This window comes from Mesocricetus auratus, unplaced genomic scaffold, assembly GCF_017639785.1.
Source record: "Mesocricetus auratus isolate SY011 unplaced genomic scaffold, BCM_Maur_2.0 Super-Scaffold_100026, whole genome shotgun sequence".
In the NCBI taxonomy this organism is placed as follows: domain Eukaryota; kingdom Metazoa; phylum Chordata; class Mammalia; order Rodentia; family Cricetidae; genus Mesocricetus; species Mesocricetus auratus.
In genome coordinates, this window is record NW_024429207.1 from 4,187,316 (window position 1) to 4,259,404 (window position 72,089).

The window sequence follows — 72,089 nt, forward strand, 5'->3', positions numbered from 1 at the left end:
GAAAAATGGCATGGAGCAGATACATATTTTATAGCCCATCTTTTAATGGGTTAACCACAGTATGCCCTTAATTATGTTATTACTTTACTCTGGTAAGCACTAAAAAACTTGAATATTTATTTGTTACCAAGGGCAATGTTCCCATCAGGGTGATTTGAGGAGTCATGACTATAGCTCATGATGAGCAACATTTATTTTTTACAGACTTGAGAGGTCCTTGGTATTGATGCAGTGTAAGCCTTTTGGCATATGGTTAACTCACAGAGGAAACCAAAACAAATATATGGGAGTGACTGTAATAATTATGCCCAGGAAACTAGTGGATTAGCTTAGAGGATCGAAAGGACAATTACCAGTATAATGTGAAAATAAAGAAATGTTTTCTCTGTAACTTATTTTATGCCAATTTATTTAATTTTCTGTAATTTACTAATTCATCAATGAAAGAATGCTAAGTAAGGGTTTGGCCTTCATAAATCATATCCAAATTCCCAACTATCTGTCTGAACTGTCACTCAAGCAACTTCTTTGTTGGGGTTCATAATTTTATGATTCTATAGTTGGAGTAGAGATCTGTGGCATGTATTCTGAGATGCATAGTAACAGGGAGTAGCTGTCATTCTTTCTTGAACTCCATGAGAGTGATGCCCTTCTAACTCTGCGCTTCGACTAGATAGATCCATCTTCTTATCTCCTGGAGTACAATATACACATAGCAAACTTGTCCACGAGTCAAATACATGATTAAGAGTAATCATATGTATTCAAGGAAGCCATGCACAGGTTCTTTATTTCACAAACATGAACCTTCCTCCGCCCAGGTTGAAAATGTCCAGTTTCATTTTCCATTAAAATCCATCATGGAGGTTTGAAGATTGCATGTGCCTTGTGAACATGTCTGCATCAGAAAGTCTACGATTAATTAATTTAGAGAAAATTGATATGGTTTTTGGTTGAATTTGAGACAAAGAAAAGATTATCTGTCATTTGGGATTTTCTTTTACAAGGAAAAATAAAACATACCAGGCACTACAGACTGCTGTGAGTTTTTCACCCCCCCTCCAATTTTTTTTACAAGATTAACATTTCCCCTTAGACACAAGAATGTCACATGTTATTTGGCCAACATAATTAATTTAAGTCTTTTCTAATAACATTGGTAGTCACCAAAGTAATGCACGGAGATTAAACTCACTTCTCCTCTTGGAAACCCTGAGAGCATCTCTATGGTAACTGATCAGTGCCAGCTCCACCAGGATATAAAGTCAATTACAATAAATAACGAGATATCAGTGTGCACAGATCACCGTAAGCACAAATTTCTTAGGTTGTTATTGACATCACTGTGTTGCAATTAGTCAACTGAATGCTTTGCTAAAAACACAGATATTTGAATGAGATTGAAACTTGAGTTTATTTGCCTATTTAAAGTATCATGTCTCCCCTCTGAAATACATTTTATAAAAATCTGCATTTTAAAAATATTATATTCTTTGCAAGGAAATATTTTCCTTGAAGATACATTTAAATGATTTCTAAAATGTCTTCAAATTGCTTATTAATACAGAAAAAATGATGGCATAGGATTATTATGTTCCCTCCCACATATTGTTTTTTTTTCCTCAGTGAGTTAGATATATGCCACAAAAATTTCACTCAAAAACAGTGACTCCTCCTCAACTTTGTAAAAAATAATTATAGTAATAATAGAATTTTGGTAGATTATAATAAATGGCATTTAACATTCTTGTATTATTAAAGTGTTACACATGTGTAGGACTTTAAAAAATATATAATAATAAACCCATTTATTCAAAAAATCCTACTATATTTATTATTAATAAAGATCTATCAGTTTATACTAGAATTTGGACAAAGACTGTCATATAGATGTTGTTTTCAAGTATTCACTAAATTTAAAGAATAATATTAAACAAAACTATAATTTATTTATGCTTACACTAACTTATGTATGTATGCAATTACTTAGTAATAATATACACATGCATTTATTTGCACAATAACTTGTTTTTATGTAGGGTTTAGGATGAACAAAAAAAATCTCTGTAAGAAGTTTAACTTACCTTATTTTCTTGTATATCTCAGTTTTCCATTGGAATTTTTGGCATTTGCAATGACATATTCTATATTGTATGCAGATTCCAGTTTCCATGGTAGAATGACAGAAACACTTATTTAAAGATCTTCCCTCTTGTTTTCATCATACACTCTATTTCAGTATCCACATCTTGAGTCAACTAAATAACTGAGAAGGAATACTGTTGGGGGACTATGAAACAGTGACCTTACCTGAAAAGATATAGAGGAGATCATTACATGAAAAATTTTCAGGAATTTCGGGTTGAAAGAGTAGGGTGATATGAATATTGTTAATGATTTCAATAGCTACAAGAATTATCAAATAGTAATTAAGTTTCAAACTTCAGTTTGAATAATAACTGATAGGATGTGGGGTGCTTTTCTAGTGTAAAATATAGCACTAATAAGATACCTGTGAATCTTTGTGTAGGAGCAAGTTTTCGTGTGTGTGTGTGTGTGTTTATCTGAAGTGCAAAATTTTCAGTTGCACTGAAATATCGTTTTATTGTCATGGGACAATCTCCTCATGGGGTGTTTGGTTAGTGTCAAGCAGAGAATCATTTCCAACATATTGCTCTATATAGCCAACACAACTCACTCTGTATTGTCAGGGAAGAGAAAAATCAAATACCACCCCTGGTTCCCATTTAACGTGCTCAAACTCCTCAGTTTCTTCATTGGGAAGCCTTATTGAGAACAGGAGCTTCACTGAAACCATTCAGCTCTGTCATAGCAGTATCAGCTGCACGACCATTGTGTATTTTGAAGAGTAGATGTTGAAAACTTCTGAAAGTTTGAAGTTGATACCAAGAAACAGTTAACAAAGGCAGCATAAAGTTACACAAAATGTGATAAATGATGAATAAATTCCATAGTGGGAGTTTTAGCCATGGCTGAGTGTAGATCAAATATGAATACTTAAGCTGCTCTGAAAACTTACTACTTATTGACTGCCTTGGTTATAAAATTTACATACTTTACACATTCCATCCTAACATTTTTGTATTGCAAATGAAGTTCTAGATTAAAGTGGGGTTCTTTGAATTGTGGATAATTTAAGGGCCCTCTTCTCTGTATAGCTGCTCTGGAATTCTTCATAACAATTCTTGGACTATTAGGCAGTGAAATTGTCAGCTCTATTAATAGAAGCAGAATGTAGGAGTTGAGAATATTGACTGACATAAATCCTGTGACCAGTGTGCATAAGAACCTGGGTTCTATCCTCACTTTGAATGAAATAAATAAGAAAAAAGAACTCACTAATCCAAAAGAAGACTAATAAAGACATCCCGGTGAGAAAGTGATAAAGAAAGGAAGGAAAACATGAAATTGAAAAGGATTCAAAAGTAGATACAGAAGGAGCAAACGCTTCTGCTAAGAGATTTGAACAAGTACAGCACAGCACAAATGTCTATGGGTTATAATTCAAGAAGTCCAATGAACTAATCACAGCTTAAATGGTCTATTCACTTTGAACAAGACAAGGCTGTCCACTCTCTCCATATCTCTTCAATATTGTACTTGAAGTTCTAGTTACAGTAATAAGACAACAAAAGTAGATAAATGGGATACAAATAGGAAAAGAAGAAGTCAAACTTTCACTATTTGCAGATGATATGATAGTTTACATAAGTGACCTGAAAAACTCTGCAAGGGAACTCCTAGAACTGATAAACACCTGTAATGTGGCAGGATACAAGGTAAACTCAAAAAAATTAGTGGCCCTATTATATACAGATGATGAAGTGACTGAGAAAGAAATCAGAGAAACTTCACCCTTTACAATAGCCATAACCAGCATCAAATATCTGGGGATAATGTTAACCAAGGAAGTGAAAGACCTGTATATCAAGAACTTTGAGTCTTTAAAGAAAGACATAAAAGAGGATACCAGAAAATGGAAAGATCTCCCATGCTCTTGGATTGGTAGGATGAACATAATAAAAATGGCAATCTTGCTAAAAGCAGTCTACAGATTCAATGCAATCCCTATCAAAATTCCACCACAATTCTTCAAGGACCTGGAAAGAACAATAATCAACTTTATATAGAAAAACAAAAGGCCCAGGATAGCCAAAACAACCCTATACAATAAAGGAACTTCAGGAGGCATCACCATACCTGACTTCAAGCTCTATTATAGAGCTATAGTCCTGAAAACAGCTTGGTATTGGCACAAGTATAGGCAGGTAGTCCAATGGAACCGAACTGAAAACCCTGATTTTAACCCACACACCTATGAACACTTGATTTTTGACAAAGAAGCTAAAACTATACAATGGAAAAAAACAAAGCATCTTCAACAAATGGTGCTGGCATAACAGGGTACTGGTATGCAGAAGACTGCAGATAGATCCATGTTTACCAGCTTGTACAAAACCTAAGTCCAAATGGATCAAAGATCTCAACATAAATCCAACCACACTGAAACTCTTAGAAGAGAAGGTGGAAGATACTCTTCAACAAGTTGGTATAGGAGACCACTTCCTGAACATAACACAAGTGGCACAGACTCTGAGATTGACAATTAACAAATGGGACCTCCTGAAACTAAAAAGCTTCTGTAAGGCAAAGGACACAGTCAATGAGACAAAAAGGCAGTCCACAGAATGGGAAAAGATATTCTCTAATCCCACATCTGACAGAGAGCTAATCTCCAAAATATACAAAGAACTCAAGAAGCAAGTCTCCAAAACACCAAAGGATCCAATTAAAAGATGGGGTAGAGAACTAAATAGACAATTCTCAATAGAGGAGTCTAAAATACCTGAGAGACACCTAAGAAAGTGCTCAACATCCTTAGCCATTAGGGAAATGCAAATCAAAACAACTTTGAGATACAATCTTACTCCTGTCAGAATGGCTAAAATCAAAAACGCCAAAGACAATTTATGCTGGAGAGGACGTGGAGAGAGGGGAATACTCCTCCACTGCTTGTGGGAGTGCCAACTCATACAGACACTTTGGAAGGCAGTATGGAGATTCCTCAGGAAAATGGGAATCAATCTACCACAAACCCAGCAATTCCACTCTTAGGCATATATCCAAAAGAGGCAAATTCATACAACAAGGACATCTGTTCCACTATGTTCATAGCACCATTATTTGTAATAGCCAGAACCTGGAAGCAACGTAGATGACCCTCAACTGAACAGTGGGTAGAGAAAATGTGGTACATTAACACAATGGAGTATTACTCAGCAGAAAAAAAAACAATGGAATCTTGAAATTCGCAGGGAAATGGATAGCACTGGAAGAAACCATCCTGAGTGAGGTAACCTAGTCGCAAAAAGACAAACATGGTATGTACTCACTCATATATGGATTTTAGACATGGATCAGGATAGTGCCAATCTGCCCTTCCACTGATAGAGTGTCTGGGAAACAGGAAAAAACATAAAAGCATAGTACCCAAGAGAAGAGGAATGAGGCAAGATCCTCTGAACAGATGGGGAACACGGTAAGGGGTAGCGGGGAGTGGGAGCTGGGAAGAAGAGAGGGGGAGAAGAGGAAGAGATAGTAGGTCATGGGGGAACAGGAAGGTTGAGTGGAGGGGGGGTAGAATAGGGGGAAGAGGGAATCATTGGTCAGAAGACAGATCAGTCACCAGTGTGACCTCTAGTGATCTAAAGGGATGACACCAATTGGCAAGCTAAGCAATAATGGGGAGACCACGTCGGATGCCCATTCCTGATAATGAACTTGATGTCTATAACCATCCGGGAGCCTTCATCCAGTGACTGATGGAAGCAGAGTCAGACACCCACAGTTAAAACACTGAACTGAACCCAAGGAACCCAGTGACAGAGAGAGAGAGAGGAGTGATGAACAAATTGGCAAAGAATGGGCTGGCAAAACCAGCAGAGACAGCTGATCTGAATAGAGGAGAGCTCTTGGACCCCAGACCTACAGCGGGGAGGCCAGCATGGGACTGATCCGGACCCCCTGAATGTGAGTGTTAATGAGGAGGCCTGGGCAACCTCTGGGGCCATGAGCAGTGGATCAGTGTTTATCCCTGTAATACAAATAGACATCGTGCGTCCATAGCACAAAGAGGGTTGCTCTCTCTGCCTGGACTCTTAGGGAAGTGCCTGGACCCTACCCTGAATGAAATGATAGACTCTAGATATCCCCTATGTGGAAGGAATTGGCAATAGGGTAGGAGGCTGGGGGGAATGGGAGGTGCGGGAGGAGGGGAAGGAGAGGGAACTGGGATTGACATGTAAAACAAGCTATTTAAAATTAAAATTAAAAAAAAAGAAAAAAGCAGCAATGCTCTTAGCTTCTGAGTCACCTCTTAAGCCATTTTAGTACAGTTAATATAGATAATAAAATGTAATAAAGACTGAAATAGCTCAAGAAATAAAACAGAATTCTACAAAAACTACCCTATAACAACAGTATAGGATAAAGTCTTATGTTCAATGGATGTATTTTTTCTCTTTTGTCTTCCTACTTACACACTTGTGTAACTCGTACTCACACAGATATGCATACTACTAGGCAGTAAATATATTTTTTGAAATATAAGACCTTAGCCATAAGAATAAATGTTTTTGGACTGTAAAAGCTCTGGAAATGGTGGGCTTTCTTTTCTCTTTACAAATTAAATTTTTAAAGTTTAATTTAGTTGTCATGCTATCTTTTTGCTTGTTAGTGGCCAAATTTCTGTTATTTCAAAAGAATGAACAGATATGGGGTTGATGAAATGTCCCAATGAGTTAAGTTGCTCTCTGTCAATCCTGAAGACTTAAAGTCAATCATCTAAGCTCACAGGGTAGGTGAGAACCTACTCCCACAAGATGGCTTTTAACTTATTCATTGATGGTGGAACATTTCCCCCAACACACAAAAACAAAATGAGAACATTAAATATAATAATTGTTTTAAAACAGGAATATCAGGAATACTGAAGAGTTTCCAGGATGCAGTTGAATAAGTTAAAATAAAAATATCTTTGGAAATTTGTAGGATATGTAGAGCTTGAAATGATAGTCAGAACTGGATATGCTGTGGACTGGGTTTTCATCCATCCTCTACTCTATCTTACCCAAAATGCTTGAAGTCATGTGTTGCTCGTCTACTTATGGTTCCTCCATTGCAAATCGCAAGCTAGGGGAAGAATTGCAAATACAGGCTAATCTATTTAAAAGAGCATGTTACTGTCTTATGGTGAAAACACAATCAAAAGGAAGACATCATTCTAGAAATCAAAATAAATTTCAACAAGTTTATTTTTAACAAATGTAAGTCCTGAGAATCAAATGCCAACAATACACAAATAAGTTTTAAAAGGGCCCTGTCTTTGAAGACTTCAGATATATGAGGAAAATGAAGCAATGAAAACCAACGAGAGCCCAGCGTGGTGGCTCATGCCTTTAATTCCAGTACTCTGGAGTTAGAGGCAGTCAGATCTACAGAACATATGCCAGGATAGGCTCAAAGCTACACAGAGAAACCCTGTCTAGAAAGACAAAAAAAAAAAACCAAGAAAGAAAGAAAGAAAGAAAAACAATGAGAGATAGAAAGAGGTTGAATTATGACCCCGTGGTCAAACATTTTCTAATTAGAGCACGGGAGTATAGAGTTTTGAATAGATTTTTATAATTTCAATAATATTAATGCAATTGTTCTAAAATTTTAATGTGAAAAAAATTCCTGGAAGGTTAAATGAAAGACAGAACAATTATTATATATCCAATAATTTTTTTAATCTGTCTCACAGAAAGACCCAAAAAAATCTCTCTCTCTCTCTCTAACCGTGTGATGTGATTATTGTTCACAATGCAGAGCACATTTCAGAAATAAATATTCAAGATGATTTTTCAACTGATAAGCAGCCATCCTTGAGTTGCATTAAAAATGTAGTCATCCCATTCAACAAATGAATTTATTTTCCTAGACTGTGAGGTTTAAGGATTTTTCTCTCTGTGTGCTATGTGTATGTATATTCCTGTGTATGAGTGAGGCTCATGTCACCGCGAACATGTGGATGGCAGACTACAAACAGGGATTTCATTCCTGGCCACGCCCTCCATGTTGTTCACCACTGCTTGGGTCGGGTCTGTCCCAAATACTCCTGGAGATTCTCTGTGTCACTATCTTTCATCTGTCTAGAGAAACCCTGGAAATACAGACTATCATACCAGGTTTACCTGGATCCTTGAGATTTGAACTCAGGACCTTATGTTTGCACAAAAGGAACTTTGTATGTTGAACTCTCTCCATAGCTCTTACAAGATTTTGTTTGTTTGTTTGTTTGTATCTTGCTTATCTAGCAGAATACACACATGTCTTCTGCTGTTGAAATATATTTTTTCACTGTCCTCAAAATAGAATCTTGTAGTGTTCATTCTCATACACATATTATATATGATAGAAAATCATAATTCACTCCTTTATGTTCCTTTTATGTTAGGAATAAGTTCCATAGTAACATCATTGTTCTTATGTATATTTTTTGAGATTTTATTTTATCTTTGTAACCTACAGAGAGAATATAATATCTTCTTCTAGACCAAATACAACTTCTATAACTCTGGAACATTTTAAATAACAATATGTCAAATGCTAACACTTAACACTAGAGCAATAACTAAAGTTTTCAAACACTTGTTCCTTTTTCAGAGCACATGAGTTCTGTTCATAGCACACTGGTCGTTAAAAAAATGCATGAAATCCTGAATTTGGTGCCTTCCTCTAACTTCTACAGGCACCAGACATACATGTGTTACACATATAAACAGTCAGGAAAAATACTTTCACATAGAATAAAAAAACACAAATCTTAAAAGAGAATCAAGTTAATAGTTAACAGCTTCAATCATGATTTTGAAATATGTCACTTTGTTTCTTCCTTCTCATTTTTGTAAATCCACATCCTTTACAATTGACTTTATTGGATGGTTTCCATTTGTATGAGAATGGGTCCAGAATGAGTATTGAAGATGATCTGCTGTTGTTTTTAAAAGTGTTTAATAAGTTGAAGAAGCATTGTTCTTTGAACAGTGCTTACATTGTGTGGTCTGATTTCCTCAACTAGAAGCTTTGTGTAATCCACACAAGGGATGCAGAGATGAATACATGATCCTACTTGAGAGAACTTAAGGGCAAATGCCAGCAGAACCTACCAGGACCATGTTGAATGTAGAGGGTTATCTTTCAAAGTTAAGCAAGGGGCTTAATGGCACAAGGGACACGTTGATATATTTATGTGGAAATGACATAACCTTAGAAAAGTCACATGTGTGGACTGGTTCTTAAGTGTAAACATGTATATTTGTGACCAAAAGAATCCAAACATATAACTATGAGGAAAACTTTGGAGTTTGGATTAAAATCTATCAGTAGAGCCAACAGGGTGAAAGAGATGGCACTTAGAACTGCAAACAACTAAAATTAGGGGTATGAATATTTTTGATCCAGATATTCAGCAGAGCATCTCTCAATAAATCCTGTTGCATTAATATCTTCCTGCTCATCCACATGGACAACAACTCTTAATGAAAAAGAGGTCATGGATTTGAATATGATCTGGGAGGGATATGTGCTATTGTTTATGAGAGCAAGAGAAAGAGGAAAGTGATGTAATTATATTATCTCCAAAAAGATGATTTTCTAAAATCTTGTTTTGGAGATTTTGGTTTTAAAGATCAAGCCTCACTGTAAATCTTTTGACATTTTCACATGATACAACATTCATAATTTTGGCCATGAATTATGATTTCCACTCCAAATCTTGTTTCAAAAGTACATCTCCCAAGTACTTTTTGATGTGAAAAAAATGAATTCTAAAATGTAACAAGTCTCTATGTCTCACAGAGAAATGATAAGTTTATTTTTAAAAGCTGTTGTAGAAAGAAATAAACAGGACAGATCTCCAATACTGGTAAGAAAAGTTTCAGGGCCTAAGGTAGAATGTTTTAAAAATGTCTTCCTTCCTAGGAATCTTGTAGCAGATTTACTTCCCTTCCTTAATCAGTAGGGCAGATAAGCTAGCCATAGAGACTAAGTGGATGGAAACTGGAAAGGAGCTGCAGGGCATATCAACCTGTGCCTGCCATGTGCCCTGAAGTGAAGGTCAAGGCAGTAACTTAAACCAGGAAGCAGCTCTTGCCTGACCCGGCCCCCTTAGTATTATATAGGGTCTACCTTACTTGTATTAACAAATAATTGGTTTATTTTTAAGCTTACTATTTCTTCTGCAAATGACATCTCTTAAAGTGACTGTTTAAGTGAAACTAATTACAAAAATTGAAGTTATATTTGACTGTTGTTCACTTCCCTGTTCAAAGGGAATCCCCCCTCTCCCAAGACTCTTTGAAGATGCCAGCACCACTAGTGACTGATAGTCTGTTCCTGAAGTATTTTCTAATTAATTGGGTATTTACTTTTTTTTCTGCCTGTTTTGTTTTTTCTCCTCTCAACTACTTTGAAGCCTTATATTTTCTTCTCACATAAAATGTATGAGTCAGGAAGCTGCAAAGTGTGTCAACCGTGAAAAGAAACACCACCAACTTAGAATGAAGTGGGGTTCATGTCTGGAAGAAAGAAACAGTTTGGCTCAGGGACTTAGGAGTTCACTGTTGAGCTCTTCTGCAGAGGAAAAATATCTAAAGTAAATTCTGGTATTTCAAGAGTTCAGTAGACAGGATTAACTGCCCAAGGTAATAGGGAATTCTACCTGTATCAGTTACTAGGGTAAGCGTGTCATGTCAGTGTTACCCCTATTTGTTGTTGTGCTTAAATAATACATACATGGGAGCAAACATTTAATTGACTGGATAATAGAGAGAGTATAAGACTTTTGATAGCACAGTCAATTTTTAAGCAACATTTTTGCAAACCTAGCCCAAAATTGTGAAAGAATGCTGTCAAAAATAAATAATTAAATGAAATGAAGAGAAGGTGGTTTTGCTCTCAATACATCACAGATTGGGAAAAAGTTTGGAAGTTGTATCTGGAGATTCTGGGTGCTGTAGCAATGACCCCATCTACATCTCTTCTACTTCCTCTGATTATCACTTGGCAAAATCCAGTTCTTCACTAAAGCTACCTTAACCTACCTGAGAAAACCTGCTGCAACAAATTCTAAGCACCAAACAGTTCTTATTGTAGCATATTTTTTATTCAGAAATTCTTTTGAGAAATTGTTGTTGTGTTCCTAGTTTATATCATGTAGCATACAACTATCAATTAAATTCACATGACTCCTGACCTCACTTGTATATGCTCTAGCGATTTGTGGACTTTAAAAATGATTGATATGTAATCAATACATTCTAAGGAAGACAGGAAAATAGTCAGTGTGGCTTCTCCATCTGGAGAAAGTTCTTACCCTGAGAGCTGAAACAAATAAGTAGAATTTTTCTCATCTGATTTTGAGGACAGAGGCAAGATAAACACACAGAATATCACAAATTACTTATGGTGAAACATTCTTTAAATATTTCACACTTCTTCCTGTATTTCTCCAAAGAGGGAGATATGTAGAAAGAGAGTCACTGCTCATTCCTGCATTAGAAGTAGAACTTGAATGAGTCCTTCAAACATACACGTTCACTTTGTTTCTTATTAACTGACAAAACTAAAGCAATAATCTTAGAAAGGTGCTTAATATAGTACTGGGTGATATAAAGGCACCCTCCCATAATTGGATCGGCTAAAAAAAACCCAAATTATTAAAATCTTCTATTCCCAAGGCAATCTGTTTAGTAATACTCTTTTCCTTTAGTGCTGCCTTCTACCCTTTATAAAAAGGCCATGAGCCATATCGGTGGATGTGAACTCATTTATAATTTAGTAAATGAGCAGTTATATTTTAAAATCCATTAATTTAAATTGTGAAATTAGATATTAATATAAATTTTTCCAAATAAATGATCATTCTTATCTTAAACAGGAAGTATCATTTGAACACCTTGAAGAAGTAATGAATTTAGCCTGCGAAAATACCCTCATTCCTATTCCTATAGAGTTATACATATTTGTGTCTAAATACAGATTATTTATTTTTTTCAAACGGATTTTTTATTTAAATTAGAAGCAACCTTATTTTACACATAAATTCCAGAATATATTTTAAAAAGCTCTTCACCCTTACACATCTCTAGAGATCATACAATATACTGCATTTGTTTAATTAGAAGGAAAGCCATACTTTTAATAGAAACTAACTCATTTTACTTTTTTTGGGTGTTGTGATTAAGATGGTATTTCAGATGTAAATCTTCCTTGAGGCTGTGTTTGGCTTTGTGGATAAATTGCTTGCCTCACAAGTGTGACGACCAGAGTTCAGGTTTGTAGAACCCATGTAAATTAACAAGCTAGCTTGGTAATTATCTGTAATTCCAGCATCAAGGAGCAGAGACTAGGAGAAAGAAGGCTAACTAGATCAGTCAGAATCTCCTACATTTGAATAGGCATATACATACTACATACACACACATACGCATGCATACACACTTTGAATATGCACACAGATAACCACCTACATTTGAAAAGGCATATACATACTACATACACACACATACACATGCACACACACTTTGTTAATAAAATGTTCTCATTGATTAAAAAATCAGTTTGCTACTAAGTAAAGAATTGTGTTTAAATTGTCAAGGGTTTATTCTATATTCTGTTAAATATATTAAAAATAAATTGGATGTATTTATGTTTCCCATATATTTATCTCTGAAAACATAATCCATTAAGTAAGATTTAAGACATTTGAACATTGCTATTTGTAAAATACACACATGAAATAAACTAGTGAAAGAATGCCTTTAAATGAAAAAAGAAATGATATGGCATTGAATACTCAAAATGGTGTCAGTGTAGGTTATTATAAAATGACAAATTTGGCTCATATTTGTCTTGTGGTGATGACTCCACTACAAAAAAGAAATGCACAGGAGTAAGTAAATGTAATTATTTTGAATATCATTACTTTCTAATCCAGCAGTATAATAACTTTAATGTCACACCATAGGAGTCTTTTTAATGTGTATACATAGTCACAACAAAAAAAGCACTGTACATATTTAGTGGATACAATGATTTGTTTTCAGAATATGGAGACAAATACATACCCCTTTCATTTTATTAAAATAAAATTTATTTGGGATGTGGTGGTTAATGCCTTTAATCCAAGCACTCTTCAGGCAGAGGCATGTGGATCTTTGTGAGTTCAATCTAGTGTTGTATACAGAGTGAGTTCCAGGATTGTCAGGATTTTACACAAAGAATTTTTGTCTTGAAATAGGAAAATTTTAAAAAGAAAATAAATAAAATAAAATAAAATGAAGTTTAAAATTAAGTGTACCCTAATTTTCCTTAAACTGTCAGCAAATCTGGTTATCAGAAGGGTAGGTGAATGTAGCATTTGCTTATAAAGCAAAATAAACAACAATCAAAACTGCAGCATCTTCAACAGTTTACCTGACAGTAGTAAAAAATAAAGATTTCCAAACATATAAACTGCCTACCTAGAAGTACAGCAGAAAAGGTCCCAAATGTATTAGTGTCACTAAATAGTTGTCTTCTCTCATGGGTTATCTATATAATATCAAACTTAACAAATAAACCAAATTTATGTTTAGAGTGAGAATTAAAGTATTAAAATATAGATTTATGGTGATGGCACAAGATTTCAGGTTATAGCAAATAACTTCATACTATATATGCCATGTTTGAAAATCAATGCAGCAGTCACTTTCTCTTCCATGAATGGCATGTTGTATTCCTAAGCATATCTATCAGTTTATAGATCCACAAGCATCCAGGAAGTGTCCATTCAAGATTAGCATAGGCCAAATGCAAAGACTTCCTCAGGTGTTTAAGAACTTACTGTATTAGTTTTTTCAGCTTTTCTCCGTATTGTTTTTATTTGCTTGTAGCTTTGCTTGTTTGGGTTCTTTTGGAAGGTTTTTGTTTGTTTGTGTGTATTTAAGATGGTGTATAATCACATATCATTCAGAGTAGAATTTAAATTATGCCTAGCTCATTATAATCCTGGCTTCCTGAATACTATGAATAACTAACTTAGTTTTCTTTCTCCTTTTCTTTCCTTTTTACTTGTGTATTGTGTGGGGAACTGTGTTATGAACTCACTAAGCCCATGTGTGGAGGTCATAGGACATCTTCGGGGGAGTGGTTGTCTCCCTTCCTCATGGGGTCCATAAGAATTGAACTCCTATCATCAAGCTTGATGACTTGGCAGCAGGAAAGTTTCCTCTTTGAGACATTTCACAGGTCCTGTCTACTGAAGTTTTGATTTCATTCACTCCTATTGGCTGTTTGACCAGCTATTTTACCTTGATTTAATATCCTCGAAATCATACTATTCCTTTTCTCAGGATCTCCACAGTTGATTTTGACTTTGCCTGTACCCTTCACTTAGAGTTTATGTTGTTTCAATTCTCAGATCACTGGGAGATATGTCAAACAAGGGACAGCTTTCAGCAACAGCTGAAAGACCACATTTTTACAGTATTATGTAAATTATTGAATTCTAGTTCATTCATAGCAGTCACAGTCATTTGAAGTCATGTGGCATTTGCTTTTCTATGGGGTCACTATTTGGTTTGTCCTATAAGCAGGTAACTTTTAGAAGAAACAACACAACATATGGAAAAACTGATAACTACACACTCCAATATGTGAGTATGTGTGTATTTCTCTCTCTTTCTGAGTCTGTGTCTGTCTATCTGTCTGTCTGTCTGTCTGTCTGTCTCTCTCTCTCTCTCTCTCTCTCTTTCTCTGTGTGTGTGTGTGTGTGTGTCTATGTGTGTGTATTAGCACATAAGGTTGACTGGTTAATCAATGCATGAAGTTAATGTCAGGAAACTAAGGCAATGCATTAGGGGTAGCAGAACAGGGGTCATCCACTTCCAGATCTTGGGTTTCTTCAGAAACAGCTACAGAGAATGAGCTGTTCTCTCTTGAGAAGTAGACAGGCCTAGCAAATCTTCTTTCAAAGTTTAGTCTAACAGCTGCACATCTAGAAATGGAGAGTGCGACAGACCATCAGGGTATGCTATTCTGGTTGTGAAAGAACAGCCTACAAAATCACTCAGGTAGCGTGTGCATGAACCCATGGCGAGTTGATCCTAGTCAGAGCGCCTCACTGTGGCCCAAGTTTCATTTACTTTGATGGGAATCTGGCAGAAGGGCACTGAAAGTGGGTGTGCTGTGGACTGCTATTCCTATGCCTCCAGCCATGAAACAGTGGGGCTGGCAAATGCAGACAGAAGTAATGTAAAAACACTTTGGTCTGAGCTGCCTGTTTGGGATTCTAATGACTTCTGGTGTTACTTAGATGACTTCAGAGAAGTTTACATCCGTCTCAAGTCCAGAAACTACATTTGCAGGGGTCAATGATGCATAATAGATTCAAGCTGCTTGGCCCTGGGTGAATTGTCATCTGCACAAATCTAGCGCCACAAAAGAAAAAAAAATCATCACGAAACATTTGTAATACCCCAGAAGGTAGGATTGTCTATATTATTACATTGAGAGGGCTCAGAGATGTGTTGTGCTAACGCAGACAATGTGTATGTTTTAAAGGTGTCTATATTCTCACATTTTAATGGTTTTATATATTTTAAAAGTATATTGTATTGCCTTGGCTTTATCATGATCTATCAAGAAACTATAAACAACAACCTTGTACTAGGCAGGCAAGGATAATTCGGGAGATATAGTCAGCAGGAAATGTCTTTCTGGCCTTTGACCCTACATCCTCCCCACCTACCCTGCTTCTCTGTGCCATTGTCTGTCTTTGGGCTGAGACAGGGGTGGCTTGTATTATTTTTTTTATAATAGAGTTAATGCAATATCTACCCAGGAAGAAAAATGCTGTTTTCTACTTCAGCAACCCCAGAACTGCACACTCACAGGGGCATCATTAGACAGTTTTCCCTCTTGTAGGAGTACCTCTTGGGCTTTGAGGTATAGAGAGCACACAATCCTCAGAAGGGTGATTTTCTCTCATGCTCAGCGAGGCTCAAAATCCCAGCTGCATCTGATCGAAGTCAGAGGTTCGGAGAAGTTGATGCTTAGGCCTGTGTGGGGACATGTCAAGAATAAGGATGAACAGAAAAGGACTGTTTTGAAGTAAAATAACTTCATGAAAGCACCCTCATTTTACTATCCTGTAGTTCTTTGAAGTTGGCAGTACAAAAATGTGCTGTTAAATAAGGTGACGACATTAGTAAGAGGCAGACTTCTATGTTTATTTTTAATTATTATGTATTTGTGTGTTGTGTGTGTTGTGTGATTGTGTGTGTATGTGGGTGTGCATGTGTGAATGGGATGTGTGTGTGTGTGTGCACATATGCATGTATTGCAAGAGCTTGTATATGTAGATATCAAGGGACAGACAACCTTGGGTGTCATTTAATGAACCATTCCTCGTTCCCTTGAGAAAGGAGAGACAGGATTCCCCCACCCCCAATCTGTGTGTCTGTCTGTCTCTTGGTTTCTGTGTCCATAGTTGACATTTTCTTTGGGCCACCAATCAGCTCCTGTGGCGATATGTTATTTAAGACTTATTAAAGCTTGCCTGAAGATTCAGAAAGGAAAGCCAGCCTCAAGCTATAGAGATTAGATGGTGGTGATACACACCTTTTATCCTAGGATTTACAATTAAGAGGTAGACCGATCTCTGTTATTTCAAGGCCACACCAACTACCTGAAATTGATGCAGTCCTAAAAGAAACAGTTTAAACAAAGGTGATCTCAGCACCTGGGATCACATGCCACTAATCCCAGCACTAGGGAGATATATAAGACAGGAGCAGGGTCTTGGAGCTGGAATTCAGTCCAAGAGTTTGTTTCTAGCCATGTTGAGGAGAGCATAGCTGTCTGAGTGAATCTGAGGGCAATGAAGCTGGGAGCAGTCTGAGGATCGCCCCTTTGGTCTGAGTATAAGTAGAGGTAAGATCTACTGGCTTGGCTGCTTTGATTTTCTCATCTTCAGCTTGAAGCTTGAACCCCCAATATAATCTTTGGGTCTTTTATTTATCATGCTATAAGCTCCCAAATAAAGATATGGAGATTATTATTAATTATGAACTCTTGGCCTTAGCTTAGGCATGTCCCACTAGCTATTTCAACTTAATTTAACCTGTTTCTATTCATCTGCATTTTGCCTTGGGCTATTCACCTTTTCTTTCTTTCTGTATGCTTTCACTGCTTGCTCTGTGTCTGGCCTCAGGCCAATGCCCCTCCCTCTTTCCCTTCTATCCTGGATGCCCCCTGAAGAAGCTATATGATTACTTTCTGTCAACTTGCTACCAACCCAGCTGGCTGACCCAAGGTTAATTTTAATTACTTAATGCAAATTCAAACACAGGGTTCACAATGTGACCAAACATCCCTCTGTCTCTCTGTCCATCGTCCTTGCGGCCACCCCAGCCTCAAACTCACTAAATAGATGAGACTGGAAAGTCTGACAATATATTTATCTCTGCAACTTGAGATCAGGGACTAGAAGCACTCAGACTTTTCGCCTTTCTTCACTGATTGCTGACTGCTGGCTTTTAAAATATGGTTTCTGGGGTTCACACACTAGTCCTCTTGTTGGCAAGGCAAGTCAGATTACCAAACAAACCACCTCCCAACCCTTGGCTTGGTTTTTGAATGTCTTCATTGACTTTATAACATATTAAATTGGAGCACTGTCTAATTTTAATCTTTATTTGTACATTAATTAAAGTATATATCACATCCCAAAAGGGTGTAGAGTGCTGTCCTTTTTATTTATTAATTTATTTTTATTTTTCAGTTTAAATTTAGATAAGAAACAAGGTTGCTTCACAAGTCAGTTCCAGGTCCCTCTCCCTTTTCCTCCCCTCCTCCCGTGCCCTCCCTCCAACCCCCCCCCATTACCTCCTCATTTCCCCAGGGAGGGTGAGGCCCTCCATGGGGGTGTCCATAGTCTGTCATTTCATCCAGGGCAGGGCTTAGACCCTTCCCCAAGAGTTCAGGGTGAGAGTGCAGCTCTCATTGTTGGATGGGAGTCCAAAGTCCGTGTGTATACTCGGGATGGGTACTGATCTGCTGCCCAAGGGTCAATAGATTACTTAGGCCTCCTCACTGACACTCACATTCAGGGGGGTCTTGATCAGTCCCATGCTGGATTCCCAGGCTGATACCTGGGATTGAAGAGTTAACCTTTGTCAGGTCAGCTGTTTCTGGGGGTTAAACCAGCCCAGTCTTAATCCCTTTGGTCATCAGTCGTCCCTCTCTGTTACTGGCTTTCTTGAGTTCAGCTCAGTACTTAACTGAGGGAGTCTGCCTCTTCTTCGATCAGCCACTAAATGAAGGTTCTGTTTCCCAGACTCTCTGGCCATGGGATTGTAGGCTGGCACTCCCCAGATCTATGTCTAAAATCCATATGTGAGAGAGTACATGCCATGTTTCTCTTTTTGTGACTGTAATGTGGTACATTTACACAATGGAGTACTATTCAGCAGAAAAAAACAATGGAATCTTGAGATTCGCAGGCAAATGATGACACTAGAAGAAACCATCCTGAGTGCTGTCCTTTTAACATATGTAGTTTGCTTATGAAATACTTTTCTAACAGCCTGCCTAAGATGGTCTGTTCCCTTTACCTCACACCTTTACAAGGGATGAGTCTAAATAGACTTTTATATACAAGTATTTTAATGTCAATATCTACAATATGTTATCCTTTTTTAAAACATACACATTCGTTTTTTATTTCATTTTACGTGCCAACCAAACCAGGCTTTATAATCTCTACAAGCATAAAAGTGACTTCTACAAGGCTCCTACATTTCCTCTCCTAGTCAGATTTTTATGAGACATTTTCAGTTTCAAATACAAGAGAGAACATGGCCTTCCAAAGCTACACACAGCGATTCATACTAAGCACAATGGAAGTGGAAAACAGTGATGGATAACAGTAAGAAATGTGTTGTTTTGTCAGCAATTAATCTCACTGTCCCTGAAAGGTGATAGGCAAATTCTAGGTCATCCTTATCCCCAAAGCTAAAATGGCATGAAACCATGTCTCTACTTGTAATGTATACTACTATGCCACATACAACTGCATTATCATCTCCACAAGGGACTGTGCTTCCATCTGCCTTCTGTATGAGGTGAAGGGAGCTATACGCTAAGGCCTGATGCCCCCCATTACCGAACATTGACACAGTCTTCTATCAAATGAAATATAACCACCTTTTTTTCTTCGTGATTTGAGTCTCAGACACTGTCATGTGAATTTTGTTAGTGTACAGAAAACCTTTGCTTTTTTGGATAGCCTTAGTACTCAGTACATGTTAGAGTTCCTGAAGTGATATTTTATTGGGGCCAATATTATACTCCATGCCTGGTATTTAAACATCATAATTTTACCTCTTGTGTTATATGACACTTCCAAATAACTAATTCAAATCAAAATCTCAGAGACTTTATATTCCTTGCCAAAATGTGACAGAGCCAAGAAGTGTGTGGTGCCACTTTTTCAGTATCTCTACCATTTTGTTAGGTTCTGAGAAAAATGATACAATCTGGGCAAAAAAAGAGGCAAAGTTAAGATTTAAGAGAAGTACTTTAAAAAGAGAAAAAATATTGTCAGAAGTAGATCATGGATTCAAACCAACAATGCTGGCAAACGTGAAACAGAAAACCCATTCATCTAAAAAGTGCAGCACAGTGCAAACCCTACAGACAAAAAGCAACATGGGAAATAATCCATGAACTTGAAAAGTAGAAATCTCTGAACCTTGTTGATTTTTATGAATGCAGTTTTTGTATAGCAGCTGGAGTATTGCATATAGTACTGGGACTGAAAACCTTAGGAAAACTTGGACATGGAGATATGAAATAACAGTGCCATATTATAATCAGAAAAGAAGTTCAGCATAAACTTTACCTAAAATATCTACTTAATACTCTAAACTACACTAATCTATAGTCATTTTGATCCCAAGTATAGAGTCCTTAATTTCAAATGAACAAAGTTCAACAAGTTCAACTTTGTCTCTCAGTGGCTATAAGTTATTTTTAGATAATAGCACTACAGAAAAGCTATGAGTTAGGCCATTTCAGTAGTGTAAATAATGTCACTGTAAGAAGAAAGGAGGCCATACAAAAGTGGAGAAAGAGTGACTTGATTTTGTGATGGCTCCAGAATGGAACAAAAAAAGGAAAGAAGGAAGGAAGGAAGGAAGAAGTAAGTTGATGTCTAGAGTAGGAAGCTACCCATGGAATCAGAAAAAGAGGACTTAACTAACCTTTGCGTCCTTACCCTTGTCTCCTTACTGCCAGGGACAGAACACTTACTGCAGCCGTGCATGACTTGGCTGACCCTGTCACGACTGCTCTGCCAGCCAGAAATAGTCATCAACTCTACCCCATTAACATCCGTTTCAGCTACCTGAAGTTTCCACACACTCTGCTCCAGACTGTGGAGAAATTTTGGCTGCTTTACAAAAGGTGAACAAAAAGCACAGAGGGGAAAATCACTAAATTAGAGCCCTCTCTTTTCCCACTGGGTCATAAATAAAAGAAAATTTTCTCACCTAACAGCTTTGAGTCTTAATCTCTTAATTGTTCAGTGGGGGAAACTCACAGAATCAGAGCAGAGCCATGCACACATCGACCTAAGAGATGGATTTTAAGAACACATCTCTTTGTTTGACACTTGGTTTCTGTACAGTATTGCCAAGAAAAGTTGTGGACCAGAGCACCAATAAATTGATGAGATCAAAGAGATCAAATTTCAATAGATTCTTTTGCAGAAACGCTGGCTGCCTTAGAATGGAGTGACTCTATGACTCAGTGCCCCCTCAAACTTTACTGTGTCTATGACTCATGCAGAAACCTTACAAGTGGATTAAATCTGAGAATAGTGTCTGACATTTAAATGGTATCTGAAGGACTTCTCCAAGAAGAATTTCCTTCAGTAGTCCACTTTAACATGTTACCTTCCCTGCCAGCCACCTGGACCCTGCCGAGCTGTCTGAACCCCCAAATAACACACAAGACACTATATTACTTATGAAGCTGTTGGCCATTTGCTTGGTTTCTTATCGGCTAGGTCTGACTTGATTATTAACCGATAATTACTCATATATATTTTAGAAGAACTTATCTTTGGTAGGACACACTCCTGACACTTCTGTTCCTCCGGGGAGTCACATGGTGACCAGCTTCTTCAGTACATGTCCCAGAATCCTCCTAGACTCCTAGTCCCACCTATCTTGCTTTCCTATTGGCCAAAAGTGCTTTATTGACATATACACAGGACTCTCCCATCAGTCCACTTCCCTTGCAGTTGAACTGTGGAACACACAACCTCAGTTCTTTCTAAGTCTTCTATGTACCTATTCATCTACCCAACGAGAGCTGAATTTCACTTCTATTCCCAGTTTCTCTGTTCAGCAATATAACATGGTATCTTCATGGAGGCTAGAAATGGAATATTAACCTCTTGGAAATCAACAAGCTTTACCCAGCTAATTTGATGAAAAGAGATCCTCTTACTCATAATTTATTGCATATTTTCTAAAAGTATGAAAATTCATGAAATTTTCCCAGTACCCTTTTTTTTCCTGAAGCATGATGTTAAATTACATTAGTAAGAAAAAAATCTCCAAGTTATCCAGTTGACTATATACATTCTGAAATATTTTACTTGAGGTCTATCCTGAGGAAAGTGCCATCATTTCATAATATATCATGGATTATTCACACCCACTGTGTTCCTGAACCTGAAGTAAAATATTAGGAGTGAAGCAGACTTTTGGGCCTCTACTAGAAAAGGATTCCATGTACTTAGGAAATCATTCATTTTTACTGTATACAATAAGGTCATTTGTCATATTCAATTTATTATATCAATAAGTACAGTGATATAAGATTTCAATGAATAAAGAGGTATTGAGCTAAATATATCCAACTTAAAAGATACATAGTTTTTTTTATTTCTTTAGTGTGTTGGGATTTATTATGTGACATGACTCGTGCATTCTTGGTTTGTGGTTAAGCTGCACAGATTTTAAGATGAAATAAGCATGCATGTTTGGCTCTGTAGTTACAAAGAAAAGAAAACAAAAAAGGGGGAAGATGATAATAGGCAAAGAAACTATGAGGCAAATATTTTCTGAAACTAACTGAAAATTAAATGGCGTTGGAGTTGACACCAAGAGTCTGAGGGACACGCAATTACGGATCAAGTATAAAACTGATAAAAATCCCTGGAGATCTTGTGGCAACTTGTTCTGAGTGAAGAAATGAACCATCCTCTGCTTGCTTGAGTAAGTGGTGTTAGGTGCAGTGAAATTATTCCAAGACAGAAAACAGATGGTACAGCTGAAAATGTAGACCAGTGTTAATTAATAATTTGAAATATACTCTGAATATTGGCAATGCACTTAAGAGGCAGGTAAGGGAAAAATAGCAAGACTATATTAAAATTGCATCATATTACATTAAGTCTCTTCTGTAGGAAGAGGACTTCATTATCATTATTATTTCCTTGCAATTCACCTTATTCAAAAAGCAAGTTCAGTTCAAATACTATCAATAGGAGATTGGACAGAATTTTGAAATCCTTGATTAGCTCTAGCTTAGCTCTCTGGGTGTATATTCAGCACTCTATCCATAAATGATGATTCATAAAGCTGTCTGTAAAGTTTCAATAGAGACAAATATAAACATGGACAATCCCCTAATTGCCTACATATGTAATAAATACTGCAATATTGAGATTTTCTGTCACTTGCTTTTTCTTTTGCAATTACATGACACGATATATGATTTTTAGAGTATTAGAAAAGACAGTAAAGTACAATAAAATGACAAATGGACTGAGGCATGTCATGAGAGACACTGATAAGTCACTTAAATCATGTAAGTTACTGTCTCTCAACATGTAAAATAGAGTTCTCTATTAAAAGATCTTTATGATTCTAACAGTTACCACCATGTTTTCTATTATCCAAAAATAAAATAATTAAAAATAATTCAATGGCCAACACATCTTGGTTCTGAAATCACCTACAAATGTGATTCTAATCAGCTATAAATGTGACACTGTAACTTCTAATCCTACTTTCCACCATCTCTAGATCATAAAAGTTGCCAAGCCTTGTGGCATAGTAATGACACAAAGGGCAAAAGTGCCAGGATGAAATTGCATCAAGTATCTCTCTGTAAATGAAGGGATAGGAGGAATAATGGTTAGTTACCTATTCATAGACCAGTTTTAAAATGAAGCCTGCTCTATAGTGAGAAGAACAGACACATCAAACTGAAACTCACAACCTCAGTTCTCATTGTCTGAAGTAGGAATTTACTTTTGACAATGAAACAAAAATCCTGTATTCCGGTGACAATTTTAAAATAATAAAACATACCATTAAAACACTAGTATTAGCAATAGATAAGTGGTTTTCAATGAGGAGGGGGGAAATTTTGCCTCATTGCTGGTATTTTAAAGTAGTGAAGACATTTTGTGTTTCATGGGTGGGAGTATAGAACTCATATCTGGTAGGTATATGTCCCAGATGTCATTAAAATGCATATAATACATTTTTCTATGAAGAATTATCATTGCCAATATATCAACAATGCCAATATTGAGAGACCCTGAATTAAAAACCTCCAAAAATCACCTGTCGCAAAATGATAATTCAGATAGCTGAACTATTTTTTATTCTCTGTCACAGGAGAAGCATTGAGGCTATTCTCGATGTCAAAGAGAGAAGGAGATGAATGAAGTGACACTTTAAAACTATTTTATGTGTTCCCAATCATGTTTCTCACAGAGACCCTGAGATTCAAAATCATGTGGCAGGACAGGCAGAAAGTTAGAATCATATCTGAAGCTTTATGGAAACAACAGCAGAGAACATTCCTCTTCCCACCTTCTGCCAATGAGTTGGGAAATTAGAGCATTTCTTGGGATGACAGTCAAGCCTAAGCACTTGTGAAAGACCCATGTCAGCATAACACACAAACAAAGTTTAAAAACAATTGTGGTCAATAGAAACTGGCTCTGCATTCTTCTTATGACACTGTGGAGATGGGTCAGTAAATATCCAGACGAAATTGAGAGGTACCAAGATATTTAATTATCGTCCTACCTGAGATGGAAACAGAAGCAGATACACAGAAAGACATTAGGCAGAGTTCAAGGAATGAAAGGAGGGAGAGGAAACTGCTGTTGGGGTGTAAAATAAATAAATGGATTTATTTAAAATAAAGAATAAGTATTCACCAGTATAGGTCCTGTGACCTAACTATTAAGTAACCTAAAATCATTTGTAAGTGAAATATTGGTGTTAGCTTAACAGCTCTCAAATACATTGAAGATTAAAAACAATCAACAAGAAAAAGCACCACTAAACCTTTTTTAATAAACTCATGGAATTCAGAACTTTCAAACTTTAACTCAATATGCAATATGACAAATATCTGATAAGACAGCTGAGATGTATAAATACAACTTTGGGAACTATTAAGTTAGGAAAGTGTAATAATTATGTTGAATTTTATGCCTTGATCTCATAAATAGAAGGGTTAATAAGCACAATATTAATTTTGATTGAAAATTAAAAGTAAGTCTAATCTTGAGATTAAATTAAGGGGAAAAACATTGGTTTGTGTCGATGTTAACACTTGTGCAACTTAATCTCCATTTGGGGACAGTGGAGAATGGTTCATTTCACAACCACTCATTTGAGGTTGTGGAAGGATAAAGGATATTCCATGTCACACGGAATGAAGTGAAGCTAGTACTCACTATTATTATGTTCAAAATCCTCCTTATGAGGAGGAGAGAAAGTGCTGTAATCAAATTACCCAGTGGCACTTGCTAAGGGCATGGACCCTGCAACACCTGAACAGATTGTCTTTATCCTGTAAGCCTTATTGTCCCGTGTTTGTAGACTCTGGATGATTCACATTTTTTATAAACACTAGTAACTATTAATGAATGTATCATAAAACCAACATAAAATGAGTGGGATAGAAACTCGGATGGTCCAATTGCCTAATAATTACCCCAGGTTTGTAACCAAGGCAACAGTGGATTTTTTTACATTTAATGTTGTATGAGACAAGGGATTTCCTAAATGCTCTTCTGCCAGCCATTCAAAAAGGAAAATAGGACTCTGCTTTAGTAGAGGTCTACAGACCAACTTCGAAAACACCGTCACTCAAATATATCCTCATTTTCTCTACTGTTTCACTGTGAAACAGGCAAGGAATGGAAAGGGGGACAGTGAAAATGTTTTAGTGACTAGAAATTCAAAGGTTAAAAACCAAAGGTTTCTTGACCTGGGGTCAATGTTTTGATAGGTGGTAAAAGATTGCATGAGGGAGTTGTACTTCCTCTTCCAGAAAGTAGCCTAGGTTCAGTTTAAGTCATTTTAAGCCCTCTGTTGCAGAGAGGAGTATTTAGCTGCAGATTTCCTGATTCTAAGGTAAAGTACATAGCAAATTCAAATAGATGCAGAACGGACAACTCTTAGCTGCTCTCATGGTCAATACAATTTTAGAAATAGCAAATCCCAGTAGACAAAACAATTATAGCAAACCTGCAATGCATATGACATGAAAAGCATCCTGCATACAAATGTGTGTGTGTGTGTGTGTGCATATCCGTGTTCACACACACTTATTTATAGGCCTCATCATCACTTTTCCCTATTATTTATATTGCAAACATATTGGTTTACTCTTTATTAGAAAAATGCTTATTTTTACTACTCTAGCAAGAATAATTATTTTTCGTCTAAAGAGAATAATATAGATGCAAAGAGCTCAACTTTAGAAGTGTCAGTGGTGTTTGCATGACAGGTAATGAGGCAATTTGGCAGAACATCAGAAACTAATTGAGCCCCGCTCACATCAATGAGCCTTGTTCAGCTGAGGCTCTGCTTTCTAAAAAGAACAGTGGAATTAAATGAGACAATGTGACATGTACAATTTTAATTGGAAGCTCTAATTTAAAATATTTAAAGGCATGTTTAAAATAATTTGCGAATCCATACAGATGCTTCCTTCCCCAACTAATTAAGAATATTCACTGGGTCATATAATGTCTGAATGTCAAAAATATGAATTATTGAATTCCCTGCACATATAAGTATACTCACACCTTTAGGCAAGATCAAATTTAGTTTAACAGAGAGAAATGGGGAGAAACAACCCTCAAGACAGCAGAAAGGTAGGCAATTTTTAAGGTGGTATTTTAAGCCATTAAAATACCAATCCATTTTACATTTGTCTTTTTCAGAATAAAACTATATTTTAATATATTTAAAAATAAGTCAGAAAGATACATTGGGAATGTAATGAAGCATGGTGCACTTGTGATATTACTATTTGTGATGTGACTCTTTACTTGTGTAATTTGTTTGATTTTTTGATCTTATACATTAAGATGTACTATAAGACAGCATATTTCCAAACCTAAAATTCTGAGGTTCTAACGTTGTTTAAAATCTGTTGCCATTGATCAAATATGAGTGACTTTATATGAATATTGGTAAGTAAAGGGAAATAATGTTTGTTTTAATGTTAAACTATTTATAGCTGGTAATAAATCACTCACGGAAACAAATAAGAACTGATGACCTGCTAACTAAAGTTTACATGCCAATGTTATATATTACTGATTTAGAAGGACAGGCAAATTTATTAAGCTTTAAGAACATATCCACAAGTACTCCAGAAGCCTGAAGGATAATATAACAGATTGAATGTTTAGTCACATTGGAACACATCAATAAATAGTATCAGCAATGGATTATTAGAATAGAAAACATTTCAATACAGTTTTGATATTTACCTATTTTATTTTAATGTATGTATTCAACCCTTAACTAATATAATCAGTCAGTCTCATAAAGCAGTAAAAATAGAAGTTTTTTATCCCAAAGGACAAAGATTAACGTGCTAAATGAAAAATACTTAGAATAGGTATTAATGCAAGATGCAATCTAAGATGCAGAATGAAAATGGATGAGAAAAGAAAGCTGCAAAAGAGGCAAAGACAAGAAACCAGCCTATTCTGACTGGAGTCTAGAAAAACGAATTAAGTAGAATAGAAAACACTGGGAGAAAAATAGGACCTAATAACAAGAAAATGGACAATTTTAAGTGAAACATTTATCTCAAAGCTTGTGTCTCTTTGCTCTAATATATAACAACTTCTTATATTATTTTGTACATTACATGTTACCTAGAGCCTTTATTTTATCTTGTAGAATTGCAGAGGGATGGAAGATTGGAGGAAGAATTATCTCATAAAATGGAGACTTAAATCTTATATATATATATATATATATATGTGTGTGTGTGTGTGTATACTTTTATATATATCATATATACATATATTTGATATATATATCAGTAATAGCAACTTATTCAAAAATTCTGAAAGTAGGCTTATTGATTTTCATCTTTGAACTCCTGTCCTGGCTTTGTAGTTAACAAAAGATCGTTCTCTGCAACTTAGTCATTACTGTGGAGATAAATACAGAGACTACTGTAAGGTGTAATCCTGCTAGTTCTACATGTGGATGAGTATAGAAATGAGCTGTTTAGTATCTTAATGAAATGTAACCCAATGATATTCACCACCAATACCTTAGATTTCTTTGCAGGTAATTTGAAAGTTAGGATTCATCAATTGTTGTGTGGTTTAAACAATAATTGCATGTTTAAAATTGTATGAGAGAACCAATTTTGTATGCAAATACATTGAAACTTGGGAATAACTTCTAGTTGTACATATTTTCCTTTCTAAACAGAGTTCATGTGTTTTCCAAATTTTTGAAATCCATAAGGGAATTATCACGAACATGAAACAGGCGTGTTTCATCTTGTTGTGAAAATAAGGATAATGCAGAACTACTTCATGTTATGTAGGATCTTCTAGTGTACTGTAGTCATTCTTTAAAAGTGATTGGTATTATATATGCCTTCATTACTCTTAAAATAATTCTTCTATGCCTTACTCCAAAGATGGTGATTTTACTGGATACAAAGATTGAAGGCAACAAGATTATTGTCATGATTTCTGATAAGAAATCCTAAATCTTCAACCATATCAACGCCCAATCAATCCACACATTCTTGCTAACTATAGAGAAATGCTTCTCATAGCGACTGTTCATATATATACATATATGAACAAATATATGTACAAATAGAGAAGTCTTACTTATGTCCATTGCTGAAACTGTGAGCTGTATGGGTTTCATGTATCCAAGTGATACAAGGTAGTGAAATAAACTACTACAGAGATATTTTGAATGATCTTTTCTGCTGTAAATTTGCAATATACTTCATCTATAAAAGTAATTTAAATATAGATTAGTATAACTTTTCCTGATGTTAAAGGGTATGGATGTTGAGTTTGGAAAATAAAGTCATAGTTGCAAGTTTCTTCCAAAATTTTCTTTTGTGTATTTTTATTTCAATAACCTAATATTCTTTAAAAAGTCATAGGAATCAAAGTATCAGTAGAATCTACTTCAACTATTTATAATACCAGAAGAATCTGTGTTTCATATTTCCTATGAAATTATGGAAATAAGCATCTTATTACATACAAGTGTTCTTAAAATTAAAGCTTCCTATAGCAAACTATTTAAAGTCTTTGTAACTTCTGAAGACACATTTTACATTATTCATTTATCTGGAATGACATAATTAAATCAAAACTTTACAATCCTTTTATAGTAATACAGAGTTATTTGATTAATCATAATTTTATTGATATAACAGTTTAGATACAAAAATCAAACAGTAGATCAACAAAAATCAAACCTGTTTTACACACTTTGTGTTTAACATTTAATTAACATGCAAAGTAATGACTTTCACTATTGAAGTTTCAGGAATGTTTCATCCTACAAAGAAATTTTCATGCCTTGTTTTGCTATCAGCTTAGGTTACAGAATATGATGTTGTGGGTACTGTTGGTTGGAAGTATTAAAAAATCAGATACATTTTTCTATATTTTTAAAATTATATTACTAGTACCAATTTTCCCATATTAAAGACAAATGTACTATTTTCAAGGAACTATTGAGTCTATATTAGCTCTCAGCCAAAAAAATCTCAGGAACCAATAAGAAAAAAGAATACCTATAGCCTTTACTCATAGGGTTCACTGTCTAAACTGATTTGGTTTAGAAATATAGTTTACGAATTTTAACTATATCCTCCATCCACTATTGTAAAGTGTCAAAACCTCTTGTTCCTGGCTGCCAGTTTATGACAATATATAAATGGTGCTGCAGTTTGGCAAACGCTAACTTTTTGGCCAGCTCATCTTGGGTTAGAGACTATAAAGTGTGTCCAGTGAAAGATGATTTGTGTCAGCTGAAACTGTAGCCTGCAGCTATACTTGGTGTGTTATTACTTTAAACTAGTTATTGCAGCCTTGTGTGTATCTTTGCAAGTACAGGGAAGAAGCGATGAAAGCATAACCCAGCCAGATCATTAAGAATGTCTAGAAATAACAAAAATGGAATCCCAGAGAATATTTGTTTGGATGACTATTTGGATTATATTGTATTCTTTCTGGAGAAGTAGTAGTATCTAGTATAAATAAGAGGTGTAGTTTACCACAGTGTATTAGCAACTTTTTCAGTTCAGTCTTTGAGAATTTAAGCTAAGAAATGCCAGTCGAATGTCAGTTACAAAGGCTAAAGTTTTATACTAAATCCATTGATAAGCTTGAAGATGAAAAGAAATATACTATTCTCATTGTTCTTACCAATACCAATCATAAAACTAATTTAAACCATTTGTTAGTCTATGCACAATATTAAAAGTTGATATAAAATATGCTAATATTAAAATGAAGGCAATTTATGGGTATTCCGTCATAATATTTTCATGCGAATTAGAAATTAATATATTATTAAAGAAGCTCAATATTATTTAAATACATTTTGTGTTGTCTAATTTTGCCAATAGAAAGAAAATAAATTATTTATTATAATATAAAAATCCATTCATTGAAGAGATTTTTCATCAACATAGGAAAATCTGATTTAATGTTTGACTATAAATGGTCTAATTCTTCATAATATGTATTCTATATTTCTCCAAGCTTTTATTAAATTGCTTTCATGAAAATTAGTCATCTATATAATCATTTTATAATATCTATGAATACTCAGATTGTAATAGAAAAGTTATTTTATGATAAATCATAAAAATTACCTTTAAAACCTGTGTGTATACATTTAAATGTATTGTTTTAATATTATTGTCATAATTTCAGAGGCAATATTTTGTGTTATAAAGGAAATGAAACATTTATCACAGGAAATGAGAAGTAATATTATTTTAAAATTCACAGATAAATTCATTGAATCTAATACGATTAATATTTCTAATTTTATTCCTCTGAGATTATAAATAATGTTTTACTGTCAAATGCATCTAGGAATTGTGATTATAAGACTAATGTAAAAATGCTAAGTATACAAATAATGTTTTGTATATACCAAATTAATCAATGATCCAGATAACTTAAGATCCCACTGAGGCATTGACATCTGAAAATCAATAATTTTGGTCTTTATTAGGAACTATTGAAAAGTTATTTACAATTCTTACTGATATTTCCAAAGATTTTTCTAATAAATTATCCAATCCCTATTCGTCTGCAAGGAATTTACTATCAATAATAAAGTCTTTCCTTAAAGTACTACATATATTCTAAGTGACTTGGAAATAGGTTTTGAAAAAGTAAGTTCAGTTAGGAAAGATGGTTCTGCTTATAAAAGCATTTGTCTTGCAAGCCCAATGACCTGAGTATGACCCCTGGACCCAAGATAGAAGAAAACGGGTCAAAGGACTCCTGAGCCTTGTCCTCTGTCCCTCACCTGTACATGCCCACACTAATTCCCATACACAAATCACAAACACCATACACACACACACACAAAGCACACACAGAGCCATTATTTCACAAAAAGAAATACTTTTGCATTATTTTCAAAAATACTAAGATAATTCAGCCCTCCCCAAAATAATAGAAACTTTAAAATAACATTGTATTTCTGCATAGTCTAAGTACTAATTATTACAGGATTATCCTGGAGAAAGAAAAAGAAAAATAGTGTGACAATTTGAAAAATAACACATGGTATTTTATAAGTTTTATTGCTATATTTAGTATAACAAGTAAATAGTATTTTCAGTTAGATTAAGGGGGAAAAAACTATGCAGCAATAAATGTGCTCCTGAGCAAAAAATTGACAGAATAATCGCATATGTCACTGCCTACACAATTTCAGCTAACTTGTTCTCATTTCTTCTATTATCATGATGAAAAACATCTTAAAAAGCCTACCTATCAAGCTCCTCGTGAAGGGTTCATTACATATTTGGCATTCCGTTGTTCCCTTAGCAAGGGATTCTACAAGGTTCTCTAACCTGAGGGAAGACACCTGGTGGGTTTAATTAGATTGCATCTGTCAATAATTAGAAGCAAAGAATAAAAGTGGTAGCAGCTGCAATCTCCCAGGTACGTTCAATTCTTGTATATGAGTCAGTCCATAAGGAAGTTTCCTGACCTTGAATGGCAAAAGAGACCCTAGATAGTGATAGGTTTTGAATACACAGGGTAACAGCAAAAAAAAAAAAACCATGAATTAAGTCCTATGTCTGTCAAGATACATTTTCCCCCATTAGGTTTCTGCAGTGTGTGAAACCCATGGGAGGCAAGAACTACCCTTTCGATAAAGTGCATGTTTTTCTGGGTGCAGATCATCCTATTTAATGGGAGTCTGCATGAGGATGTGAGCATCAAAGACGGTGTCTGAATTGCTGTTTTCAGCGCTGTCGATTTTACTAAGTGCACAGCCAAAGTGAAAACATAACAATGTCTAATTCACCTGAAAGCTCATTAATGCTGGTCAGGACAAGTGTGTGATCATTGTATTGTGGAGCAGCTGAAGTGGACACCAGACAGAGTTATATGCAAACAATTCTTAATGACAAAGTCTATGCACTATATGTACTCTGTGAAGAATTATTTGACTCAATAGCATCAGGGCAAAGTTCAGGGTAGATGAGGTGCAGCAATTTTAATATGGATTTTGTTTGTTAGAAATGCAATTGTCCCTATATCTTGAGTAATTTCATACTGTGTTAAATATCTCCTTCCCTCTTCTCAAATAACTCTTATTTTGTATTCAGATGTACAGTTTGTCAAATCAAACAAAGCTGTTGAACCTTATTTATGTTTGGGACATTGGTATTGACTTATTCATATGAAGGCATATGCTAGATTCTTTGAAGGAAATACTTTGATGGAATGAATGAGACATCATCATGATCAATACCTTCCTTTTCCATGTCCTTGTCTGACTGTCTGTCTGTCTGTCTGTCTTTCTGTCTCTGTCTCTAGCTCTCAATCACATATGTGCTTGTAATAGAAAGACTCTGAAATCTTGCTTACATATCATTTCTAAATTTCACAGTAGTTATCTACAATAATATTGTCATCATAACCAGTAAGACTCCACCCAAGAATTACTAGTAAATGTATCATCAAAAACCTATCTAATCAAATCTTTACTAAAATATCCCTAGTGTTCATATTTCTATGTCATTCACATTTCCTGATCTGTTTGCATTTTGTGTATTTCAGAGAAAAACTGGAAAATTTTAAAAAGGAAAATCATTCCCCTAATGGAAAATATAGTACAATACACAGATTCTTCTATCATCCTGTTTTGATGGGTCTAGTCTCTGCTGGCCAATGTGGCATTCACTTGCCAAATGTAGATTTGAGCACCTGAACTGCAGCTATTGTCAATGGAAAACGGAATTTAGGGGATTAACTTGAAATGATTAGATGTTAGGCAGATACATGTCTCTGAAGTTATCATAACAGCAAGGAACTGAAGATTATAAGAGTCTGAGGCAGATGCCTATGTAGTAGACTCAGAAGAGAAGCAGGACTACTGTCTGTTTCATAGCTGTGTATCATCTTATTTATTTGCATTTCTAACTCCTTGAAAATGATAACAAGGCTTTATAATTTCCTTCTGCCTTTAGTAAATGTTTTCTAAAATGAATTCAAGTAATTAGATAAATAGGAGGGGAGTGTATTAGGAGAAGGTGTTGCCTGTATAGGAAGGATGTTGAGAGAAGAAAATGAAGAAATGTATGGAGTAATGACAATACGAATAAGGTTGCAGAACCAGGGTCATATTCAGAGTTATTCTTTTATCACAAAGTAAGATGATCCACATGTAGCTCCTATCCTTGAATTAGAAACCAAGGTGAGAATGTACAGAGGGGGAAGTTTGATTTAGTGATCAGTGTGGGACTCAGGGGCAAAACTCAACTGATTCCTGACAACTCAGACATAGCCCTTCACACCATTGCTACTCTCTTCATGGAGACAGAGCATACGCAGAAAGAGCATAGGTAGAGCCAGGCCACTTTATATAAATACTAAGATGTTATTTCATTTTTGCAAATTTAACTCAGGTCCTAGCTAGGAAATGATTAACCCAGGAAGGGTAATGAAGTGAAGTAAAGGATACCATGACTTGTATAATGTGTAACTAGCAAGGCTTTAGTAATTAGTAGTGATTTGCTACATTCTCAAGATAGGAGATCTCCTTCATGTTTTCAAAAAATTAATAATGAAAACAAAACCCAATAACTCTTATGCACCTATTATGGTCTGTCAATCACTGTGCTTAGTGGATTGTAAAAACTACTTCCTGTCACAAACATACACACATGCACACACACAAGCATGCACACATACAAACACACACATGGAAGAGAGGGAAGAATGGAGGAAGGGAGGTAGAGAGAGACAGAGACAGACAGACAGAGAGAGAGAGAGAGAGAGAGAGAGAGAGAGAGAGAGAGAGAGAGAGAGAATCACAGCAGGCTCTCACATTTTCTTCATGTGATAAGAACAGACTACTCATGGGTTGGCAGTACCCTACTCTGCTCTAGAAAGGAGCCCAGGTATCCCCAAAGTACTTTGGCATACTTAGCATTCTCTTCACAGTACTCATTTCATTTAAGAGCTAAGCAGAATAATTTCCCAAACTATCTTGTCTTCAGGGAATAAAATGGAAATGGGAACCCATGCTCTATCTTTTGGTTTGATCCTGTCAATCTTCTGTGAAAATCGATTCATTTCAAATAACAGCTTTGGCATGTCCACAGAATCTGTATGGCATATACTTGCATGAATAAAGCCGAGTTTGTCAGACAACTTTAAAAGAACTGTCATTATGCCCCAAAGTGTTGAAAAAATAGTTTTGATCTTCCTTTCTAAACTTGGAAGGCATATCAAAAAAAAAGATTGCCTTAGTGCATGAAAGACACTTAGAATAAAGCATGAATTAGGGCTGACCTTCCATCACTAAGTGCTACTGTATGATGTACACACATCATCTCAGGTAAGGGAGGGCTCATAACCAGTTGAATGTAGCCATCTTAGAATAAAGAACCTGACTTTCAACTGTCAGAAAATGTCATTACTCAATTAAAATCTGGCACTAAAATCCAGATTCCTCCCTCCCAACCATTTTTGATGGATAGCAACGTTTGTGGTAAGATAATAGCTGCCATGATTATTCCCATAAGAAATAATTATTTTGATCATTGCCCCCATTCTCTCATTTCTTACTGACTGAAACTGACGTTCAAAGAAATGGGTGACAAAACCAACATGCAGATTAGTGGGCTAGATATGCTTCAAAGTGGATGTGCAATGATCTGTTAAATGAACAATGTCTCAAAGACTTTGTCTAAGCTATTTCTAGAATATGAGACATTAAAATTAAAAGTGGAGAATAAATTTTACATTAGTTCAAAAATCGAAATGGTAAAGATGCATTGCTGTGTCTTCTGAAACAATTAATTTGAAAATGAATATTGGCGCATCTTCTAAATTGCAAACGTATTTCAAATTTGGTTACTTTCTTCACTGAAAACTATATTTTCATTAAATATGTTAATGATTTAGACATCGTTCTGTATTGTACTCTGCCACAATGAAGTTGGAAACAAGGGCCTCCCATTCACTATGCTATACCAATAATGTCCATCACAGACCTCATTTCTGCTTTTCATTGAGTCAAGACCTCACTCCGTTATTGTGAGTGCACTGTGAAAATCGGGCAGTCTATGACTGCATTCCTCTGGCTCTTACTACCAGAGAAGAAAGAATTAAGGGACTACATCACTGTGTCCATCGATTTACACATTTTGGTGTGTTTTAGGTTAATTTTGAAATTGTTCATGCAGTGTGTTTTCAATTATTTCTATTGGATATTGATTTATGTAGAAAATGATAATAACTCTTTGACTTATTTTCTATTATTAAAATGATTAAAGTAAATATCTTACCCACCTTCAAGGTTTAATAAAAGAATATATAGCATAAGAAATCGCATTATGCTGCATAGCTGATATTTTGGGTATCAATTTGATTTACCGCTCTGTAGTTTCAGCTTAGGCAGTATTGTAGCCTGTGCAAGGTGTGTAATGTGTCTGGCCATGGAGATTATCATTTGGGAATTCTGTATGATATAAATAAATGTGTTTCTTGTGTAAAATAGGCACATATGAGAACAATATTGTTAATATTATTTAATACCATTCCATTAATACAGCGACTTTAATATATATATACATATATATATAAACACTTTCTTGTGTGTTCTTTTTTCTAAGTCAGAGAGACGAATTCATAAAAAGCCCCAGAATTAGTAATCCTGGATTGCAAAGATCCTGTAAAAACCAGAAGTTATTGAATTGAGAAATTATTTCAAAAGCTCCCATTGCTGGATCTTTATTTTTAATTCAGAAATTCCAAAAGTATTATCCATGGGGAAATGAGTGAATGTGACTCAGAGGTTTATTATAATGAGAAGAAATAAAAACTCTGCCTGCATAGGGTGGGCAATGGTCTACTTCTTGGGGGAAAACATATGCCTGTCCTGTGAAAAGGGAGACCATGGAGCAAAGACAGTGAGGCATTTGTGCGATGCTGTGAGGGAACAGCTGGTGGCTAGATGAAGATATAAGACTGTGACCAAGGTCAAGAAGTTACTTGCCTCCTTTTATTGCTTCTCAGTTCTGACACAAAAGAAGGGTACTCTATTGTCAAATACTTGCATACACCCTAATATCCTGCCAGAGTAGCTCCAGTTTTGAACTAATGGAACAAAAGCCCCCAGGCGTTTATTTCTAAGACACTGAGTCTCATTAGGCTGTTGTGTGTCTATGTACTGGGTATTGAATTCAGAGCCCTGGATGTGTTATGCACACTCTCTCCCACTGAGTAATATCCTTAGGCCTTCATATTTTCATTTTAAATTACATTTTAACAAATCCAAATTAGAACATAAAAAGCTGTTTGTATGTTATGTACCCTTCTTTTGACACATTAGGCTGTAATTCCGCCATTGCTCGATTCAAGTGTGATGCTAATTTGGATGAGAATTGTGATTAAGTACCACTTTACTTCCTATAGCAGAACATATGTTGTTACAGATAAAAAGTGCAAACAGATTATTGGTTTCAATGATACAGTCGATAAAAAAATCCTGTAGTAGCCAAATGAAAGACACAGAAGCACGCATTTCCTGCCCACAAGAAACTCACTGTCTGGTAAGGGAGGAAGATATATAAATTCAAGAACGCAATGCAAGTAACATGACTTATAACAGATTTAAGAGCCCAGTGCTAAGAGAGTATAGAAAGGCAATTACCTCTGCCTAGATAAGTAGATTAACTTCCCAAGGGAAGTGACTTTTGCAATAAGGCTTGGAGGTATGATGTGATAACATCAGACTCAGCAAATTTTGAAATGTGATATTTGCAGTTAGTTGAGGTGTGCATTCTGGAAGAGACAAGGGAAGAGGAACAAAATTAAAGATAGGTTGCAGCTCTCTTTTTGTATAACATAAATCTCATAGGTTGCTTTTTAAAAAATGAATATCAACAGAAACACCCCTCATTCAGGGATTTCAGGAATTACTTTGGGATCATAAAGGAGTTTCAGGGGTTGTGAATGAACACATTTCAAAAACACTTATGGCATACTATAAAAAGCATTTCAAGCATACCTTTTGCTAACAGAGAGAATAACACTAAATTGATGATATAAGGGCTTGTGAAAAGATTTAAACATGCAATTTAAAGTCAGGAGAGGTCACAGAAAACATAACATTTACACGAACCAGAGATTCAGATATACTGAGTAAGAAAGTATCATCAATTTCTTATGTTGTTGGATGTTTGAAGTTCTTTGCTTCATAATTCATGACAACATGAGTTTCATCATGGGGATGGAATGATGACTTCTTCCAGCAGAGGCAGTAAATTGACTTACATTAAATGTGGAAGCAAGTTATTCCAGAATTATGGCACAAGGATGATGAATTTGACTTTGGGATAAACTTTAAATTGTGTGTACCTCAATGTAAAATAAATACTTCATTATTACACTCTATGCTTTTAAGAAAATGATGGAGTGTCCATGATGTCATTGTCGCTTCAATGTCTATAAGCAATTAGTAACATTAGGCATTAGGTCACTTGGATGTGTGAAAAAGAACAACAAAATCTGTTCTACTCAAAGGAATAGCATCGAATTATTTTTAGGGTATAACACAGTAGATGATATACAAACACACACACACACACACACACACACACCATCCTGAAGAATTTTTAAATGTGGCATATTATGAATTAAATATAGGAATATTACACAGTGACATTTTGTTTTTATTAGACTGAAACATTAAAGAATGTGAGCTCTGAAAATTTTCAGTGACTAGCACCCGTTTTCATGGCAGTCTAATAAGACAAGCAACCAATATTATCTATGGACCTAGGGAAAAGGCACAGCAGGTGGAATCCTGTGCTCAGCTTACCGTGGACCTGCCTTCAGTTTCTATCCTTCACTTTGCTAACTCACTTTCATGAAGATCTGACATCTCTTCTAATCACTGATCTTTACTCAGATGTATCGTCTATTCTTTATAATCTCATGGAAATACAATGGGAAGTTTCAAACTATTTTGTATGGATCAGGGGAACTTGGACATCTTGACTACATAAATATGAAATACATTTACAAAGGAAAAAATATGTGATACAAAGTACAATTCAGAGAAAAGAATGACATCTGAAAATCTGTGTTTCTTTCCCATTTTGTTTTCTTTTCTTTTTGGACAAAAGATGAGTGTCAATGAAATTAAAGCTTCTAAAAGAAAACAAACAATAAAGTCCTGTAAAACAATTCATTTACCGGTATTTTAAGTTACTGTACATCCTATATGTATTCCTTTATATTTTATATATAATAGGTTTAAGTAAATATGAGGGAGTATTTTCAAAGTTTATAATTTCATAATTGTTCAGAATGGAATTAGATTCAATTAATGAACAGGACATAGGAAACTCATGAACTCAATGTTTTTCTTCTAAGTTATATGTAGTGTATGTTTATTGGTGGTAAACTTGCACAGCTCTGCTACGCACACACAGGGAGATTAAAACCTGAATGGGTACTGAAGCTGCCATACCTTGACCACATTATCTCAATAATTACATGGGCTGGTGATGGTTATTTAGGTGTGAAAAAACTTAGAGATCAAATCAGAGCTCGAATATACTTTAAGTAGTAAACAAAGAATTGTCAAGGTCAGAAGACGTTTTCTGCCTGAAGATCTAAACCCAGGTCCTATGTGTCCAGTCTACTCAAGTGTCCAGTCTAGTTTTCCTTCATTGGTTATAAATACATTGTTCTCATTTTTAAAATACCAAATTCTGTTCACCATCTGATATATTCATCTAAGTAAATGTTCTTAAATTAGGAAATCAATTTGTCATAAGTAAATAAACACTTGACAGCTACTGCCTGTCACTCCATCTGTCAGAATGTCTTGAATCCTAATATTCTCATCCAATGCATTAACTCTCTTGGCTCTTAGAGACACTTCGCAGTTATATTTATCTTCTCTTTCTCTTTTTTGTTTCTTTTTGACATAATTATTATTACTTCCTAGATCCCGGCAATTGTAGCAGCAGCCATAATAACAACAACAACAACAAAAAGTAGGAATCCATGTTTTCTCACTTTCTCTGCTCTCTGACCATTATACATATTTACTCAGTCACTTATTCTGTGGTTCACTTATCCCATCTCCTTTTTATCATAGATGTATCAGGTTAGAGTATTATCTAAAAAATAGATACCAGTTTGGCAGACAGAAAGTATATTTGCGTTGCCGAATGAGAAGTTGACCCAGCATTATAGGATGTCGGCAGCATCACATACATTGCAAAGCAAACTGAAGATAGGTTGCTTTGAAAGATTATTTTGTTATATAAATAAGCCTTGCATAATTGCACCGAGTTGAGGATAACAGTAAAACATATATTTCAAATTTTTTGCCTGTAATATGTGCAAATTTTTCCAGGTTTGAATGAACCCATGTGAAAAAGAAAGGGTCCTCCTAGGAAAAAAAATGTAACATTAGAGTGTCCTTCTTCTGTTATCAAAAGCATCATAATAATGGCCCTTCATTGAATACATACCTGAAATGGATATGTGAAAGAAAAGCAAAAATCCATTCCCTATGAAAGAATACTTTGCTCAGCCTAGATACAGGCAGGGCCATGGTCTTTACCAAATGATGTGACAAACTTTGATGATTCTTATGGGAGGCCTCACCCTCTCTGAAGAGTGGATGGGGGTAGGTTGGGGAGATGGTAGGGGTAATGGGATGACAGGAATGAGAGATAACAGGAATTGGTAAGTAAAATAATATTGTTTTATAAATAAAATATAAGTAAATAAAAGTAAAAGTCAGCAGTGGAATGAATATCTCAATGTGGGGTTAGTAAGTGAATTACTCTGTTAACAGCTTGGCCCTCTCAGTGATGACAAATGAGACCCTCATTTAGTGTCAGCCCTTAGCAGTTGATAATTGTGAGTGGGAGTACTCTGTTGAGAAAGAGTTTCAATTGCACTCCCATTCAAAGGAAGGATGCCGAGATTATCTCTGGCTGTGAGATTTGTCTAACAGGTGCCTGAAACTCAAGATATCTGAACGGAACTCTAGCTTTTTCTCAATCTGACCTCAAACATATACTTGTCTTTTGCAGCTTTCCCCATCATCTGCTAGCTTGTCCTGCTGATTTCAATTAAATATACCCTGCAGAATCCATTGACAGCATAATACTTTCTGAAATTATCTGTCATCAACTGTTAATGGACTTGCACAATAATCTGCATTACCTCCATGTACCATTTTATATTTTTTTCTTAAATGTGCATTTGTAACACAACTGTCAAATTGATCTTTGGGAATGACTAAATTGTGGCAATAGTAGATCATGTAATATGTGTTTGCCAACACTGCAGCTGGATACTATTTCTAATAAATGTGAGGCACTGACCCCCTGTCAGCAGCAGAAACCAGAAATGTTCACAATTTGCTAGGTCCCATCACTCTCCAGCTCTCCTTCCTGTTCTCCAAATTCACAGGATTTAAGGCCTCAGTGCTGATTGACAGCTGCTGCGAGAAGGTGGTCAGTTCTTATCAGAGATGCTGGTCCAAGAGTCTGCTCACTCTCTAGAAGATATCTCTGCACACTAGTACATATAGCGTACACTGGCAACAATAAATTATGACTTTTTTTAAAGGAGCACTTTTAATTAAGAGAAGAAATTCGGGGTTGTGTGGGAGTGGAATTTAGAGGAGAGAGAATAAGGGTAGATTTTATCAAAACACTTTAAAATCATACTTATTTATCAAATAAAAATACTAAAAATAATCCTTTCTTTTAGCCATTTTATGTGCCAAGATGATGTTCTCTACTTTCATCTGGTTAACTCTTCATTTATTTCCACTCCTTAGCCAAGTTATAGATTTTTGTTTTTTTGAGACAGGCTTTCTCTTTGTAACAGCCTGTGCTGTCCTGAAATTCACTAGCCTTGATCTCACAGGGATCCACTTGCCTCTGCCTCCAGAGTGCTGGGATTAAAGCCATGCGCCACCACTTCCTGACCAAATGTATTTTCCTAAACAAGGTATTTGATAATATTAATTAAAGTTATAAATATGCTCCCATTCTTCCCCTACAATGATGATCTTTTGACATATTATTTTTGCTATACTTATTAATTTGTAACATTCTATAAAAAACACATAAGTAGATATTGCATCCTACTCTTGTGGACTGTGAACTGTAGAAGGATGTTATCAAATATAAGTTAAAGATCCTAAGTTACTGTCTAGCACAACCCACACATTCATTAACTGCATTGCTAAGAATATATCATCCCTGGTAGAGTTTCATAATATGCTCCCAAAATTGAAGATATTTCAACTTCCATGAGTACTTCAGGTGATTCGTATACTAGGATTGGCTAAAATATCAAAGTCAGTGTTAGGAAATTAGAGAGGAATTTAATTCATGGCACACTCCCTTTAATGTCATGCCAGATTCAGCAAGTACATTAACAATGGAACTTCCTGCTATGATAGTCTTTTTATTTTGTTTTATTTTCAGGAATTGAGAAAGTAGTAACTGTAGCATAGCTGTGACTAAACTAGAATTAAGTCCAAAGCCTGGCTTATTAGTTACCATCTTATACCCATTAACATTTGACATGACCTTCACTAATCTCTAATTTTTCATTGAAATTCATCATCTGATTTGCATTTGTAATAGTGAACAGAGGAAAAATATTAGCACTGCACAAAGTAGTAAGCACAGAGATGAGTTACAATAGATATTTACTTCAGAGCAGATAGTCTTTATAAGGTGCATGCAGGTGAAATGAAGCCATAGTATGGAAACTCATTGCAAGAACTCCCTAAACAACATCTGATGGCTTACGAGGATGGCTTTCTGCCTCCAAGTCATTGTTTCAGGTAATCAAAAATATGTTGAATTAAATTTCACAAAAGTTATCATAATGAATGCATTCAGCACTGACTGGCATTGTGCTTAGTGACAAGCTGTAGTCACAGAAGCAGAGTGATGAATCTGTAACCATTCATAGTGTTTCTCTTATTGTTATATGTTGGAAATAAACTTATGGTAAAGATTATTTTATCCTACTTTTTAAAAACGTATTATAGCCTGAAATTAAAAACTCAGAGACTGATACTGGGATTCAAGCTTCAAGCTGAAGATCAGAGAAACAAAGCAGCCAAGCCATTGGATCTTACCTGTACCAAGCTAAAATTTTAATCCTGTCTCCACAAATCCTCAGGGTCAAAAAAGCTCTGAATTCCTGTCTCCTTATTTTATTGCTTTCTCTGCCCAGCCATATCCTCCTTTCTCCATTTTCCTTTTGATAAGATAAGAGTGTATGTTCCCAAGTGCTAGGATCAAAGTTGTGACCTCTGGTACTCCTCACTCTTGTGTAGGCCAGGGTGGCCTTGAACACAGAAATATCCATATGCCTGTCTCTTGAATCCTGGGACTAAGATGTGTGCCACAAGTACCTGTCTAGCTACTATGGCTTCTGGAATTGAAGGTGTGTATCACCACTGCCTGAACTTCATAGCTTGTGGTTGGCTTGTCTGGCTTTGCTTTCTGAATCGTCAGGGAATCTTTAATGAATCATAAATAATATATGTCCATAACTTATTTGTTTCATTTTTGAGATCATGATGTGTAATTATCTCATTTCCCCTTCACTTTTTTGCCACAAAACCCTCCCATATACCCTTCCTTTCTCCATTTCTAATTTATCTTTTTTTGGGGGGGTTCGAGACAGAGTTTCTCTGTATTTTTTGGAGGCTGTTCTGGAACTAGCTCTGTAGACCAGGCTGACCTCGACCTCACAGAGATCTGCTTGCCTCTGCCTCCCAAGTGAGTGCTGGGATTAAAGACATGTACAACCAATGTCCGGCTTTCAAATTTATCTTTTATGTGTATGTATTTGGTACGTGTGCGTGTGTGTGTGTGTATGTATGTATGTATGTATGTATGTATGTGTGTATGTATGTTAAACTTGTGTCACACCCCACATGTAGAGGTCAGAGAATTTGCAAGTATCAGCTCTGTCCTTCTACCATGTGGGTTCCGGTTCGCTAGCTCAGTTTAGCAGGATTAACGGTGAGGGTCTTTGCCTGTTAAGCCACCTCAACATTTTTAACACCAAGATTTACTGCTGTTCTTAGTTTAAATGAACCCAATAGAATGGAAATGTCATGGTGCATGAGACCTCAGGGAGCCATTTTTGTCATTGGTCACACTTCATAAAATATATTATTCATCTCTTTTTTATATTTTCTCATGAAGTTTCCTGGCCCAATCAGGAACAAGTATACTCTTAATGTATCTTTATCTCAGTGAAAATAAAAGCTCACAGATTGTTAATGAATGACAGTTCAAATTTTAACATGGCAGAAGGTAAATTAATTCTAGAACTTGCAGATATTTAAACAGTAGCCTTCATAAGAGATTAAGTGTGCAATAAATATATGCATCACTTTAATATGTACAGCATGATAATTTTATTGAACATAAGAAAAATTAAAATCAAAAGTATAAACTTTAGTATATTTTCCCAACATAATATTATTATTGATTATTTGGCAATTTCAAATAATGCATCTGGCTCATACTCACTTCCTAGTCCTCTCAGATCTCCCAGATCTGCCCCCTCCTTTTGACCTCACAAATTAAAAAAAATATTAGTAGTATTCTGCTTATCAACATACAATACATAGAATGCTTCATGCTTTACATTATGACATATTACACATACACAAATGATTTAAAACACATATTATGTGTAAAATAATTTTGCTTCCATAATGTCTGAGTAAATACAACTGTGCAGTCCTTAGTTTAGCTCTGAAGCATTTTTTTCTCTTATAGATTTTCTGTGGTTCTTTAGCAATCAGTATTCCAGGGAAGTGTAATGAAGGAACTTTGCCCACAGCTCATTTAAAGAAACAAAATAGATCATGAAGAAGATTCCATTATAAGGAATAAATACACGAGTAAGTGTTGTGACTGACCGAGTGACTATTCCTTAGGGAGATGTAAGTAAACATGTATTTACTATTTACTGGCACTGGCAACAGACCCAGGAAGTAATTATTTCCTAATCTAACTCATTCTCTGTCTTGGATACCCAGAAAATTTATTAGGGCTATGCAAAGGACAATAAGTAAGGGGTTATGTCTAGGAGCAGGGTGGACCCTTGGGAAGCACCATCACCTAAAAATTCCAATGAAGCTCCCTGTCCAACATTCAGATCACTTCAATGAAGATTCTATTCTCCATAGAAATTGTATGCAGCTTATATAACCACTGGAAGGTCAACTGTGCCTAAATTTTTGCTGAGTGAATGCCCTGCACCTTGTATGTAGTTGGTATTCTGAAGGACATGTTTTACTTTGGAGTAAAGTGCAAAAAAGACTCAATGCATGCTAACCTGTCTTCCAATATATTGCTACATTGTCAAAAACAGCTAAAAAATCTCTGTAATTAGGAAACAAGCAAGAAAATGGTCACTGATGATCTCTGGCCATGCTAGGATCAGCTATTCTTGATCTGAAATGTTTTTACCACTCTAAAGACCTAAAATATGTATACTTTTGTGAAGTGGAGTTGCAGATAAAATGTCTCATATCCAGCACAGAAACTCATTCAACACCATAAGTATCTCCCTCCTAAGTGCTCTTCATAATAATTTCAATACCGTGTATAATTCATTGATCATTTACTTACATGACAATTTTTAGTTTTTTCTATAATATGTATATGACAGTTGTACTGTTGTCTTCTGTAAAAATGATTAAGTGGCTTATGCCATGAAATATTCCTCTCGGAGTATTATTTGCAAATAAAATATCTTACTGCATTTTACATTCACAAATCAAGGAGAAAACAGTCACCAGTACATTTGGAGTAGTTACTCCAAACCGATTTTTGCTTTAGATAATAGTTTGTACACTGGTAGGTAGAGAATATCAAAATATCTTAACATTAGAACAATTGAAAAAATGATTAAATACATATGCTTTATTGTAATGTAAGTACTGGAAACTTTAATAAATTGTACTAATATTCCCTTTCAAAATTACTTTCTAAAGATGAATGAAAGCTTTCCAAAATGAAACATGTATGGTGTCATTATACAACCAAAATGAAATTACCATTGTGTGCAGAAAATATTTTGAAAATAATACTTATGTACTTTCTTTTTAAAATTTCCCTCATGATGCTTACCTTCCCACATCTGTTACCAAGGTTGAATAGGCTGGAGAAACCATTATTGGGCCTTGTTCTTTGTTAGCCTTTGAATTACAGTTAGACTCAATTTTCAACTGGATATAATAGAATTGTAACATAAGTAAGTTTGCTTAATCTGTTGCCATTCATTTTTATCTTCCTATAAAAGCATATTGATGCTCTCATGTATGGGTATATAAAGCATGCATATTTGTGTGAAAGCCAGAAGTTACTTAGATGTTTTCATGGATCATACTTCACCTTATATATGGAGGCAGGGTTTCTCACTTGAACCCTTAGCTTGTTGATTTGCTATTCTATCTATCCAGCTTTCTCTGGGAATCTGTTTTCTCATTCTATAATTGCTGGAGCTACAGATTTCTACCATAGCCACATAGCCTTTACATTCTTCAGTCTGACAGTGTAAGGGTTTTCCTCCAAGGCAATTTCATTCTTAAAATAAATCTTAAATGTTTTGATATTAGGTTTTCACTCAAGAGTACATGAATGTTTCCATTTAAAATAAAATAGAAATGAGGCAAGAAGAATAAAGTGTATAAAGACTGTTAATAGCTCATTACTATATTGAAACTCTAAAGTTATACATAGTTTGATTTCAAGTTTATCTCTGCCACAGTCTTGAATGCTGACACTAAAAATCCTCATGAGAAATGAAACAGATCAATTATTGTGTAGAGTACTTGGTCCTAAAAACACCTAAAGATGATATAGGATGATATTTCTAAGGAGGTAATTATCTTATGTTACCTTATCAATTATACAAAACCATATACTTTTAGGAAATAGATGATATATGTGATGAAAGTTTTGAGGGAACAAAGACTATGTGTACAACATTACTTTTGTTATAAAAACCCTATCATTAGGAAAGGAAAGAAGAGATGTTATTAGAATCATCCCAGAATCACTATAGATACCATGTGATTTCAGACAGCACTTAAAAGTTCTTATATATACACATACTCATAGAGTAACTCCATTGACAGTCAAGTAATATAGCAAAGACCTATATTGGACCTTGTCAGAAGGTGAATAGAGGAATATAGCTCTTTCTAAATTATGTTTCTGCTAAGAGGATTCATTATTAGTATCAGCCTTTATAATGTGCTCGACATATGCCATTCCCCCCACAAAGTGCCATTTATTTATCACATCTAATTATGGAGATGAGAACACTGAAGAGTCAGAGAAGTTAAGTAACTTGAACAAGCTGTAATAGTTCATGAGTGCTAAATCCATTTTATTCCATTCCTAAGCCTTTACACTCTGCCATATATCCACCTAATGAGAGAAATTCTTTAGTGCTGTGTATATTTTTATATGCATGTATGCATGTGTGTGCAACACTGCAAAACATTCAAAGCTGGAAACATATACAAAGTATTTATTGAAAATAATTCTCATGGGGAATTTTGTGTTTTGAAACTTTAAATATTGCTTGGTACTTAAGGTTTCATCACAACTTTAATAATGTATAGGGTTTTATTCTTAGTCAGGGAAGAAAATCAAATTAGATAAAATATTAGCTAAAACAACACATTTTGCAAATATCATGTATCTTAAGGTGATTTTGTGTTGGCTTGTATGAAGGAAGAATAGCAGATAAGTTAATGTCTGCAAAGAGGAGTCCTAAATCAAATGCTTATAAAGGAAAGGCTGAAAGGAAGAAAATGTGGAAGTATTGTAGGAGGAAATGAACTTGTAAAGTCAAGCCATATAAAGAGGGGCCATCAAATTATGGTTGAAAAGTACAGGTAAATGAAAGTATCAAGCAAATCTGAGACTTCCAGTTTGGAGGGATTAAATAAAAATAGATGCAGTTAGAAGGAAAGACAAGACAAGATGGGGTTGCTCTTCATGTCTTCATATTTTTCCTGAACTTCACATAGATTTCAACTCCTCTAGTTCGGGAAATCTATGTTGTGTAAGTATTGAACTGTGTCCTACTGATTCTTGTCCTTTCTTAAAAAGCCTTGTCTCTTGATCACAGTTAAAGCATAAATGAAGGACTACAAAGGCATCCTGAGCTCATGAACTTACACTGGTGTTAAAAAACTACATAAATAATCTGACTAGAATTTGTAAGTCAGGAATGGCTCCTGGAAAGAGCCAGAACTGTGGATATATATGGTTGGGAATCACCTAAAGGGATATTCTAGATGTCATGGCTGGGTGATATGAGGAAGAAAAGAAATAAAGATGAAAATAGATATATAGAACATCCCTAAAGTCTACCATGTGATAGCAGAGTGAAAGCGGATAGAAACACATGGAAGACTTTAATGAGATTATTCAGCTAAAAGAGAGGATGCATGATATAGTTTTATGGGAACCATCAGTAGAAATTTCAAATACTGTATAGGTTACCATAAACATGCTCATTTAAAACGTGTTTTGTTTTGTGAACCACGAAGTCATTCATTAGTGTAAATGTTAAAGTCTTCAAAAGCCAAATGCAAAGGATAAATAACTAAGTGGGTTTCCTTAAAGAAGCAGACTTTATCATATTTCCAATGACAAAAATCAGGCAATGTGAGAATGGTGGGACCATGTGTAGGGTGGGTATAGAGATGAAAAATCACAGGGTTCAATGGTAGGTTGATTTTCATCTTATTCATCTTTGAGAGAGACTGCTTCATCTCATTGATTTTTCAGTGCTAAACAAGTCATGTTCACTTGTTTATTAGAGATTGCTTCATTTCTTTTCAATTCATTTTTCCCATCACTTCGGCATTTCTATGTGTTAGAGCGCTGCTTCAAAGAGAGTATAATTCCTAACTATTGATGGATGTGACATCCACACTCTGAAATATGAAAGTGCACAAAATGCAGCATCATCACAAGGAAAACAGATGCAAATTTACTAAAGCACCCTGAATGGTTGTTTAGTTTCACTATATTTATCAAAGCCCTTGTAGAACAGTTCTTATGTCAAGATATGAAATGACAATAAATATTAAAGAAATAAAGATCTATACAAGCATTTATTTGAACACAATATGAATACATACATATCCCTTAGCTGGCTCATAACAAATTTTATCAGGTTTGTATATTCTATTATACAGTCATAAAATAACTCAAGAAAAATTAAGTGAACTAATTCTGTGCTATTTACTAAAAGAGACTTTTGCTTGAATTCATTGCAAGTTTTGCCTGAGCAAATGCTAAATGTTCAGACTTTTCTTTTCCCCCTACACAATATTCTGTATGTAGCACAAAAGCAGTTTTTCAATATTTAAGTGATAGTACATTTCTGCATGAAAAGTCACCTCTTTCATGCCACAGTGTTATAGGCCCCACTGCTGTGTAACTTATGGTGTGAATTATGGCTCCAACCTACCACTATTAACTTCACTTGAGAGATCAGCAAGTTATGATCAACCGATTTCTTTATTTTTATTAGCCATAGAATTGTAGTTGTAATGTAATTCTGGAAGAAATATGCCATCGGAGACGAGCCAGTATATCAAATGTACTCCTGGGGCAGGAATAAACTCCTTTCTAAAATCTAAGGGAAACATTGTGTCTCCTGACTTAAATAGATGATTGGGAGACTGTAAGGAAAGCATTTTGTCAATGCTTGGGCCGCAGACCAATTAACTGGCAGGCAAAGATTCAACAAATAAATACAACATTGAAATCAAACCCTAATAGGAGAGGTTTAGCAATCAATATAATAAAATGAGCTAAAATGATCAGTTTTGCCATTTTAGACTATGTTTATTTTTTAAATCCTTTAGAACTTAAGGAGATCACATTCTATTATGCTATTTGTTCAATCAGATATATTAAAAGTAAACCATTAAATTTTAAGATGAGAAACATCTTGAATAAATAATTTACTACCTATATCATTTGTAGTTATGCAAGGAATAGCAATAGGGATAAAACACAGATGAAATACTGTATTGTTCATTATTTCAAGATCAAGGATATAAACAGTATTTCTAAGAAGATAGATAATTCTCCATCATGTGTGAAGTTATAATGTTCTGTTCTTTAGATATTTATTATAAAGAAAAAATAAGAAGTCATTTGCTGAATATACCTATTCACCAACATATAATATCTGAACTTGGGAGGAAAGAACTCAGAATGTATTTTCACTAGTTCTTAGGAGACATTATTAGCTATAAGAATTTTCTTATTCTCCTGTGCAACTGATACTGTACTTCTGAATCTCAGTGTGTGATTTTGCTTCTTACATAAAGCAATGTTTCAGTGAATACCAGTGTTCTCAATTTCAACTTAATTCTTCCATTACTTATAGTTATCATCAGATCTCACAGGTGAAAATCCAATTTACATAAATGTTTATTACAGCAGATTCCATCAAGTCACAAGGTTATAACTTGGTTCTTGATCAACATGCTGTAAATAAGATCCCATATGGTGTAATGGGAGTTTGATTAATCTTTTATAGTTACCACTCATAGCAGCTGAAGAAGAATGCATATGTTTTCTTATTATAAAAGATGTTAGAGGGTAATGGTGGATGAGTTTATATTTAACCAGTAGTAAAGGGTGAAGAGTCTACACAAAATTCCTTGCCTATCCAAGAAGCTAATCACAAGCAATCCCTTTTAGGAAAGGGAAAAACCAGGTTTTTACAAAGGAGCATCTCTGGATATATCAAGTACACTTTAGGATGAATAAACCAGTGTCTAGGAGTAGTTGGCCAACAGTGGCCATTCTTGAAATACTACTTGGTAGAGTCCCATGAGTACAGAAGGGAACAAGCTTGCATAAACCACCTTTGGATTTTTCTACAGAAGTTTTAATGAAAAGCAGAATTTAACAACTCAACCTCAAGTCATCTTTACTTCATCTTTCATGGAGGTCTGATCAAGCCTATCCATTCTTGATGACACTTTATGAAACTTTATAAGGGCCCCTCACCATTAATAATTTCATATGCATATACAAGACAATCTTACTCCCATTCTCTGTATATGAATATTTTATCTCTATTATGACAATTTTCCAATGGTTCGAAGTTACCATTTGGACTATCAAGTACATTGATAGGAATGATTACTCTGATTGTTCTTCCTAATTTTATAGAAAAAAATCTCTTTTACCTTAAACGTCTGTCTCATTCATACATTCCAGTTGATTGAAATTTCCTGATTGAAAGGAAAGGAATCCCAGCCATAACACTGGAGTGCAAGTCTCATTTTACATTGTGACCTATGACTTTATTTCTATTTGTTCATTTCTTAGTTTAGGAAAAGGTCTCATTCTGGAAAAAAAAAACAGATTGTATAGGATTCACTATGTAGACCTCACTGGCCTCAAACATATCTGATACTGCCTGCTTATACCTCTTAAGTGCTGAGATTAAAGGCATGTGCCACCATGCTAGTATCTGGTGTGACTGTTTAATCTTTAGAACACAGAAATTATGTTTAACCTGCCACTAATTTTAAAATATAAATTATGCATTGCAATAAAGCTGGAGAGAGATCTTCGCTTCATTTCACACTTCATATATTCCTTGAGTGTGTTTTGCAGCCTCAACAATTAGACACAGTCCTCTCTCTGTTTAAGCTTGATTTGCCTCCCTCTGGCTGACAGTCATGTCTTTGGGAAGCTCCTTTTTGCCCTATTACATGTTTTATTCACTAGTCATTTACTATAGCATCACAGTGATTCTGTTCCTACCGTGATGGGGATTCTAACAAGAGTTGATCCCACTCTGACATAAGGAATCAGGGTCTAGATGTCACATGCTTGTAAAAAGTGATTACAGTGCTGTGGTTCGAGCACCTAGAGAGACAAAAGCCAGGAACTTCAGAACCATAGAGTCCTAAAAAGGCTTGTCAGGAGAAGGTCTCCTGGGCTCTTATTTGCTGAGCAGAAATAAAAGTCAGAGACAAGGAACAAAGAGGGAGATAAAACGTGGGAACAATACAGAGAAAAGAATGGCCAAACAAGAAGAAATTTAGGACTGATGGAAGCTGTAACAACACTGACTGGAAATGAGACTGATGCGCTTGTTCGTGAAAGATGGGCATATGCAGCCTCCAACACTCAAATACATTGCTAGACCTGTGAGAGCTTTCTATGTCTCCCTGTGGCTGACAGTCACTTTATGCACACTTTGAGAGTTGGTTTAATTGAGAAGCAAGAGAAGCATATACCATGCATAGCTCTTCAACTTTGATACTCATTCTAAAGGCCATCAGTGGACCTCTGTGAACAAAGGTGTGCTTCTGGGAGAATGTTAAGGGACACAAGGCTACTCCTCTGAATATACACAATGCTGTATACCAAAACCATCACTTTTCTGTTTTCTTACTTTTGTAGTATTTAAAGTTTGCGTTAATTTACTTCTATTTTATTTACCTTACTTATATTTTATTTACTATTGTAAGTGTATCTTTAATCTTCTGTAAATCCTTTTGCTTAGAAAACATGCAGAGCAAATATTCCCTTCTTCAAAACAAAGCACAAAAGAACAATCTTACCTTAATTAATTTTGGGCATTTGAATCAAAAATAATTTACAGAAGAAAAAAATCTTTAGTTCTTCTCTAGAATATAATAGAAGTTAAGAAGGAAGCTATAAGTAATTTGAGACTTATAAAATTATATTTTGATCATAAATGGTGTTCTATTGAAACAGTTCATTCACAGAATAATTCTCCTTTAAAATTAAATTCTTTCTGACAAACATTGATGGAGATTGGTTCAAGCACGCAAATTTAGATATACCAAGTTATCACCATTGTTACTGTTTTCAGGTTCCTGAAATTTCCATCAAACTGCAACTTGTTTTTATATTTGATTTTCAAAATAATGCAAAATTATTTGAAAATCAAGTCCCATCTGCCCTTAGAAGATAAAAAGTCAAGCTGTAATTTTTTGCCAGTTCTTTTCTCCATCTTATGCTAATTATGCACTTTCCATGCTGCTATTGACGTGGCTCTGATTAACCTGACATTGACCTCTTTTTGCAGTACTTGGATTTATAAAAATAGTTTGTTTCTATGTGCCTCCGATGAAAGGAAAGTCAATGAATAACAAAAATGTGTATGCCTCATTGCCACCTGCTAAAACAGGAAGAAAGTTAGCATTCTGGAAGTGTTTAGTTTTATATTGTGTTGTGCCGTGTATGTGTGTGTGTGTGTGCGTGTGCGTGTGCGTGTGTGTGTGTGTGTGTGTGTGTGAGAGAGAGAGAGAGAGAGAGAGAGAGAGAGAGAGAGAAACAGACAGAGAAAAACAGAGTCAGAGACAGAGAGGATGCAAAGACAGAGAAAAGTAGAATAAAAATGGAGAGGGACATGAAGTGAAGTTGGGAAGGAAATGAGAATATGAGAGAAGTTGGGTCAAGGAACTATGATCAAAATATATTGTAAGCAAAAATTTACTAAGAAATCATCATTTAAAAAATGGTATCACTCATATATGGCTTTTAGACATGGATCAGGATAGTGCCAGTTTGCACTTCCACTGATAGAGAGTCTGGGAAACAGGAAAGGACCTAAAAGATATGCATGTATGCATAGTACCCAAGAGAAGAGGATGGAGACAAGATCCCCTGAATGGATGGGGAACACGGCGAGGGGTGGGGGGGAGTGGGACCTGGGAAGAAGAGAGGGGGTGAAGAGGAAGAGAGTTGGTCATGGGGGAAAAGGAAGTTGAGGGGGTGGTGGTAGAATAGGGGGAAGAGGGAATCATAGGATCGAATACAGATCAGGCACTAGAGCGACCTCGAGTGATCTAAAGGGATAACACCAATTGGCAAGCTAAGCAATAGTGGAGAGACCACCTCGAATGCCTATTCCTGATAATGAACTTGATGTCTATAACCATCCGGGAGCCTTCATCCTGTGACTGATGGAAGCAGAGGCAAACACACAATTAATCACTGAACTGAACCCAAGGAACCCAGTGACAGAGAGAGAGGAGTGATGAGCAAATTGGCAAAGAATGGGCTGGCAAAACCAGCAGAGACAGCTGATCTGAACAGGGGAGAGCTCTTGGACCCCAGACCGACAGTGGGGAGGCCAGCATGGGACTGATCTGGACCCCCCCAAATGTGAGTGTCAGCGAGAAGGCCTGGGCAACCTATGGGGCCCTGAGCTGTGGATCAGTGTCTATCCCTGATATACAAACAGTCTTCATGTGCCTATAGCACAAAGAGGGATGCTCTCTTAGCCTGGACTCTTAGGGGAGTGCCTGGACCCTACACAGAGTAAAATGACAGACTCTGATATCCCCTATGTGGAAGGATTTGGCAATAGGGTGGGAGGGTGGGGGGGAAGGGGAGTGCGGGAGGAGGGGAGGGAGAGGGACCTGGGATTGACATGTAAAACAAGCTATTTAAAATAAAAAAATGATAAAATAAAAAAAATGGTATCCTAAACTATTCCCACCCCGCCCCACTCTACCCACCCCTCCCCCATAAAGAACCAGTTGGTCATTCAGCAGTACTTTTCCATAAGAAGCAGCAGGGGAAAGATCCTGGGATTGTGGTTGTGGAAAACAAGAAAATTCCTTCCCATCCTGATTTATTTATTGCAAAGAAAAATTTCGTTGTAAGAAATATATTGTCTTTGGCTAACACAAATGAAATGTATAATAAATGATATAAAGTCTTAATTACATTGTTGACTCATACATTAACTATTTGAATATTCAAATTTTGTTTGGATTCATATATTATACATTGGAATACATACAGGCTTTGTAAAAATGTCTTATATTTATAAATAAATATTCTGTATTACATATGCAAAGAGAAAGTATAGTTTGGACTCAATATTTGTACTATATATAATTTGGTACAAAAAGCATCAAGAAAATTGTTTGAAAAAATTTTTTTTCTAATTCACAAATATTTTATTTAGAATAAAAAAATCATACTGTTGAATCCAATAAAGGTTGATGAGACCCTCCATTTCTCTATCATACCCTGTGATAAAATATTTGGCATTTCATTTCACAATATTTTATTGCAAGCTTATAATGGCCATTGTCCAATGCTTCTGGACTATCCTTTTAATTGACATAATATGTCTCAACATCATCGTTTTATAGGAAAACAGATAAGGATATCTGATCCATAGAATCTCTGGCCAATACACTAATACCTGAATAATATGTAACTCAAGAACAACACAGTAAGAGAATCCTGTTCTTACACTCATCACCATCATGATCATTATCCGCATCAGTCCTTGCTAAACAGACCTTCCTCTTGGTATTAAGCAATGTAAGAATACTATGCAAGTGTTTCTTGGAAATCTAATGGACTTGAATATCATTTCTGTGTGCTTGATCTAATGAAATGACATACATTTAATAATACCTAAAAGTTATTCCTGTGTTAGACTGAAAAATAATTCCACTGAGTCTGTGAGATCACATGTACAGATAAAACTTATTTTCATGATAATGTATCTTAATTGCTCTTGAAATCCTGCTCTGACAATATCATGATGCCCAAAATGAGGCTTTTTGTTTCCCTTAAAACATTCTTTCCTTCATAGACATATTAATAGAAAGCACCTATGGAGTGAATAACCAAAACAGACACACAAAATTAGGCTATTTGGCCATGAAATTTTGTGCTGTCTCTGTTGAATGCACCTTCTATTAAAAAATTAAATGAAGTCAATAGTGGTGGTTAATGCTTTCAATCCCAGAATTGGGTAGGCAGAGGCAAGTATATCTCTTTGAATTCAAGGCCAGCCTGACCTATAAAGCAAGTTCCAGGAAAGCTAGAGCTGCACAGAGGAATTTTGTTTCAAAAATCCAAATAAGTAAGTAAATAAATGATAAAATGGGTAAAACTTGTCCTAAAAAGTGACAACATTTTTAAAGTGATTAAATCTGCACAACCTGTCTCTGCTTTTACGAGACAGGGTTTCTCTGTATTGTTTTGGAGGCTGCCGGTCCAGCCCGGCCTTGAACTCACACAGATCTGCCTGCATCTGCCTCCTGAGTGCTGGGATTAAAGGCATGCGCCACCACCGCCCGGCTATGAAGTTTATTTCTAATTACAGAGCATGTTGTTTTATCCCCAAAGTGTTACTTTTAACTCTACACAATTTGAAGGTGCCAGAGGGAAGCTTAATAGAGAAGATATATGTATTATACTTTATAAATAGATTTGACCAATTGGTAAAAAAAATAAACCAAAAATATTAAGAATAATCTGGTCATCCAGACGTTGGTGGCACACACCTTTAATCCCAGCACTAGGGAGGCAGTGGCAGGCACATCTCTGTGAGTTCAAGACTAGCCTAGTTTACAGAGCTAGTTCCAGAATAGCCTCCAAAACAATACAGAGAAACCATGTCTCAAACCCCCCCCCAAAAATAATCTGGTTAGGTTATAAAGTACTTAACTTTCAATTGTAAGAATGGGATTATATTTAGTAGGGGAACCATTTTTGTTAGGTTGTTTTATATTATAATTTTTATTTTCTTTGTTTTTTTTTTGTTGGCATGTATTCATGTGCATCAGACAAATGCTTGGTTCCTATAGAGGAGAAGAAAGTATCAGATCCTTAGAACTGCAATTCTTGATATGTGTTAGCCAACACATGGATGCCGAACTTTGAGCCCACGTCCTCTACTAGAAAAATAAGTACTTTTCATTTGTTTGTTGATATGGAGACAGGGTCTCTCTGTGTAGCTTTGGCTGTCCTGGAACTCACTCTGTAGACCAGGCAGGCCTTGAATTCACAGAGATCCATCAGCCTCTGCCTCCCAAGTGCTGGGATTAAACCACTGCCGAATTGTAATAACCACTGTACAACGAAAGACCAGTTTCCCTATCTGTGGTAGGCTTCATTTCCTCTCGTCACTCCTCACCCCAACAAAGAAGCAGTTGAATTGAATTGGAATCTTAAGGATGACTTGAGACCGCCCATGCAGACATAGCTGTCTGCTTTACTGGGGGAGTTAGCGCTTGCTTAGTTCCATGATGGAGGTTGGAACCAAGGACTGAAGGGCATCAAATTGTTGAGATTCCATTTTCACTCTACACTAACTAGAATATCCTGTCATCATCTTGCTTCATTTTCTGCCTTTGTCTTCTTATCAAGAAGTATCAGAGTCAGGTCACTGTTACAGGCTTTGTTGCACCGTTTAATGGAGAGCACATGGAGGAGCTTAAAAGGAATACAGGGGACATGGTAAATATAGCTTTTTTTAAATAATTTTTTAAATTTATTTCACATGATGACTGCAGTTTCCCTACCCTCCTCTCCTCCTGGTCCATGCCTGCACCCCACCCCCACCTTCATTCAGGAAGAGGTAGGCCTCCCATGAGCTTGAAGAAGCACATCAAGCGGAGGTTCCGTTAGCCTTTAAATAGTTGCTTATTAAAAGATATACGTTCCTGTGAAAGCCAAACATTCACTTGGACAATTACAAAGGAAGGGCATCGATTTCAATGGCAAGGATTCATCAACTCATCAGTGAGGGAGGACAGAGAAAATGGGATAGCTGACTAGTCCTGCGAATAGTGCCAAAATTAGGTGAGTATGGTAACATATCTGGGTATTACTACACTTGGGCAGTGACATTGAGAGTTAGAGATCCACCTATGGGACTTAGTGGGTTCCAGGATAAACTGAATTATATAGTAAACCCTATTTAAAATAAACATACACAGGGACAAAAATTCAATTTCCAAGTGAAATACCTGCAGAGCAAGAAAGTACAGTCTATGTATGCGTAGATGCTGAAGGGAACAGGGTTCATTTTCCCTCCTGGAAACTAACATACCATTGTTGGACTCAGGCAGGTCAGTCAGGACATGTCCTACATTTGTCCAATGTGCTTGCTTATTTACCTTTTCTTCAGTACATTTATCTGTTTTATGAGAATTCACTTTTCATCCCACCAGTAAATTGCACTTCAAAGAAATTTGTGCTCCTTGTAGTTAGCCTCTTGTGCCATTTTGAAAAGTCATTTTTTTATTGAATCTTTTAGCAACCACTGAGTTTTGAGTATGTATGTCAATAAATACTGTTAAGAGAAGTCGCTGATATTTCCAGACACATTAAAGTCGAGGATAGAAAGAAGTAACGTGGAGGGTATTGAGGGTTCAGTAATTCCGCATTTTGAAGGCACTGATGTTTTTTTTTAAATTCTGGAATAAAAATGACAGGGAAATTTGAAACTTAAAGCATAAAAGATGTTTCTAGTCTATTTATGTGTGTTCTGTGTTAGGGACTGAAAATTCTAGCAGAAAATGAATTCTTTTCTTCCATTAACGCTCACTTCTCCAGCAGAGAAAGTAAAAGCCAGCTACTTCAAGATGTTAGCAGTATATATATACATATAAAACTCACTTGTAAAACAGTGTTTCCAACAAGCCCTTACAACCTAAGGAAGCTAACTTCTAAACATCACCTGTGCTTTCATACAAAACATGTTTATGCAGGTCAGTGCCCCCGTGTGGTAGTTTGGAAGTAAAACATTTTAAGAAACCAGGAAGCCTTTTGATAGTCATATTAATGCAGAGTTTACAAGGGGTTAGTTACAAAATACTTCTTGACTTATGTAATGCATTTTTTCTCTTTTTTGCTCAATATATATATTTCTCCATTTAATTTATTAATATACATTCCCTTGAAGATTGCAAAAAGCAGTTTTGTCTATGCTATGTGTCTTGTATCACTGACGGAATGCATTGATATAGACAGAAACTCACAATCAGCCACAAAATGCTTGAAGCATCAATGCTAGAAACAGAACTATCTGGGATGCTTTCAGAGCTCATGTTGGTAGAGGTGGTTGCAAGTTTGCAAAGGGTTTCCAGTGTTTTTATGAAACCTGGGCATGTATTTTGTACACAGTAGGGAGAAAACTTAGAGAATAAAATGCCTCAGCTATAGGATTTCATGCTTGGATCTTCTAACATGAACAGTAATGCATAATTTAACATTAAGTTGATTTCCTTTCATTTTTTCTTTAATTAAATGATCATCCATGTTTAGTTTGAAATATTAGATTCAAAAGTTAAATTTTCCTGTCTAAATCTGCCTCTCCCTTTGGATCACTGAAGGCCATATTATCACAACCTCTGACAATTGTCTTCACCTACATAGCCAATGGGACTCAAAACCAGGGAGCCACAGCTGTATTACTTCAGGCTAAGAGCTCAAAGTCACCGTTGATTTTCCCTGTAGTTCATAGAAGCACTAATGACTGCTCTCCCATCTCTTCCCAGAAAGCCGCCCTTCTTAGCACTCACCTATATGTGAGCTCAGGGTATTTCTTGTACCAGTAGTTGAGATGTTTCCATTCACACAAAAATATTCTCAATATTCACATTTTTATTGAACTTAGATTTTCTCTCTTATAATAAATTTCAACAGCAATTTCCCTTCACATCACTCCTACCAGCTTTTCGCTCACTTTCCCTCTTCAACTGATCTACTCCTCCATTTCATTTCAGAAAGTGCAGGCCTCCAAGAGACAATAAGCAAACAGGACAAAGCAAGATACAGTAAGACAAGGCAAAAGTCCTCATATTGAGGTTGAACAAGGCAACCCAAAAAGAGGAAAAGAGACTTAAGAGCAAGGAAAAGTCAGGAAACATGAGCACCCAGTGTTAGGAGCCCAAGCTAACACCATGACACATATGCAGAGGACCTGGTGAAGACTAAAAGTCTCTGTGATCCCATATGAGCTCTGCCTTAGTTGATTCAATGGGCCGTGTTCTCCTGGTATCCTCCATTCCTCTGACACCTACAATCTTTCTTTCCCCCTTTCCATTGTATTCTCCAATCTCCACGTGGAGGCATGGGAAAGAAACCTCCAATTTAGACTCTTTCCCTGAATACCTCTGTCTCTGGGTCTTGGTTCCTGCTCCCATCTGCTGCCACAAGAAGCCTCTTTGATGACAACTGCATAAAACATCTATTTTTGAGTAGAACAAAATATGATTAGTAATAAATTCATTGATTTTTTCCCTCCAGTATTGTTTGGCTCTACCCTCTCTGGGCTATCCAGTCTCTGGTTCTTGACCACCCAGGCAGTTTAGGGCACAGGATTCCTCTTGCAGCATGGGTCAATAGTTAAACCATATATGGGTTGCCAAAGAGATTAGAACATATGAATGTAGGCTCCTTGGAGCAACTGCTCGATCTCTCATTTCAAAAAGCTGTACATATGTTGTCAGTAGCAAAGGAAACACTGTCAATTTTCAGACAGCAATCCTCTGGTCTAGCATAATCCTGGGTAGCATAATCTTGGCCACCAACTCACATTTAGACCCACTTTTTGAAAAAGGACTAAGAGCTTTGGAGATGTTTCGGTGGGTAACGATGTTTCCTGAAGAGCTTGAAAACCTGAGTGTGATCTCCAAGTCAACATGGTGAGAGGAGAGAACCAACTCCCCCAGAGTTGTCATCTGTGCTGTAGGGAGCATGTCTGTGTGAGTGTGCACATGTGCTGTGTGTGCATACACACACACACATACACACAGACACACAAGGAGAATTTTCAAAGATTAAATAAATACAGAAAAGTATAATTTTAATGTGATTAATCTCAAAGTTCAATTATTTAAACACATGAGTGCTTCTTTTTTTTTTTTTTTTTTTTTTGGTTTTTCGAGACAGGGTTTCTCTGTGGCTTTGGAGGCTGTCCTGGAACTCGCTTGGTAGTCCAGGCTGGTCTCGAAGTCACAGAGATCCGCCTGCCTCTGCCTCCCGAGTCACATGAGTGCCTCTTAAGAAAATGTCCTCTCATATCTGTACTTTATATATTTCTAGGACTTTAGATGATGGATAATTTCATTTTGGTTATGAATTACAATGCTATTCAGTTAGAGATGGCATTTGTTCTTAGATTCATATACTTTGACTAATATGAATAATGGACAAGTAGACAACAATAAGAAGAAAAACAAGTTAACTGAAAAAGAATTAAATAGAATTATATAAATTCTACAAATTTATCTAAAAATGATTCCTATTTTATAAATTGTATTCATCTATACATTTTAATTACAGCATACAAAATCACCTCTTGCTTAATAAAATAGGCTGTAGTTTAATAAAGTAGCATGTAGCTTCACTTGTGTATTTCTAAAACCCAGTATTTACCTTTTGCGTTTGACTGCTTAGATGACTTTGTTTTCCAAATTAAGGGTTCCATGAGTTCAAGGATGTCTTTGAATTCCCTATATTGAATATAATTTTGGAAGTCAATGCTGAAAACAGAATCCTACTAGAGGCTACAGTGTTCCCACTGTAATCTGACTCCGTAGTAAATTAAATGACCTAGGGACTAGAAGCAAAATTTCTTGCAGAGCTTTGAACAGTATTTTAGAATTTTGATTAATATTTCAAATAGCTAAATGAAAGTGGTTAGCTATCATTCCTAATTTCTACATACTTGTCTATTTAAAAAAATAAGGCCAGCAGAGGAATACAATTTATTGAATACAGCCGGGCATTGGTTGCACACGACTTTAATCCCAGCATTGGGAGGCAGAGGCAGGTGGACCTCTGTGAGCTCAAGACCAGCCTGGTCTTCAGAGCAAGTTTCAGGACAGCCTCCAAAACAATACAGGGAAACCCTGTCTTGAAAAAAAACAAACAAAAAACCCGAATTTGTTGACTATATGAACGTAAACAGCTCAATATTATAGTGTCATCATGCATGAAAATGTTGTATACGTGTCCAAACACCTGACCTTGACATTTGATTATATTTTCTAGGGCTTTGAAGTTTTTGAGAATAGCCATTATTTTGTATTGAAAATATCCTGTATGTGCATGTATAAAATAGGCAACACATTATCTAACCTATTTTTATATTTCCCTTTCTATTGTTCCTTCCCAGTAATAGTTTCTCCATGTAGAATTCAGAACAATAAATTCTGCCATTACTTGTAAATTGTATTTTCCCCATTCCAGTATTAATAGTTTTGCATAACCTTAAAATTGGGCAAACACTGCTTTCATCAGGTTTCAAATGCAGGACTGTGCTTTGTCTATTGAGGTTTGATGTCTTGGGATTGAATTCACACTTGTCTCCTGTATTATAACGCATTTCCAAGGCGAGGAGAGCAGCTGTGACTTGCCATTGTCGCACTGTCTATTTAGTGCTGATAGGTTAATATGACTACTTCAGTAGCTTGACTTGGTGCATTAGTCAAACCAAGTGAAAATGACATGTCTCTAAGACTGCATAAGCCACCATCTCTATTTACTTGTACTTATACCTCAGTCATGTTGAAAAATTATTTGAATGATTTTATTTGGAGAAGATAAAGAAGAATTCACATATTAATGCTTAAGAATAATTTCCTGTAATCCATAATTCAGATGCTCACAAATGTTTCTCTTGTCTGTGGGGGATTTTTGCTTGTTTTTAATATTTTAAGACAAATTGGGAAGCCCCATTTTGAAATTTGTGCAATTTGCTTTTAAAACCCCCAGAAGCCTCTGCTCTAGGAGTGCTTCTATGATCCAAATGTTTCTTCTTGCAGCATTCTTCAAGGATCAAAAGCTAACATCTTCCCAGGTGACAGGTAACTCATTTAACATATTTTTTGTACCATGGAAATGGGCTTATTCTTTACGTACAAGTAAAACTCTATGTTTATGAATAAGAAATCGATTTTCTTGGCTAAAATTTGGCAGTTTTGTTTTGTTTCATTTTTAGAAAACCTTAGTTGAATAAAACTGCCATAGTTCTGATGAACATAAATATGTTCTTTCATTTTCTATAACATGCTAAAAAGGTAAAGCCCTACATCTCTAAATGATTAGCTTGCTCAAAACATTTTAGATTCATCCTCTTAAAATGACCCCATTTTACTGATACCTTTGTGGATAGTTACCATATTTTTTGTGTGTGCATAAGAAAATGAAAGTTTTAAAGCATCAAGACAGTGACACCAAAAGTATTTCCTAAAATGCAAAGTGTTATACACATAATCATATTATTATGTTGCTTCCATTTCCTTGAGGGAACAGGCCTCTTTATTTATTTCTCCATATGTATTTCATTAGGATGTATTACCTATCAGATACTTCTGATATCTTGATTCATTCCCTCCTTCCCAGGCATTTGAGAATATACACGGCCACTTCAAAGACACTAGTCATTTTCTCTGGACTCTGATGGGTTTCATCTTAGTTTATTTGAGCTGCTTTGACAAAATACAAAAGATCAGATGGCTGAAATAAAGCCCATGTCTTCCCCACAGTTATGAAGTAGAAAAAAATCTTTAAAAAGGCAGATTTTATGGCTTTCCTATGATCCTCTTTTCTATGTATCCCAACATGGCATGGTAAAAGAAGAAGGGGAATCAGGAAGAGTAAAGGAAATTTTAAAAGTGTTATTATGTTTAAGTTGATGACATTTGGAGATTGTGGCCTCTGGGAGCTAATTAAATAAAAATAATGATGTCTCATGATGGAACTTGAAGCTTTCTAAGAACAGAGTTCCATTATCACATTAAGGCACTATCACTTTGAGTACTATTAGAGTCTATCAAATTTAGTAGGTACACAATCCCAACTATAGAATTTTCAATTTCTCTAGAATCACTGAAACTTTGTAAGTAATTAGTTAATTATACTATACTTCTGGGAACATTCTTTCATATGATTTGTCAATTCTTATGTCCATTCATTAACTTAATAGGATTAAATTTCAATCAGTTAATGAGTGTTTGGGTGTTACCACCATGGGATCTCATCTAATACAGTCTTGAAGTACCTTAATCTCAAAGAGTGATCTATGTAGTCATTCTAAAGATTACATCACAGGCTGAAGCAGGCACTCTATTAATTTATCCATTCTTCTTAACTGTAGACCAAATCTGTATATGTTTGTTGAATGTTATCCTTACCTTTTATGATCATTGAATTTATTTATATTTTGTTCATTTATTTATACAACAAATACAAGAATTACATTGTCCTCATGGTTTACATTTAGAAATAAATATAAAAGGAAAAAAGATCTAAACTTCAAAGGAACTAGTATCCATTAAATGAGAAATTAATAGACAAACCAATATAAAACAATAGGAATTTAATTTTTAATTTAAAATATATTCTACCAAATATTGAAAAATAAGTTTGTCACATTTTAACTTTAAATACGTTTTCTAATGTAGTAACTTTATGATCTCACTATTTCTTTGTATATCAATGCGTAATCAAAGCAGTGAAATTTTTTTTAGATGTTAATGTTAATGTACCATGTAGTCCGTATTATGGAAACTAAGAAAATAAAGTCAGTTTTAGATAGGATACATTTTTAAAATTGTAAATTTAAAAATTGTTATTTAAAAAATGTTATCAAATAACAGGAAGGCAGTTTGTTAAAATACTACTAAGAAAAGACTTATGTAAATTTTACCATTATTTGTAACTTTAAAGACTCAAGCCACAGGACTTCTTCCACTATTAAAGATTTCACGACTTAAGTGTGTTAACTTTTGAAATAAAGTATGACAAAACTTAGCTGGGTATGGTGGCACACACCTATAATCCCAGCAGTCTGCAAGCAATGTCAGGCTGATCTACATGAGATCAAGGCCAATCAGGTCTACAGAGCAAGACCTGGGACAGCCAGGGCAACACAGAGGAATCTTGTCTAGAAAATAAATAAATTAATTAAATAAAAAAGAAAAACTAAGGTTAAGAAAAAAATTACAAAACTTTCGGTGCCCCTGAAATGTAGACTACTCAAGACATTTTTAGATGATAACACATGTTCTCACTTCCCAAGTCCATCTTCTGTTTTTCCTCCAGGCATACTGGAAATTCATGCTATTGTGCTGTGGAGGATGAACTTCTAAGGATTACTTCTGTATTACATTTTTTCTTATTGTTGTCTTGAAAAATTTATGCTGAACTTTAAGGGAACTATCTTTTGTACAATTCTATGAACACTTGTAATTATTTTAGATTATTCATTTAGTAAAATATATACCATTAGAGATTACCAAAAATACTGGATTGTAAGTATATAAAAAATAAGTGATATAGATGACAGATAGTGTGGGGTTTATTTATAATATGAGTATGTGGGAAAATGCAGAAATGAGGGTGAAAATATTTAAGATTTAGTGAGTAAATTGCTCCAGCTCAGGCAAATAGTAAAATATTGAACAAAATTTGGGCTTTTGTAGAGAGTAGTTTTCCCTGCCAGTCACCTGGGTCCTGCTGTGCTGTCTGAACCCCCAAATAACACACAGGACACTATATTAATTATAAACTGTTGGTCATTTGCTATTGTTTTTCATTGTCTAGCTCTGACTTAATTATTGGCCAATAGTCATCAATATATACTTTTATAAGGGCTCATCTTTTCGAGAATGCCAGACTTGTGTTCTCTTCTCCGGGGATCACATGGCAACAGCTCAGTTCACTACATTTCCCAGAATCCTCATAGACTCCTACTCCCACCTGTCTTGCTTCCTTATTGGCCAACAGTGCTTTATTGACATATACACAGGACTTACCCATCAGGCTATTTGTCCCCAAGTAAAAAATAAAAATAGGAATCTCAGTGGTGTGACATAATTAATCATTTTCAAGAGGCCAAGAATTTGTTCCCAGAACAGATGAAGAAAACCAAAACCTGCTAATCCACAGAGAAGATGAACATACAGAAGGCAGAAGACTGAGTCATACATGAAACAAATTTATCTGGGAACTTTCTGTGTTTTCTTTAGCCCAGTGTATAATACCCACAATGATCTGTGTATTAAGAAGTTATGTAGAATTGTAACACTAGATTGTAACAATTGGGACACTAGAATTACTTCTAGAATACTTAATATTTAGATAATGGAAACCTTGACAAAAATGAGCTTCATTTGGGAAATGACTTGGTTTACATGATTATTTATGCTTCCTTAAAAAACAATATACTAGGTAAACACGCAACTATGAATATTCATACCTATGTATTTAGCTGTATAATTTAGTTTGGAATTCATGCACTAAAGATTTTACATACCCTCGGCTAACTTATGCTAAAATAAAATAGACATTAACTTTAAGATTCAGTCAGAGAGGTGTCTAAAATAAACAGTGCATAATTTATCTTCAAACCCCCACTACCTAGTGCAATGTCTGGCAGATATTTTGGCTTCAGCAAATGTTTGCTAAACTGAATTAAGAGGGTTAAACTGACATTTCTTATTTTGGTTTTAAAAATATAAACCAGAGGTTCCAAAACATTTTAAATGTATGGCTTAATACCCCATTACTATCAAGTAATTTACATTTTAACTGTCCAGATAATTGACACGGTGATGTTTCCTAAGGATTTAATAGACTTCTCACTGTAGGATTTTTCAATATTTTCTGTCCTGCCTGTCTTTAAGAAACACCAAGAAAGAGAATACAACAAAAATATGTGAATTCAATCCAAAATGAATGTTATTTATTCCATACTTAAGTTCTATTAATGCATCATATTTCCAAGATACATCAAACTATTTACAATGACTCTGCTAGTAGTTTATGGAGATAACAATGATTACAGAGTATTCACATATAAAGCTAAGCATCTTTTATTTCAGCCATGCTATTTCTGCAAACACCACTCAGCTGACATCATGTGCCTTACAGTACTCTCCACTCTTACTTTCTGCTAAAAAATCTGTAGAACTACAACCAAATTTTCCAGACTGATGAATATTTGTCACTTTGTTGGAGAGACCTCATCCTGGATTAGGAGAGCACAGGCTGACTGCCATGGCCAATTGCTGGGCCTTCACAGTGCTGCTATTTCATATTTGAATTTGTGCTTTATGGAAAGTTGTCATCTATGTCTGCAGCCATTGCTCAGCACACTCCAGAATGCTTTCTGGGGTGTAATGATGTCCTTTCCAATTCCAATACTTTGAGTGCCAAGCTGATGTACACCAGGACTGTAAGAGGGGTTTTGTGATGAACAAGGAGTCACCATCTGCTTTGACATTTACAGTGGAATATGCTTGCATATGACTCCAATTATCTCAATGCAATTACCTATATAGAACCTCTTTGGCACATTCTGAATTCATACCTGCGAGTACCACAGAGCCAGGATATCTCCAGATTATAAGTATAAAAGAGGAGTATGGAATATTATTCAAATTTACAAGGGATTTTTAAATATAAGTAGCTAACTGGTAGAAACAATCATGCTGTGTATGATTTCAGAGGTTGTGAATGTTTTAGAGAATAAGTTTGTCTTATCATGCAGTGATTATTTAGAGAGATATCATTTTCTTTCTCTCATCATTTAGTCACTGATATGGAGCAACATATTGATTGTGATAAAGGGTATTAGTGTCGCTTGTTGTATGTCATCATGATTTTTGACTGGAGATCACATACCAAACTATTAAAGTAGCCTAGAAACAAGTACTGATACATTCAGTGTATAATGAATTCATAACTGTATGCTGACATAAAAAACAAGAGAAAATGTGTTATTAATTAGTCATTGTAGCATATGAGTATTAACAGTTTCATAATTAAGTAAAAACACATGCCAATAATAGATGTGATATCAATTAAGGAGAATATTTTATTGATTGATAGGAATATATAACATTGCAGATTTAAAACAATGCTTCATTTAAGCATTCTGGGAATACATAGTATATGTTCTCTGAAAGAAGATTCTTATTGAATCTCTTTTGTACTCTAACATGTGACACTTTGTTTTCTACTAAGGAGTTCACACCCTAGATAATACTGTTTGATATATCATGGTTGCTCTGCATTGTTTTGCCTATCAAGTCACAAAGTTGGCTGTATGAATTTCTTCAGACAAAATGGCTAGTTAATCAGACAACTGTGTGTGAAATGATATAAATTTGTAATGTGTCATTAAATCATATTGTATTCCTAATTAAGAACTTAAGTGGTCAGATTGTAAAAAATAGCTATTTTAAGTTGCACAGTGGTTTGCTTCATGAAATAAGCACATTTTTCGGCTCAGTGAAGAAAATGTTGAATCAAGTTCTGTTTTCATAAGGTATCTCATATATTGTTGGAAGCTCATCCCTCCAATTAGGTCAAAACAGCTGTTGAAAATATGGGTGCTTTGAATCATTAAATGAGTTGCTATTGCTAAATCACACCATACGAGAATCTATGGAGAGAACTCTTGGTTCGATGGAAAAATCAAAGCTGAAGCTAGTGGTACAAGGCTTGTAATTCCAAAGAATCTGAAGTGTGAGGCAGTAGGATTGCAACCTCTAAACCTGCCAGAGCAACAAAGTTAAGGTCAGTCTGGGAAAGTTGATTTCTAGAACAGAAAAGGAGAGGGAGAGGGATAAGGAGGAAAGGAAGAGAGAAGCATTATGGATAGTGATGAAGTTCTTGCTTAGTATGAGGGAGTGAGGCCCTGGGTTGCATACACAGCATCAGAGAACAAACAGGTCAAAGATAAATTAAGTAGATTACACTGACTTACCAGCTTCTAAAAAAATGCATTGCTTTAAAAAAGAACTATATGATTTAAAATTAAAATAATAAAAAATAAAAAGCAAAAAAAGAACTATATGTACTCATGGATTCTAGTCCAGCAGTCGAGCTAAGGTTCTAGTCTGATAAGAGCAATGATGTAAAAAACTGTCAAATAATATTATGTGTAAGATTATCTTTACTATTAAGTCAAAACCAAATATGACTACCATAAGACATGTCTCAATATAAGGACTTAAGGCAGCAAGACAGACAGCTCAGCAAAGAAAGGTGCTTGCCATTCAAGCTTGTTATCTGGTTCCCAGACTCGCATAAGGATGGAAGGAGACAAAGAACTCTGCAAGGTTGTCCCTGGCCTGATACAAGCACAAATGCACATGAATGACTACACTATGTACACAGTCAACAATACTTTTAACATTTTAAAGAGTAATTTACAGTGAAATAAACCATTTGTAAATTCTTAATTTTTGTCCATGAGGAACTTTATAAGTGTCTATTGCTGACTAGGAGACACAATATCATACTAAACTCTCTGACCCTCTTGCTCTTAAAATCCTTCAGCCCTATCCTCCACCAATATCTTTAAATTCCTGGGCAGGAGTTCTTTTTGTAGATATATTCTTTGGGAGATGACTCTACCTGTCTGCATTTTGATTGGTTGAAGTTTACTGTAATGGTCTCTACTGCAAAGAGAAGTCTCTTTGATGAGGGGTAAGAACTGCAATTATGTGTGGATCTAAGGGCAAATATTTAGAATGTAGTCAGGGATTATGCTGGCTTAGTAAAGAGGCAGTTGTACATTCCAATACTTTGATTATTTCTTTGATACATTTATGCAGTATAGTTTGATCACATTCCCCCATCATTTCTACCCACATTTCTTCCCAGGTCTATAGCCTCTGTCTTCTCGCATATGTATCTACTCCACTTTGTATCACCCCCCCCTTTTTGATGAGACTGTCTTGAAGCAGATGTCATAATCCTATGATCCTTGTAAATTTTCTTCCCTCATCTGTGATAGGTGATGACTCATGAACCCTAGGTGCAGTTTTACTGCTGTGTTGCAAATAGAGTATGTAGAAGCAAAGGTCTCAGGACTAGCTGACCTCTGCTTTTGATCAGGTGTGGATTTCCGTAGAAGTTTCCCTTTTCTTCAAAAAGCTTTTTTAATCAAGAGTGAGGTCTATACTTACCTGTAGTTATAACAATAAGTTTTCAGAATGAAAGTAGAAATTGTACTGATTTAGGATACTTGCAGCACAAAGATCTCCCCTAGGCTCCATGACCACTCCAGCAATGGGGAAAGCTTCAAATTCCTATTGCTGTACTAAAAGAATACAGATTGCAATATCGTGTAAAGTAACCAATGAAAATAAGCCAATTTTATTTAGCCTACGAACTAAACGTTTACATGCATTCTTAATACATTCATGACTCTAAGAACTTAGTTTAATTTTTGTTTAGAAGCAGTTTATATGATATGACTAGAATTTATCTTACTTTTATATAAGAGCAAGTAAACAAAGACTTTTCAATGATTGGATATTTGACTGTAAAATTTTCCTACCTTGGAAACTGCATTCTGAAAGCATTTCATCTAGAATACATATGATAAAATCATACTTTTTACAGGTACATGTAAATGCTTTAAATAATTAATATATTACAGTAAGCTGAGAAACTATGGTTCAAACTAAATTTGCAGTTCTTTCAACAAACTTTCTTATTTTTCTGTGGGAAGGAAAGATAATACAGGCACACTGCTTTTAATCTAGATCTAACGTGATTTTTCTCTATAGAGATGTCTCCCTTGAAAGTGTAAGAGAAGTCGAGTAGATTAGATTAAAATCCAAAGTATTAAATGATTAGCAGATAGCACCTGGGAAGTGGCTCTGGATCCAGCCTTACTGCTTTCTGGACAGAGACACAATCTGATGAAAAGCAAATGGGAAAATGGACGTTAGGTGCCTGATTTTTCAAAAGATGCTGTCTGCAATCAGTTACAGTTGACTGCAACAAAAATTAGTTTCTAGGGATCAAAGGAACTGAGTGGCTGACCAGAGCAAGCAAAATATCCCACAGTGTGTTAAATATTTATTAGTGAATCACTCTGCCCCAAACAATTTGAATCCTGGAGTACTTCCACTAAAATAGCTCATCAGTAATTAATTTGGCATGTCATTTTGCATAAAATTAGTCATTAATATTAGTCCATATGTATGATATTGAACTTTTTTCACCAAGAGATTCAATCTCCCTCCCATCAAAAACATGATAAAACAGGCATTTTACATTTTGTGCTCTAACTCAGGCCTTATGTTAAAAGTAAAGACAAGAAAAGCATTGCAATCTATATGTGAGAGACACCAAAGTTTATAGACCCAATTTGTTGAAGGCTTTTCAAGGTCATTGCATCCTTCCCCTTCCACTACTTGATATTATAAATGCTATAATAGAAAGAGATCTTTCAGGTGGCCTCAAAGCTTTAATGAACTATCAAGGTATTTTCATGAGATTTTCTTTTCAATGGATCTCTCAAAGTTTAACAGACTCTAAATGCAGCTTCTACAAAATGCTTTCCAACTAAGAATGACAGTATAAGCTCAGAGAAAATAGCTAAGCTATGCAACGTGGTCCTACAGTCATAAATAACTTACCTTTTCTAACTCACGAATTGTAGCAATATCACTATGTAAGCTCCATAGTGTTTTAAATTTTGTTTGGAATAAATAACAATATTTACTCAGTGTGACTATTTGAAGTTATAATAGTTAATTCCTATAATTATCTTTAAGAAACATATATATGTTATATATAGTTATATAGTTATAATAGTTAATTTCTATATTTCTCTTTAAGAAACATATATATATATATATATATATATATATATATATATATGTTTCTTGGATGATCATTCTGCACTGGAAAAATCTTGTCGTAATCTTCCCAGGAAAATGTCTCCTTTCTTATCCCCAGCTCTCCTCAGTTACCTAAATTACTCACACTACATGGGTTATAATTAGTAACATATACACAAAGACAATAACAATCAGAGAAAAAAGAGGCCATGAATTTGAAGGTGAAAGGGGGACAGGTGCATGGGAGGATAGAGAAGGGGGAATACTATAATTAAATTATAATTTCTAAAAAAACATATTAGCAAAACTAAAAGGACACTCAACGAGGTATTCTCTCCCATCTCTGGAGAACAATTCCATTTAAATCAGCCATTAGGAGATGATTTTTTAAAATAATGGGTTATTATTTTGTTTTGATTTTTCGCTTAGTATTGGGAACTTAGCACAGGTAAATACTGTGTTTAGTGTCATAGCTTCTGAGCAAATAATGATCATAACAAAGATAATTCATTTAGGTATTTATATTGGGGTATTCTATTCTTAACATGCACAGAACCATTAGCATATCTGGGGCCCCGAATATAGAGCTTAAATGACAAATACAGATGTTCACATTTCCACTGTGTGTCTATATCTTAACTCCCGACTCTCAACACACCTTGAACTGTGTGGGCAATATCTGTGCTATTCCTGTCTGTACCCTTACTTAACGTTTCTCTGAAATGGCATTCAGGCAATGAGATGATGTAAAGAACCTAGGAAGACACCACTAACATCCTGATAATCTCCACTTGGATGTAGAACTGTTCATCTGTGATTATGATTCCTCTATGTCCTTTACTGAGTCCATGGTCAAAGCAGTGAATGGATCTCTTAGCATCATTTCTTGCACTTCTTGCATTCACGACTCAATGCATCCTCATGAAAATGTCCATTATTTTCTTGCAGAAACCTGGGCTCATTAAGGCAAATTATCTGTCCTATGTTACATAGCAAGAAAGGAAACCAGGACCCAGGCTTGACTCTTTAATTCTATGTTGGTGTGAACACGTATTAATTACCTTCTCCATGTTAATTTTCTATATAATGTAAGGACACTTTATTTCCTGATGCTGTCTACATAAAAAGTCATACAAAATGAGATCTATGGAAACATTGTTCACGTCTCTCCAAGACAGTAAGACAATCCAACTTCCTTCTCAGAAAGCTCTCACTTCTTTCCAGTCACATAGCAGCCATTTCTCATTAAGTGAGACGTCTTCCCATTCCTTAGATTCTTCTTCAGAGATCAGCAGCCTACTTTCTCACCCTGCCCTGAGTATACTGTCCTGCCATTGTCACAAACCTGTATGCTTTTATTTCTTCTTTTACATTCTCAGTCAGGCCATCATGGGA